A 72,089-nucleotide genomic window follows, 5' to 3' on the forward strand; every position below is an offset into this window, starting at 1 on the left:
ATTTTTCCTTAAATTTTCACATAATATATTGTTTCATATTTGAAAGGTGAAGGTAATATGTATGCATTTAACAAATATAGAAATGACACAAAATAAAAATGCTGAACTTTTTAAAGAGTTGTTTGTTTAATAAGGTTTTAACACACTGCAATAATGACATTTCTTAGAAAACGTGATCGTTCAAAGCTAGGCTGAAAATCTACTGAAAATTTAATTTGCTTTTTAATGAGATTTAGGTCAAGTTATGGAAGCATACTGGATTAATGACCAAATCTGTTTTTAAAAGATGAAAAGTAAATTATGTTGTCATGATTTTTATTATGAATTATTTCTGAAAATAGAAAAAAATAAGCAAATTAATTTAATCAAGTAAATGAAAGTAACTTTTTTAGCTGTTCTCTTCATGTAGGCATACCATTGTGGAGGTGCTGGAGGAGCGTGGGCTGTCACATCTCTCTCATACCTTGCTGCAGAATCACTCGATCCTATTCTTCAGTTCTGCAAGAACTAGCTAAGACAGGATTCAAATAACAAAAGACAATCCTTATTGCTTAGTTCAATTCTTACATTCACTCGGTGAAAATTTGAAAGAAAAGTCACAGATCATGATAGAAATCAGTAGATGAGCTGGCCCTGGAGATGCCAGCCCTCCTGCCTGTATCTTTACTAGGTCTCCTGCTAATTTCTTATTGTTTTGTTTGCTTTTTTGATTTATTTTTATGCAAAATGTAAGCCTAAGGAAGAAAACAACAGTCCCAGTGATACAAAATAATATTCATGACTGAAAAAAATTATTAAGAAAGTACCATGTATGCTATTAGGGAAAAATGAAGTATTTTATTTATTTCCCCACATTTGGTTTGAATATTTTTACGTTTTCCATTTAACCAGCAGACTGGTTTAAGATGACAAATAAAAGATGATCCTATTTCTCTCACAAAATAGTGACATGTGTATATATTTATATATATTCTTTGAAATAATTCATTATCAAAATATTGGAGTTCACCAGGGAAACACGATTGCATTAACCCAATGCTCTTAAATGTTGAGGTGTGAATGTCATCTCATTGACTCATTTCCTCTTACACTGAAAAATATGTTGAGATATTGATGGCATATACACATGTGATTTTTTAAGATAGTTGATTTTGGTACTTACATTTGCTGGACTTATCAATTAATTTTTAGAATTTTGTTTCTAATAGTCAGAACCCCAGCAAGATAAAGGTGGTGGTAATTAAATCACATTTCTTACCCACTATAGGAAACAGATGTTTAACGCAGTTCTCCTTGCTTGTTCTCATGCCATACCCTCTTTCGGCCCTTAACCAATACTTGGGAAGACACGGTGAGGGCAGCCATGCTTATAAAGACTACCCTTGCTGTGATGATTCACAGTCGAATCTTTATAAACTAGGGCCTTCTGGTTCTTCCTGAGATCCACTTTTTTGTTCAACATAGTGATGTGACCAAAATGGAGCGCAAACATCTACCTCTCCACTTGGCCATAGTTTCATAAGTTCTCACGACTTTATTTCAAATTCTTTCTAAGTAATGTTTGGAAAGTCAGTTAAATTGCACGCAGAGAAATACACAATTCAGTATTTTAAATCCTCTGAAACTTCTGCTGTCATATTACAAATATGCATGGGAAGGTTTAGTAAGTTAATGTTGCCAAAAGTCAAATAAAAAAGATAAAAGAAGTTGCATTCTTTTACGTACAAGAGAATAAGTACAGTTCCGGCACCTGTGTTCATAAAGTAATGTAGTGTTCTTTGCGTTAAGAAGATATGGCATATTGACTGAAACTCTTAAAGGTAGAATGCAAAAACCAAAACGTTAAGAACTGAAGAAATGCTAACCTTAACTCCATTGTAATTTAGACCTGTCAACAAAATTATCAGGACAGCAATTTTAAAGATAATATTCTAGGTATGGCCAACAGTGTTCCACTTGTGTTTAATGAAAATGTGCTTTCTCAAACAATCAAATATTTGCCCTGAGTTCTACTTCAGGATATTTGTCTTTGCTCAACTAAAAAGTTAAAGTCAAGCATTCAGTTTCAATGGGACTTGAGACAAAGATGCAATTAGGGGATTTGGAAATAGTTGTATACCTAATGAAAATTAAGGAAATCATTTACTACCACATGAAAGTCAGTTTAAATGCTCCATTCTCATTTTGTCTTCCCATAAATGCTTGTTTCTTAGAAGTGTAGGATGATACATGCCACTTTTACACATTAAATTTACCTTTATAGGTAAATAAGTAGATTACTTTTTCTCTCTGGAAATCCATGTTACATGCTCTATGAAAGAAGTTCCTATGAAAAAGGAATCACCCAAATGGGCTCCCTCAATGTGACTCTCTTCCATATTCCTGGTAACTATGTACCTATGCCTCCTCCCTGAGGACTAGAAATTCAGGGTATCAAAGGAAGTGCTCTGCCATAGAACAGAGCACAGGGTAGTCATTCATTAAATGGTTGTTGAAATCAATTGTATAAGAATCTTTGCATTACCCTTACGTGACTAAAATGATTAGTTCCATTATTTCACATACTTAGCCATAGTAACAACAGCAGCCAAAGTCACTGCTCTACTCAGTATTCATTTCTCCATCAGTCGATTTCCACGTCCACATATTTGCCTACTTAAAATGGTGAGTTATCATCTAACAACCTGTTAATTATATAATAAATACCACAAATGGTTGTTTGTTCTCTAAAGGCAGCTTGGGGAACAATTTATTGTCTTATAATGAGAAAAGATTAAAAATTTGTTTGAGGACAAAAAATACTACCAAGTAGAATAGTTTGTTTGGAAATCTTTTTTAATTGTTATTATCATTTAATGCTTTTTGCTTTACAGGTACAAATTCATTCTGGATCAGTGCTTGTGGAACTTTTAATTTAAATTTTCAACTCTGAATAACAGTTGACATTGAAATTGTTCAGCTGTGTTATACAGTCTCCTTTTACAAGAGAAAAACATTGCTTACACACAGGCCACCCACAAAATTTTGCAGAATTGAAAGATCACCTCCCAATTGTTTCAGTCTTTGCCGGATTTGGCTTACGAATGTCCTCACTTTGTAGGTATAAAGCAGGTAAAAGGTATGTATGTTTATAAAGTATTATTCAAGCAAACAATGTGTTTCTTGAATTTCAGTTTACACATTTCAATATACACAGGTGTTGTTCTTAAAAATATGAAATCAAAGTTGAAAGATTTGATCTATAAAATGTGCTGATAAATGATACTGCGGTAAATGCAAATTTCATGGTCAATACTAAAAGACCAAAAAATGTCCTCTGCCATTGTCCATGTTTTATCTATTTTTAAAAACCATAGGGGGAAAAATACTCTCAGGGGAAAAAAAAATTGAAGCTTTACTGCAAAAGAAATGAATGCAAGAAATGGCACTTTAAGAGATGTGAAGAGACGTGAAGCATTGCAACTTCATAGCCTGCTAAGGAGCAACAGCTGTACCTAATTTCAACTTGACGTGCTTCAGATCTCATATTCATATAGGTATTTAATGATCCAAACATAATGGTCCTATATAGAATAATTACTTATATGAAGGAGCAAACTTCATACGCATTCCTTTTTAAATGATCCTTCAAGAGAAAAACTGCACTGGCTCTTTGAACAATGAATAGTCTCTTTCACCATTCTAAATGTTTGGGGCTAAATAGCTTATCTTTTAAGAGAGAATAATAATAGTGCTGAGGTTACTTCTTTTTGACAAACTCTTTTTGTCTTCCTCCTTCCCAGGATAGCCAGTACAACGACAAAAGGTAGAACGCCAAGCCGATCATTAAGTCATACTGGTAGATGGTTATAAGAAATATCAGAAACAAAAGGAAATAAGGTATTCTGGAGTTGGTGTATTTTGAAAGCAGAGATTCATTGCTTTGAGCTTGACTTCCCTGGGCAGGGAGACTAGTAGAAGCAGAGCCCTCAGATTGCTTGTCACCTGAAGAGGACAGTGATTGCCTAGAGTTTATTAATCCTTCATTTTTATGCCTTGCCTCTTCCATGTTCTCGAAATCTTCACTGATTAAAATCATTGGCCCTGGAGATTTTTCCACACTACATTCTCCTTGTTGGAAAATCTGGCCTATGCATCTTTCTCTCCTACTGCCTGATGTCACTGTTTCTGAACTGGAAACTTCCTCAGGTATAGACCCACGATGAGGGTGCTTTTCAATACCCTGGTTCTCATTTGTTGGCTTACAATTATATTCTGATTTACTAGAAATAGATTGGAGAGTCATGGTAGTAATTGTATTCTCTACAGCAATTGCCTGTTCATGAGATGGCACTGAAGTTTTAGCATGGTGATTGGAAATGTGAGAGCCATTCTGAGAAGCCCTATTAGTGTCTGAATTTAAAGCAGAATGAATAACGGCATCTATATCCATTTTCTTTGATAATTCTTGGACCTGCCCACGATCTCTATTTTCTGGAAATATTTTTTTTTCTGTTGGTAACATTCCCAAATGTAAATCTTGTTTTGAGGCTGCTTTTTCATTGCCTGTAATGGCCTGTAAGGATTCTTCTACACATATTATATTTCCAATGCCACGTTTCTCCCTGTCATGTGTCTTCCCAGGATTGTACATAGATATGGTTTCTTGCTTCTCCATTTCATCTACACGTACATTACAAATACCTAAACGTGATTCCTTTTCAAAATCATTGACATAGATTACACCTACTGTATCTCCTTGACAAAGGGCATAATGTGAATCATCATTTCTCCCTTCATGTGGATCAAACGCTGTTTCCTTTATCTCGATGGGCCTGTCACTTCGTGTTGTCTCTTGAGGTAGCTTAGCAATTATTGCTTTTTCTCTAGCAGACGTGCTTTCTAGAGTACTTTCTGATGTTGTCTTAATTATATAAGCTGTACCTGCTTCTGCTTTCTCAGTAATACCATGATCAGCTAGAGAAGACAGTTCACAGCTCAGTGTTTCTTGGCAGGTAAACAATTCTTCTGTAGGAGTAGCTTTCAAACTCCTTGTATTATCTCTTTTTTCCCACATGTCTTCACAATCTGCTTGTTCTTTGATCTGCTCTGTTATATTTGTCTTACTCTCTCTTGGTTCCCCCTGACTTTCCAGAACATTCCAAATTTGTTTATGCTGTGTGTTCTTATTCTGATCTTTAGGATTAATCCAATCTGATTTTTCTTCTTCAACTTGGAAAAGATAAGGATTCCTCCAAACATGTCCATTTCTTGATGAACAACCTTGACCAGATGGCCCTCCTAAAGTAGTGCCTTCACTAGTTGAGAGATTACGCTCTGGGGTTGTTAAAACAGTTTCTTCCCAGCTTAGATTTGTCCTTGGTGAATGAAGTGTATCTGATCTGATTGCCTGGGAGGAAATTGTGGTATCTTTACTGGGCAGAACAGTCAGGTCTTTGTTACTAGCTCCAATCCCTTCCACATTTATTTCAGAGTGGCCGATCTTCCTTGCTTGGTCATGTAAGATTGATTGAAAAGTTTTGCTTTGTTTTTCACTAACACCTAAATGTATTCTTTGCTCCTTCACCTCATTCTTACCATTGTCATAATCTTTCTTGGAAGATCCTTTTTCTATTGATTCTTCTGAATGGAAATCCGAGTGGAAATCTCCTCTTAAACGTTCCCAATCTTTTATTTCAATTTTCTTAGCTCCTCCTTCATGTTTTTTATTAAGGTTGTCTGCCATTAGGTGACCTGAGGCGGGACAATATATTTGCACTCTGCCTCTCCCTTGGGCTGGATTAGCATTATCATCCAGTACTTCTTTGCTGCCGATATGTAATTGCACTAATTCGTCACTACTAGTCTCTCCCAATGATCGCGTGATTTCTCCCGTATCTGAAGTAATTTCCTCTGAAGGTTGACGACTACACTCATTTCCTGAGGAACACTTTTCATTGTGGGAAAAATCTCCCTTTAAGGAGCTTTCTGCTGATGAACTTGGGGACAAAGGCCTTTTAAACAAGTCAGTGTATACTTCACCATGGATTTGCTTCTTCTCTAACCCCTCGGCTTTATTTGGAAAATCAACTGGATCGGTTGAAAGTGTATTTTTTTCGTCTCTGGAAGTAGTACTTCTTATTAAGTGTTGATTTATCTTAAGGGATAAAAACAACAAAAAAATAATGACCAAATGATTTAAAATATACAAAATGAGTTAGATAGGTCTCACTAACTTGGCTAGTAATTATCTAGTAAATTTCCTTTACTCATTTCATTCGTGAATTTCATACAAATTCTGGAAGCCGGATGTTTTGGGGGGATCCTTGTAGGCTATGACTTGGGAATGAAATTAATAAGAAAAGGGGCCAAAATTAATCACTCCCCTTCCCAGCTTCCAAATATCACATTGTATTATTCAACTATTCTCGCTTGTCATTGCACTTTCTCCTCACTTAGGATATACACATTGATAGCTCTATGCTAATCAATTAGAAAGCAGCTTCCTGGGTGCCCCTTGCTGCATTTATACTTGCTGTAGGTGCCCCTAGTACAGTTTCTCTTATTAATATGTTTTCTGCAAAGCCTCTGCAAACTATTAATAGCAAAACGTCACTCAAAGAAAAGTGAGGGAGTTAATGTCTCTGCAAATTCTGTTTTAATGACCCTCTGCCAACTGGTACTCAAATGTATTTGAGCTCTTCAGTGATGCCAACTGTCAGAATTTAACAGTGAGATGGCTGTGTTTTTTTTTTTCTCCTCATAACTGACATTTGCATGATCTCAATAATTATATGCAAATCTTACGCTTTCCCCTTCTTCTCACATAAGGCTCATGTTACTTGTCAACTGCACAGCTGTCTTGTAAGCCAATGCCTGTGGGTTCCACAGATTTGGTTGTATTTCCATCTATTATAGAGCTTCATTGCTTTATGCATTAACGTCAGCATGGAGCAAATTAGCATCTAAATTACAGCTCCCTGTTCATTTATTGGACGTACAATCTCAGTAACTTCTAAACAAACTTTTATATTTGAGCCTGCTCATTGTAATGAGGTGTATTGGTGAAGTATGTGATTTTTCAGGACCGTTTCATTAAATTCTGTGGTTTGAAAAAAAATGGCGATGTTAACTTTCAGCTGGTGAGAATTCTCACAATGGGTGACAACTTTGTAGTTTCTTAAAGTTGGAGCAAAGTAAATTGCATACTTTAGTGATGCAGCTTCCATATCACTATAGAAAAGGTGGAATGTGTGGGGAAAGAGATGAGGTCTATTTCTTATCTGTTTCAGCACTGACACTTGAAGAGGCAAATGTCATTTTAATCTTAGATGATTATGAATCCATGTATCCTAATCATATGAGCGCCAACCAAATACGGTAAAGGATAAATTGCATTATGTGTCTCATTTACTCCTATTTCTTCCTTTGTGATAAAAATGCTATCTAAACCATCCCCCCCCTCAAATTCCAAATAGATTGAATGTTCACCAAGTGTGAAATTTACGATAACAAATTTAATACTAAGTTGTACAGTACTGAGTTTGCTTCCTGTTTAAAAAATACAGCCCAGGCTATTTTCTCCACATTTGGTAATTTAATCCTTCCCAATGATATAGAACTTTGAGAATCTCACAAAGATGGAAGTAAGTAAAAAAAAAAAAAAATGCTGCTCAATGCAAGAATCAGATTTGTAGAGCTGGGCAGAACCCTAATAATCATCTAGTCCAGCCCTCTCATTTTACAGACGAGGTTATGCTAAGTGTACACTTGTCACAAAGATTAGAAATGCACATCAGGATAGTGCTACCTCTTCTGTCATTCCTACAAACTATTACTCAGAGCCGCTGGTAAAGAGATAAGAAATGAATGTCATTAATTTACCACTGCAGAGACCAGAAGCAACATACTGAAATCAAAGTGCCTTGTTGATCAAGCTGGAGACAGAATAGGCTGTGCTTTCACATTTGCAAATTATATTAGTTGAAGCTATTGAAAGGCAGGCATTGAAGCGTCTTTGAAGCATAAATGGATTCATCTTCTCTAATACCGTGGCAACCAGAACACTTACCATCAACTCTAATTCTTTTTCATTATGTTCATCGTGTTCCCTGTTTACATCTTTTACGTTTTGATTACTGGTTTCCAAGTCTTCCTTGTCCTCATGAGAACAAACAATTGTTGGGATATAGGTATCTGAAAAGTTAATATAATCGTACCTTTGTAAGATTGTTATAATTGTAAGCTTTAACAAAAGAGACAGATTTTGTTTAAAAATTAAATAAGAAATATTACCTGTAATTTTTGAATTCTCAGAGTTATCCTCATCTGATGTTACTGATGATTCTTCTTTACTGTTAAATTTAAAACAAAAGGTTATACATTTTTCTGGGACTACATATTTTAAGTGTTTTTATAAGAGGAAACTTCAAACCAATAATAAGCCAAATAAATATAATATAACCTTTCATAGTTTCTTGCATTATTTTGTATATTTTTTAAATAAAATTGATCTCTTAAAATGATGCAACAGTAAATACAGTCGTAGAAAATTTTAAAAATAATTCACGCCACCTCATATTTCTAAATAATATTGTTATTCATATTAAAACTTATATAACCAAAGTAAAAATATATGTAAATGCAGATTATTCCATCACTCATGAATTTAATCTTTTCAAGTGAGGACACTTTTCTCTTGATAAAGAGAAAAGAAAATGATAAAGTTTTATGAACTGACAGTCTATTTGTGGTCGTGGAAATTTCTTTCTAACGTTCCAATTATTAATTTCTTTGTATTTCATTTTATTCAAAATTCTTTCAGTTGGACTGACATAATATTAACTCTCTGTTTCCAGAAAAAAAGAAAAGAAAACAAACTTACTAAAAACTGAAAGGCAGGTAAATTTATATTCAGTTAAAAGATTTTGTATGTGTATTGCCAAAGGCCCATTTTATAACCAAGACTTCAGATCATTTATATGAAAGCTTATATTTTCTTTATTTAAAATGATTCCGGAGGCGGAGTCAAGACGGCGGCGTAGGGAGACTCTGAACTCACCTCCTCCTGTGGACACAGCCAATTGACAACTACTCGTGGAAAAATTACCCCTGAGACAGAACTGAAAACTGGATAAGAGGAACTCCTGCAACAACGGACAATCCTAACTGGGGTAAAAGACGCAGAGACTCCCTTCTGGAGAGGAAAAACGCCGCCTTCACAAGCCGCCAGCCTCACAGCCGCCCGGGAGCAGCCCACAGGTACGCAGCCTCCCTGGAGGCGCGGGGCCCTGAGCCGGGGAGAGCCCCCGCTGTGGGCATTTTGTGGACCCAGCACAATCGACACCAGCGGCATAATATCTGACTTTGCCTGCTACTAAAACATCGGGGAGCACCCCCAGAAAACCCGGTTCACAAAGAAACTAAAACTGGCTCTTAAAGGGCCCGCGTGCAAACTCACCCGTTTCAGAGAGCATCCTAAAATCACCAGAAAGAAAGGCGCACAGTGCTTAGGTGACAAGAGACTCACCTAATAGGCCCTGAGTGCATCTCGGTGAGGGGTGAGACCTCTCCAGGGACTGGGACATTGGCGGCAGCCATTGTTGTGGCCTGGTGTGGGCATGCTGACACAGACGCCATTGGAGTTCTCCCTGAGGCCTGCTAGCCCAGGGTCTGCCCCACCCGCTAGAGCACCGATTTAATCCAGCTCAGCCAGGGCAGGCAGCCCACCCTAGACACTGGCCCCACCCAACAACAAGCCCTCAGGCAACTTGTGGGCCTGCATAGATTGGTGACTGGATTCTCTGCAGCCTGGCAACTGAGCCGACTTGAGCGGGGCAGGGTGTGCACAAGGAGCGGGTGGGGAGTGTGGGGCGGTGGCGGAGTGTGTGGGGCTCCCGCCGTGGAGAGACTGGGTCCGCTTCGGGAGGTCGGGGCGCTCACACGGGGCAGGACTGTGTTGACTGTGTGTGTGGACCTGTGGGCGGCAGGGCTTGTCAGCTGCAGAAGACTTGTGCTTCTCAAAGATCCACATAGGAGGTTTGCCCCACCTTCCAAAGCCTGAAACAATTGGGTGCTCCTGTGCCTGAGGCCAGCCCCACCCAGCTGCAATCCTCAGAGAGCTGACAAGAGACATATTAGGCTAGAGGCTTACTGCAATTGTAAGGCCCTGAGCCTAACAACCTGCCACGCTGGGGGCCTACTCAGTTAAAAGAAATACTGCAACACAAATGTGGTATTAGAACTTACAGCCAACTGTGCTGGGGCTCCCCACACCTGATAAAGAGACTGAAGGGCCCACAACAACTACAAGCAGCTGAGCATTACAACAGCTGGCCAGGAGCATAACTCAGCCTCCCTGGGCGCCTATAGGGAGAGCTAACAGGTCACAATAGAAGGGCACACGTAGCCCACACAGGGGCCACCCCTGGAACATTGAGAACTGAGAGAAGCACACTGGAAGCCTCCTAAGGCATCACTTGTATAAGGTCACCTATCCAAGAGCAGGAGACGTAGCTGACCTACCTAATACGTAGACACAAGCACAGGGAAAGAGGCAAAATGAGGAGGCAAAAGAATACATTCCAAGTAAGGGAACAGGACAAAACCCCAGGAAAGGAACTAAGTGAAACAGAAATGAGCAACCTACCCGACAGAGAGTTCAAACAAAGAGTGTTAAGGATGCTCACAGATCTGGGGAGAAGAATAGATGAACTCAGTGAGAATGTCAACAAAGAAATGGAAGATATAAAAAAGAACCAATCAGAAATGAAGAATACAATACTGGAAATGAAAAATTCATTAGAGGGACTCAAAAGCAGAGTAGAGGATACAGAAGAACGGATCTGTGAGCTGGAAGAAAGACTAGAAGAAATTACCCAAGGTGAACAGGTAAGAGAGAAAAGAATTAAAAAGAGTGAGGACAGTCTAAGGGACCTCTGGGACAACATCAAGCGCACTAACATCCATGTTATAGGTGTCCTGGAAGGAGAAGAACGAGACAAGGGGGCAGAGAATCTATTTCAAGAAATAATAGATGAAAACTTCCCTAACCTAAGGAAGGAAACAGACATCCAGGTACAGAAAGCACAGAGAGCCCCAAACAAGATAAACCCAAAGAGGCCCACACCAAGACACATCATAATCAAAATGTCCAGAATTAAAGATAAAGAGAGAATCCTAAAAGCCGCAAGAGAATGTCAAGTTACATACAAAGGAAACCCCATAAGGCTATCAGCTGACTTCTCAGCAGAAACCTTACAGGCTAGAAGAGAATGGCACCATATATTTAAAGTGCTAAAAGGAAAAAACTTACAGCCAAGAATACTCTACCCAGCGAGGTTATCATTCAAAATGGAAGGAGAGATCAAAATTTTCCCAGATAAGCAAAAATTAAAGGAGTTTGTCACCAAGAAACCAGTGCTACAAGAAATGTTAAAGGGACTGATTTAAGGGGAAAAGAGAAGACCACAAATAGGAAAAATTATCTATTTCCATGATTAGAACGTAATGGATACAAATGCACAAAAAAGAGGTTAGATATGATATTAAAAACATAAAAGGAGGGAGGAGGGGAGTTAAAGAGTACAGCTTTCAGACAGAGGTCAAACTAAAGTGACCATCAATTCTGTATAGAAGAAGTAAGGAACAGAGAAGGACTACTAAAACACTGAGAAAAAAAAAAAAAAGTTAAGAAATGGCAGTAAGTACATACTTATCAATAGCTACTTTAAACATCAATGGACTAAATGCTCCCATTAAAAGGCATAGGGTGGCTGACTGGATAAAAAAACAAGACCCATACATATGCTGCATACAAGAGACACGCTTCAGACCTAAAGACACTCACAAACTGAAAGTGAAGGGATGGAAAAAGATACTCCACGCAAATGGCAATGAAAAGAAAGCTGGGGTAGCAGTACTCATATCAGACAAAATAGACTTTAAAACAAAAACTGTAAAAAGAGACAAAGAAGGTCATTACATAATGATCAAGGGAACAATCCAACAAGAGGATGTAACACTTGTAAATATCTACGCACCCAATGTAGGTGCACCTAAATATATAAAGCGATTATTAACAGACATAAAAACGGAAATAGACAGTAACACAATAATAGTAGGGGACTTCAACACTCCACTTACACCAACGGATAGATCATCCAAACAGAAGATCAATAAGGAAACATTGGCCTTAAACGACACACTAGAACAGATGGACCTAGTAGATATATACAGAGCATTCCATCCACAAACCGAAGAATACACGTTCTTTTCAAATGCGCATGGAACATTCTCCAGGATTGATCACATATTAGGCCACAAAACAAGTCTCCATAAATTTAAGAAGATTGAAATAATACCAAGCATCTTTTCTGACCACAACGGTATGAAACTAGAAATCAACTATAAGAAGAAAATCAGAAAAGCCACAAATACATGGAGATTAAACAAAATGCTACTGAACAACGACTGGGTTAACGAAGAAATCAAAGAAGAAATCAAAAAATACCTGGAGACAAATGAAAATGAAAATACGACATGCCAGAATTTATGGGATACAGCAAAAGCGGTTCTAAGAGGGAAGTTTATAGCGATACAGGCCTATCTCAACAAACAAGAAAAATCTCAAATAAACAATCTAACAATGCACCTAAAGGAACTGGAAAAAGAAGAACAAACAAAGCCCAAAATCAGTAGAAGAAGGGAAATAATAAAAATCAGAGCAGAAATAAATGAAATAGAGACCAAAAAAACAATAGAAAAAATTAATAAAACCAAGAGCTGGTTCTTTGAAAAGATCAACAAAATTGACAAACCTTTAGCTAGACTCACCGAGAAAAAAAGAGAGAAGGCACAAATAAGTAAAATCAGAAATGAAAGAGGAGAGGTTACAACAGACACCTCAGAAATACAAAAGATTATAAGAGAATACTATGAAAAGCTATATGCCAACCAATTCGACAATCTGGAAGAAATGGATAAATTCTTAGAATCATACCGCCTTCCAAAACTGGGTCAAGAAGAAGTAGAGAATTTGAATAGACCAATCACCGGTAAGGAGATCGAAACAGTAATCAAAAACCTCCCCAAAAATAAAAGTCCAGGACCAGACGGCTTCCCTGGTGAATTCTACCAAACATTCAAAGAAGACTTAATACCTATCCTTCTCAAACTCTTCCAACAAATTGAGGAGGGTGGGAAGCTCCCTAACTCATTCTACGAAGCTGACATTACCCTGATACCAAAACCAGACAAGGACAACACAAAAAAAAGAAAATTACAGGCCAATATCACTGATGAACATCGATGCGAAAATCCTCAACAAAATACTAGCAAATCGCATACAACAATACGTTAAAAAGATTATACACCATGATCAAGTGGGATTTATTCCAGGTATGCAGGGATGGTTTAACATTCGCAAATCAATCAACGTAATACACCACATTAATAAAATGAAGAACAAAAATCACATGATCATCTCAATAGATGCAGAGAAAGCATTTGACAAGATACAGCATCCATTTATGATAAAAACTCTGAATAAAATGGGTATAGAAGGAAAGTACCTCAACATAATAAAGACCATATATAAAATGATTCGGATTATGCTCCCTTTTCTATTGTATTCCGCATACTGATTGAAAAAGATAAATAGCTTTTTCCTTCAAATGTAATCTGTTTGTAGTTGTATTTGTGGAATCATTAAAATTTGGATTTGTCCATGATGCTCAGCAGGAAAGATGTTGGTGAAAAAGCCCACTTTGTGTATAGTTACATCATAAGTCAGTCTGTTAGAAATGATTGGCCCAGTAGTCACATTTTATTGTACTGTCTCAGCTGAATTTTCTTCTAGTGACTTTTCTCAATGACCTTTTCTGCAATAAAAGAAATCTAGCGAGTTGGCAATGGCTGATAAATTTTTGTCATAGAATCTAGTCTTCATTGCAGGGACAATGTTGATCCAAATCCCAAAAATGCTAATCTTATTTTAACAAATCATAAGAAAATTGTGAATTCTTCCACCCTGATTACGTAGGAAGGTAATTCAGTTTTGTACATATTTATGACGCTTAATTTTAACTTTATCAAAACTATTTGATACCTTCCAGTGGGTCCATAAATGAAAACAATGTGTCTACATAAATATAATTTCACTAGAAAAATATAGTATTTACATAATTGATACTGACTTAATCTGTAAATCTATATTGTTTAATGAGGCCAATAACTATGCAAAGATTTATTTTTGTGGGATCCAATTGCAAGCTGACACATCTTCCCTTCTCCATGTACATAATGTCTATGTGGTTAAAAATATATAAACCATTAAACAGCCTTTAATAGTCCCTGCTTCCTCTTTATTCCTGTAATAATATTGAAAATTTAATTTTAGAGGGAAAATAATAGCCACTTAAAGCCTTTTGTTTTTACCTAACTAAAATGCTAGAAATCATTTTTCTACTTCAATCTCTAAAATAGTTCAATTTTTAAAAAACTATTGCATAAAAAAGAAGTAAATATGCTTTTAACTCATTTTGGGGGCAAATAATTAGGTAACAAACTGTGTATTACTATACTGGTGTCTTACAAAAACATGTAAATACAGAAATGTGGGTGGGGGAAATCTTAGATTCAGGGATAAATGCAAGAAAGAGAAGTTGAAATGGATAAAATTTAAATATTATATTAAAAATCTATGAAAAACACTAATAGAAGATGTGTGAGACATCTACAGGGAAAAGAATAAAGTTGTATCGAGAAATATTAAAGACCTAGAAAAATTGAGAAATATACCATGTTCATAGATAGGAAGAAGGTATTATGAAGATGTCAATTCTCTCCCAAATTGATCTAGAGATTCAATTCAATTCTAATCAAAATTCCAAAGAATTTTTTCACCAAATTTGAAAACATGATTCTAAAGAGAAAAATAAAGGGCTAAAGATAGCTGGGATATTGCTGAGAAATAGCAGAGCAGGGAGAAAATTCTCTACCTGATTTCAAGAGTTCTTATGAAAATTTAGTTATTAAGACCGTTATATTGGTACAAAGACAGACAAACTGACTAGCAAAAAAGGGTTGAGGACTTAGTAACAGATCCACACATATTTAGAACTTTGGTATATGACAAATGTAGCATGTCAGATAGCAGAGAAATAAGGGACTTTTCAGTAAATGGAGATAAGGAAAATGGCTACCCTTATGGGGAAAGATGAAATTGGTACAATGTGTATTCAAAAATCAACTCCAGACAGAATAAGATCTTAAATGTCAAAAACTTTCAAAATCTTAGCAGAAAATGTATGTGAATATCTTTCAGACCTTGGAGTAGGAAATATTGTCCTAAATAAGAAAAAAACTAGTGACTATTAAAAAAAAAAAGATTGCCAGTTTAACTCTATTAAAATTTAAAACTTTTCTTCATTAAAAGCCATCTTTATAAGGTAAAAATATAAATTACAAACTGGGAGAAGATGCTTGCATTACACAAAATCAACACAAATAAGTATCAAGAATATATTAAAAAATTCCTACAAATCAATAAGAAAGCATAAACATATCAATAGAATTGGGAGAGAGGGGCAGACATTTCACAGAAGAGAAAATAAATGTAGCCAATAAGCACATAAAAGGATGACGGTATTATAAGAGAACAGAGAAATGCAAATCAAGACCACAAGGAGATACTATTTTATACCTATTTAAATTGATAAAAATTGCTATTGACTGCATAAACTTCAACCAACCCAAATGCCCACCACCAGAAGAGTAGATTCAAAACTATGGCATATCACAAAAAACAATATTATATAGCACTCAAAATTAATAAACCACATAGACAAAAAACAATATGGATAAATCTTAGCAACATAATATTAAACTATGTTAATATTAAATATAAATATTAAAACTTACATCAGAGGATGTTCTCTTTTACAAGGCTAAAAATTACAAAAATAATTTAAATATATATATATCAAGGAACACATAGAATATAATAAAAAGTTATATGAAAAGGAAAGCTTGATTTTCAAGATTATGGTTACAGCAGGTGGCACAAGTTAGGGGGAAAGAATGAGGAAAGGAAATAGAAGCTGGTATTGTTTTCAGTGGTAGTTTGGCAGGTGCTTATTACATTATTTAAAATATCTAAATAGTTGAATTTTAGTTTCAGATAATTTATTAAGACAACTGGGTTGCTCTCTGGCCTACATCAGAGGATGTCTATAGATAAAATCCCACTCTGGAATTCAAAATATTTGACATATGACCAGTTACTTCTAAAGAGTATAATGATAACAGCTTTAGAAAATATGAGGAAAAAGACAAAGATCTTGATGGTTGATGATGACGGGGTCCAGAATTATATACAATTGTGATACAAATGAAATGTATTATTGAGGGTTTCTAGTTCTCCCCTTTATGTTCCCTGAGTCCTTTGTGAGCAGAGGAGTTTCTTATTTATCTGCATTCCCAGTGGCTAACACAATGCCTGACACATAATAGTGACATTAATGCTGCTGGGTAGATGGACAGCATTCTTTCTACTCTTTCCTTCTCTCCATCTCTTGTCAACATTATCATAATGTTGTTCTTTTCTTCTTTCCTCATTAAAATTTAATTTCAGAAAAGGTTCTAATTAATCAAAGCATGCATATTTTTGTATGTCTTGTAATGTTTAAAGCATCACCCCATCCAAAGTTCAGGACAATGCTTTTAATTATGGGTTTAAATAATTAAACAAAAGATTAAAAATCTTCTAATATAAATTTAGAAATTTAAAAGTCAAAAGGATATGTATTTTGTGGAGAAATAGTTCATTTCCAGTGTACTTTAAATCATATAACACAGTCATTTGTATTATTTAATCATAAGAAGGGTCATTCATTCTTCTAAGAGATATTTTGAACACCCACTATCTGCCATAAATCATAATCAGCACTGGGACATCAAAGATGAATAACCTATAGCTTCTTACCTCAAGGAAGCTATAATGTAATGATGGAAATAGACATATCAACAGGCAATTATTATAATAAGTGATACATATTATAGTAAGTAATGGGATATGATAAATATTCTTTTAGAGAAAAAAGAGAGGACAGAAATGAGAAGGGCACTCTGTTGGGGGAATCAGGGAACTTTTCACAAAGGAAGTAACATTGTGAGTTAGGTTTTGGGGGAAGTAGGCGTTTCTCAACTAGAGAAGAATGGTAAGGTCACTTCAGGTGGAGAGAATAACGAGTGAACACAGATTCAAACATAAGAAAGCACAGAAGAAAGAGACTCATCCTGGAACAGTGAGATGTTCAGAGGGCATGGACTGTGTTTTGCGGAAAGAATGCCAAGGAACAGGCATTCTTTATTGAGTGCCCACAAATTTCCAAATGTTGTACTAGATCACCACAATAAACAAGACAGAGTCCCCACACAGCAACCCGGAACCAGATCTACTGAATCAGCATCTCTGGAGTGGGGAGTGGAAATCCTCAGAGATGTTTTAGGTACACCAGTGTCTGGTCTAACTACACGTATAAAAGGGCAACAGGCAGACACTCTAGGACTCCAGGAAAGTGGTGCGGAAAGTGCCTCTTTGTGTCTCAGACTGTTTAGCAAGTCACAGCCAAGTATGTTAAGGACAGCTGCAGCCCTGTGCACAAGAGAAAATAATTGTTTATGTATCACACATATACCTAGAAAAGAAGAAATACATTGAAGACTAGACCAGTCTGTGTGCCTTACAGAATAAAATGCTGAAACATTGATGAGGTAGGAATTGAAAGGTATTTGTAACCTATCTAATAAATTTCTAAGCAAACAATAACGTGTGTTTCTGAGTCAGCTGGTAATCACTCAAAAATTGAGTCCTACAGACTTTCTACCTCTGAGTCTCATGTAACTTAAAGAAAATTTATTTTACCTTTTATGTCTAATTCCTCGAATTCATAGGATCTCAGATCTGTAAGGGACCTCATAGTTGGATAGTCCCATCCCAACATGTTATAGAGAAAGGAACTAAAGCCTAGTTCAACAATACGTCAGAAGTCACACAAGCCAATGAGTAGCCAAGCTAGAACTCGATTCAAGTTTCTTGGTCAGTGTCTTTACATAGAGGGTCAATCTGTGGTGGAAAAGAGCAGAAAGACTTGGATGCAAATCTTAGTCTTTTCTGTTGTTTACCATGTACTAAGCCATGTGACCTTGGACAAGACACTTAACTTCTCTATGTCTCATTTTTTCCAAAATACTGCCTACTTCTTACACAGGGCAATTATTTAGCACAGTTCTTGATATATGGAAGTATTTAATAAATGTATTACTATCATCACTACTGCTATTATCGTTATTATTAGTGACATGTGGTAAATACCACGGGGATCGATAGTTCTACACTAGCAGAGTATCCAATTCCCATGCTTCTCCTTTTACTTGGAATTACCTACATTTTTTAATGTTTAATCCATTCTCTCATATCTTTAATTCACAAGTTACTTTTAAGAGTAAAATTTGCAACCCATAATAGCATACCTCCTTAGTCTTTTTTAATATGCCCTTATCAGAGTACCACCCTCCAAGGAAAATCACTAGATCTTCAGTGAAAGTAACCTTTTATTTAAAAGTGTGCTCTCCAAATACAGTGTGCACAGGAATGCTAATTCACACTTTCTGTTATTACCCGATTGATTTATTCAGTGTCAGGATTTAGGCACAATGTTAATATTACTGCAGTTTCTGGGTATGTGGCACTTCTGCTTTTGGAATTATGCTTAATTTTAACACTGTCAAAATGCAGTAGTTCTAGTATAAGAAATAATATAGTTTTTCCTAAGGTCCTGTAATGCCATTGTGCTAAAAGCCCATATGTCTCTTAAAATATGAGTGAAAGCTCTCAGAGCCCTGTTCCACACAATCTGAGTCTGATGTGGTGGAATTACCCAACCAGTCAGGGTAAATGTCAGGATTAGGTTGGAGGCAGCAGAAGTGTAACTCTGTTCCAAGAGACATCAAAATGTTGGCATAAAAAAGGATCATTTCCAAAGTGAGTCATGAATGCTGTATTTGTGTCTCCTTAATGCTCTGTATGAAAGTACTCAGCACTGCCTAAAGAGAACCAGACGTGGAACTCTTGGGCATCACCTCTCACTCTATGATAAACAGCTAAAAAGTAAATGTTGAACTCCTCGAGAAGTTCAGGCCTGTCCTCTTTGTTCAAAGCTTGTGGTCTCATTCGATTTCCTGTACCTCCTCTCCTCAAGAAAGAAAGGAAAATAAATGAATGGAGAGCTTTTAAATTAGAAATAACATGCACCTCATCTGAGATTTTATAAAAGACACTTAAGAAGAGTACACTAGCACCAGCACTGATAAGTGGATATTCACAGAAATACTGAAAAGGTTTTCCTAAGGGTAAATAATTACATATTGTGTCTAATTATTTTCATAATTTTATGGTGATATTTCTCTAAAAAAAGAATTTCTAGTATTCTGACATTTTATAGTCTTTTATAAGTTGGAGGAAGGAGGAAAGCAGAAACTTGTACTTAACGAGAGGTGGAGTTCATAACACACTAACCAACTACTAGAGCATCATATCTATTCGTTTGGTGTTACAATACTGGTAGTCTCTTGATCAGAAATGAAACCAAAAATAGAAGAGATATATTTGATCAAAAGAGAGACAATTAGAGAGATAAATGTCTAATTACGAACAAAAGTGTCTAAGGAAAAAAATTTAAAGGCATGATGCAGAAGGAATTTAGGATGAAAAGATGAATTAAATTCAATTCCTTGATGATCATGCCAGAAAGGATAACAAAATGAAGACAGTTCAGCATTATTAACAGGGATTGCAAGAAGCAAGAAATAATCTCAAAGGAAAAATCAAGTATTTTTAAATGGCTTGAAATTTCCCTTAAATGCTGAATCTGGAGACTAATAACTAACATGGTAAGGAACATGGTTTTTGTAGGCATCACATTTTTTATCTTCAATGTGAAAGCTCTGGATTAGAGTAGGGATGTCTCACACAATACCCTCATGCTGGCCTCCCTCTCCAGCAGCCATGCAAGCACTGATGACAGATGAAGCGATTTCTTTGCTGAGACCAGATTGAGCCTGGTGACCCTTCTCTACACAGCCAGGCAGCCACTACCTGTCAACTCCTTGATTGCTCAAAATGAAACCAATTTGCTCTTCTCGGTTTTGATATTAAATAATGTGTCTTCCAGTTTTAGACTTATTTATTTATGTAACTAATAGGAATAGTCTATGAATATAATTTTGAAATGTTTAATTTGGAAATTTCTTAAATTTTTTTGCAAAAGAAATGTAAATGTTAGTAGGATCAATAGAAATAACTGTTAACTTAAAATTGCAATACAGTGAAAGATAAATTCTTAATTAAATCTTGTGGTCAGCATTATTAGTTTAAATTGATTGAAATCCTACCTGCATACTTTGTGAGCCAGTCTTATATTATTTGTCATATAGATTACAGAATGATTTATTTCCACATTACTTTACTCATGTCCAGGTAATACTTTTCAAATAGTGGAACATTACCAATATCTACAACTAATTAGGATAAACAAATGTATTGGATAATATATACTATACAAGCTAATTTATTACTTTTGAAATGTAATCATAAACCATGGCAAACCACAAGCCCCTTGAGTAAACTCAAGTGAACTGCTCAAGCATTCAAGTAACTGAGAACATACCACAACCTTAGGAATAGATGGTTTTATTCAGTCATTTACCTGTTTTCCATAAAATTGAATTACTATATTCTTAAAAATCTTCTCTATTTCCATTTCTAAATTAGAGCATTGCCCATTGCCTCAGCGCTTGCTCTTGAAAATGTACTGAAAACAATGTTACTGCTCCTTCTTGATGCGGGAAATTTCAATTACAGAGAAAGAAGTGGCTGAAAAACATAACCTTGTTGAAGCATTCTTTGCTAAGTTTCTTTTCCGAAGTTTTTCATTTCCTAACTCTTTATTTCCTACCAAGGATTGCCCATTCAAATGTGCCTCGACATATCAACGTGGTGCCATTTCTTGCTCACTTCACTCCACAGGAATCAGGGAGAAAAAGACTATTTAGATTTTATTCTGTGATTGAATCTGGGCACCACGTGCAATTTTGTAGAGATGTGTACTTTCTAAAGAGGCACTAAAATGTGAGGATCTAGAGCATAATTAAGTAGAATCTTGGCGGTCCAAGTGTGAACCAAAAAAAAATTGTAGGTTGCTTTGGGACATGTAATTACAAGCAGAATCCATGAATTTTAAGTGGAAGAAGACTTATAGGTAAACCTGGCCCAAGGGACTTCTCTGCCACACCTGCCAATTATATTCTATCAAGACAGAAATATGTAAATGTTTTCAAGTGATGGATATGAGAAAAACTAAAGAATACACATCAGAGAGATATCAGGGAAAAAATTCTTAAATTTATTGGCCTGAAGTCCTTATTTTACCTGAGTTCTTAAAGGAAGTAATTGTCTCCCATGGAGCAGGTGGGTGACAAGTAACTAGTGATTGTCCGGCTGAGGATCTTGCTACCTCAACAGTCTGGCATTCCCATTCTTCACAATTCCTCTGCAAAGTGATTGCTAAAAGTTTTATACCGCCTCCATCCTTCAAAAATTATCAGAGTATTATGTCTATTTTTTTATAAGCATACTAAATTTCAGGCATTATTTTTTTATTAATAATATTGAGTGGTTTGTGGTTTTATAAAATGTCATTATCACAGTCATGACTACTGAGCCAGCTAACTGCAGTTAAAGAAATCTTGATGAAACATGCTTTCTCTGTGGAATCGATGTACAAGTATCACCTAAGTTATCTGGTTTGTTAAACACTGAGATTTGACACCCAAGCTCTACAGCGTTTGGCTTACATATTGTTTTGAAAAGTGTTTTAAGAAAAGGGAATTTAAAATGTAAATTGATATTCCCGGTGTATGTTTAGAAGGGTTATGTTTGAAAGGGTTAGAAGAGGAAGCAAATACAAAGGGGCATGAGACTTCCAGACTTTGAAATCAAATCATCAGAAGGGACTGTTGTCGAACTGGGTGACAGGTATGAGACCAGAGCACTGACCTGCAGCCACCCACCTGAGCAGCTGTGCCCTCTCTTGTTCCTCTAGACAGTAACGTTTGCATGTGGTTGTTCATTTTGTAATTTTTTATGGGGAACAAAGTGCCAAACTTCAACATTTTCCTCAGTTTCTGTCCCATTCCTGTCTCTTGACAAAGAATTTCAAGCATATATCAGTACTCTTCCCTTTATCTGGAAAGTAAATCAGGTGAAATGGTGTATAATTCAATAAAAATACTGGAAGAGCGATTCTTCAGTATTTCTTATAGGAAATCATATGTTTTATGTTTGTGAAAAATCACCAGATATCTTAAATATTATAGCTGGGACCAACAAAAGTCAAAGCACGCCAAAGCAAGTTAGAAATGTTAAAATACCCAGCACCTTCCTGTGACTACTTTTAAGTAAATGTTAATTTAAAAGCTATGAAGTCATTTTTTTAGATCCTGGCACCATTTCTTTATTGCTATGCAATTAATATATGTCTAGTATTTCCTCTAAATTTTCAAATTTTTGATACTATCAGCTACTGCTTTTTAGTTTTAATAAATGTTTAGTAACCTCTATGAAATGAAATCTGTTGGAATTCATTTCCAATTTCAAGCAATTCAGTTTCACAAACGTTTTCAAACTAGCTCTTCTACTTATGCTAATCACAGCATAAATTGATATATCAGGGAAAAGAGAAATATGGTAAATTGGGTTGGATGGTTTGTGTTAAAATCCAAATGAGAACCCTATTATCAAACTGGATTTGTATTTAACTGCATTTGAAAAGTTTTCTAGGCAGACTCAGTAAGTCTTAAAGCATTATTTCTAAATTTAATGCTTTTGTGAACTTACGTCACACATTAAAATCATCTTAATGCACTTTTTTGTCAATTCTTCACAATAGTATTACAAAAGGAAGGGAGGAGAGGATACATTTAAAAAGCAAATGAAAAAGAACTCAATGGAAGCCTATTAGGCTACCTGTTGATGAGCATGTAAGAGTCATTAATATGCGGATCATTGACATGATAGGCCATAATGACTCCTCCAGGGACTTTTCAGTCTATTGTGTCAGAGACTAGTTAGGGATTCATTAACGTGAAGACTCGTGACTTCTTAATATGCAAATTATTAACGCAACGCACTGAGGCATACCTCACAAGCGTCCACATTTTGTTACACATTTTCTTTGCCAACCCTTCACCCACCCCTTTTGCGAGCTATTTTCTTTCTTCCACCTTTTGTTGCAGATTTCTTCACAAAAGATTCTACACCCATGTGGAATCTACCACTTCATGTTCCAAGACCTCCTCCCCTTCCGCCCATGCTGCTTTGATCTGAGGCATGTTTACATCTACAAACCTCTTGAACACTGACTAAATCAGTCAAATTTCAGCACGAAATTTGATGTGATCCTTTCCTCCAACATCAAACTGGCTAAAGGAAGAACAACACGAGCAAATTACTTGTTTTTAAAAATGAGACTCTGAGTCGTGAATAGGATAACCAGCAGTTGAAGAATTTGGACTGAAGGTGGGTGGGAAAAGAGTAGTGGAGTAGACAAAAGAAAAGGAGAACAGAGAAGGGCCTGAGAGGGAGAACATAATTTTAAAAAGTGCAATTAAACCAAGTAAGAAGAGCAAGTATTCATATCAATGTAACACGTTAAAGCAGGAAATGGATTTAAACCGCATAGTATCTGGCATACAGCAAGTAATCAGTAAGTATTAGCCATGACTATGTTGACTTTTTGCACTTATACAAAAAGATGAAGTTAATACCCACATTCCCCATCGAAACAATAAGAAAAATGTTACAGAGTGAAAGTTGTTCAATCTTTGGTTAACATAATATGAAGAGGGAGATCAAACTTATATTCCTTATTCCTGCAGCAGAATTAGCTACGGAATTCATGGAAAGGTACGCTAGTAATCTTTTGAAGCTTATCCACATACTATGTATGGAAAATATGTTATAATATAACTTTTCATGTGGGACTTTATATGCTATCTATATTCTTTTCTTGCCACTTTATTTCTCTAGTCTCATCTAAAATACAATACCGTCATTCACAGTATTTCTCTACCAAATTTCAGGAGAAACAGACCCTTATTTCTAAACTTATAAACTCCATAAACCCTAAACTCTGTAGTGGGTCTATAGAAGTCTTTATCTATTTGTCACGAAATGCTTGTATCCCCATACGAAATCAGTAGTATACTTTTTTAAATTAACAGCTTTATTGAGGTATACCAAAAAATATATACCAAATATTATATACCAAAAAATCCACTCATTTTAAGTATTCAATTCAATGATTTTTAGTATATTTACAGAGCTATGCAACCATCACCTAAATCTTATTTTAGAACATTTCCAGCACCCTGAAAAGAGTCACAACTCATTCCCACGCCCAGTTCTAGACAACTGCTAATCTTTCTGTCTCTACGTATTTGCATCTTCTGGACATTTCATATACCTGAAAAGGAAATCATGCAATATGTGTTCTTTTGTGTCTGGCCTCTTTCATGGAGTATAATGTTTTTCAGGTTAATCAATGTTGTAGCATGTATTAGTACTTCCTTTTTGTTGTTGAATAGTATTCCATTGTATAGATACACCACACTTTGTTTATCCATTCACCAGTTGATCGGCCTTTGAGTTGTTTCCACCCTTTGGCTCTTGTAGATAGTGCTTCCGTGAATATTCACATACAAGTATTTGTGTGGACACGTTTTTATTTCCCCTGGATAGATACCTAGAAGTGAAATTGCTGGGTTTACGGTAATTCTATGATTTCAGTTTCTCAACATCCTCGCCAACACCTGTTATTATCTGTCTTACTGATTATAGTCATTCTAGTGGGTGTGAACTGATACTTCATTGTAGTTTTGATTTGTGTTTTTCTAGTTACTAATGACGTTGAATGCTTTTTTATGTGCTTATGGATCATTAATATATCTTCTTTGGAGAAATATCTATTCAAATCCTTTCCCCATTTTTAAATTGGGTTATTTGTCTTTTTATTATTGAGTTGTAAGGGTTCTTCTGGATATGTCACTTATTATATATGACTTGTAAATATTTTCTCCTATTCTGTTGGATGTCTTTTCACTCTCTCGATTGTGTCTTTTGAAGTGCAAAAGTTTTTAATTTGAATGATATCCAAGTAATAAAATTTTTAAATTAGCTTTAAGGTCTTTGCTACATTAAAGAGATCTACACAGATTTATTTGATTAAAACTCTTTAAATAGGAGGCAATATTATTATTAATATAAATAATCTTTATAATACAATTATCACACACAGCTAATTATATTTTACATTCTTGCTCATGTTAATTTCAATACTAAATGCTAGAAAACATCCACCAGTTATTGGTCCTACCCAGGTTCTAGATTGGAGTAGATGTAAGTAGATTCAGAGATGATGCAAGTGAATATAGATTCAAAGAAAGAAGTCCAATTGATTTAAGAAGCTTACAGTACTAACACCATCTTATTTTCTCTGGAGCCTACCACTGGAAGAGATAGAGTAGGCAGGGAGGAGCTCATCAGTGCCAAGATGACTTTCCTGGTCAAAGGCTTTTGGATCCCTGATTAAATAGAACAAAGTTCATTACGAGGAAATCCTAAAAAGGTGAAGTAAGAAGGGCTCACTAAAATAGACTATGGTTGGAGATTAGTACAAGAGCAATATGGTACATGGGGAAGGATGAACCAGATATGAACCAAAAGGCAAGGAGCAGGTGACTGAAGAAGTTAGATCACAGACTGGCACTGCTAAAGAAGTCAGGTACAAGAGCTGAATTCTGCTGAGAAGTAGTTACACTGCTAAAGATGGGGATCTCTGCCACACTTTTAACAAGGCAGCACAAGACTCTACAGTCAACACTCTGAACACTGCTATCAAGTGAGTTTAAAAGAACTCAGTCCTTCTATTCATCATGCTAATTCAGAACAATGTTGGAAAAAATTCAATGTATATTTATTCAACAAATATTTAATATGTGCTAGGCATTATGCTAGAAGTTAAACCACTAGCACAAGCCAAGATTAAACAAACTCTGCCTTCATAATGTTTATAGTCTAAAGAAAGATAAATGCAAACTAGCAGTTTAAAATCACAGTTGTATCTTTCATGATTGGGGAAGCATGGAGTCCTACAGAAGAAATAAGAAAGCTAACCCAAACTCTGGGAAAAGAGGTGGCCAGGGAAGGCAATAACAACTGTTTATACACATGGGCTTGTAAAGACAGATCAGACTGGAGGAAGGTCAGATCCTGTAATATGATTTAAAAATCATATTAAAATGTTTGATATTCTGAATCATAAAATATATTTTTTAAAAGGAAAAATGAATACTTTCTAAAAGTTTACTTCATTTTAAATGGAAATTAACTTTACCATGCTGTTTAATGTGCCCATTTCCTCTTCCCCAAGTCATCAGAGGGGCAAAAGATCTTTAATAAATTCCTTATTTATAAAGCTTATCTTTTTTTTTTTTTTGGTGAGGAAAATTAGCCCTGAGCTAAGATCTGTTGCCAGTCCTCCTCTTTTTGCTGAGGAAGATTGACCCTGGGCTAACATCCATGCCCATCTTCCTCTACTTTGTATGTGGGACACCTGCCACAGCATGGCTTGATAAGCGGCGCATAGGTCTGCGCTCCGGATCTGAATCTGCGAACCCCAGACCACCGAAGCAGAGCATGCAAACGTAACCGCTATGCCACCAGGCCAGCCCCAGTGTGAAGCTTTATCTTTTGTATCTCATCGTCCCACAGTCCTTAATGTTGCTATTATTGCTTGAAAATCTCTCATGCCGTACTCACAAAAGTGTTATTTCATTTAGATTTACTAATTTTCCTTGTTTAAATCATATTATTCTTTGGTGGATACGGAGACTAAATGATTTTCAATTAAAAAAAAACTATAACTCAGAACACCTGTGTTAATTCTCATGGTTATTAGTCGTTCTCAGCCCTCATGCACATCAGAATCATCTGGAGGGCTTTTTAAAAAATACCTAAGCTTGGGACCTGCCCCAGACCAACTAAATTCGAGTCTTTGTAGTGGGATCTGGGTACGAATGTCTTATTTTTTCCTTTTCTATGTGCAGCCGAGTTTGAGAAACCCTGAGTATACTACTATTATACTCCAGCTTTTACTATGTGAAGATATGGTCATTGTGAAATTAAGTCCTTCAGTAAAAACACTCTGTTATTAAGATTTTCGATTGGGGGTAGGAAGGAGAGGGTATACATTATCAAACAGGCTAGCATTAATATAACTTTTATGTGGATTGTACTTCTGCTTCTGTTAGATCTATAAAGCAATTAATTTTCATTCATCAAGGGGATTACCTATCCATATTTCAGTGAATTTAACTTTTTTTTTTTTGACTGAAAGGAAACCTAGATGCCATTTAGGAGAAGAGACATTCATTGTTTCTAAATTAACAACTATATTGCTCATTATAAAACTGATGGTGTTCGTGAGGATTTAGACTTAGGCTAGTAAAATGTTTTCCAATTGTACTGTGTGGCACATTGCCCAACAATTATTGTAAATGCAAGCACCATATAGTATATTTCCAAGGATACTAGTAGGTTAGATCCCATAAAAGAAACAATTAGAGTCTTGAGGTGAAAATAATAGAGATGAAGCGACAGTTATCGAAAAAGGCAGACTGTGCAATTTAATGGTTTAACTGTAAGTTTGTGAATAACTCTGATAGTTTAATGTGTTTGGAGTTTATTATATGTGAGAGAATGTTTCATACAAAAATACCAAATCGCATATACTCTGGTCTTCTTTTTTCCTGATTTGATGATAAGTGACGGCACTTGCAAGATTAAGCTCGCCATCTTTCATAATCATCATTTTCCAGTGGTTTGCTAGATTTATATGTATATGATGTTATTTTACAAAAAATATTTTTTTCTCACAAGTACCAATTTACATAAACTCATCCAATATGTACAACACTAGTATTCTATAATCAAGATAATCAAAACATTTTGAAAATAAAAATAATGATAAATACAATTATTTAGTGCTTTTTAAGATAACTCAAATGTGGAATTTCTTCTTTGATTAGATTAACTGTAGCCCAGCTCCACCTTCATTAAAACAAAATCGCAACTGGGGCCTTCAGTGGAAAACATAGACCTAAAAGACAGGATACGAGGATCCAGGCAACCAGAAAGCAGCCAGAGAAAGGAGACAGGGACCCTAAAAGAGCAGGTGTCAAAGACAAACTGCTGATTGCATGTTCTCGTCTGTGCTTTTCCTGCACTCCCCCTTTCTCTCAGAGACCTTGTGGGTAGTAACTGGTCCTCTGGGAAATAAGCCCAAGAGTCTAGAGACCTGAGCATGAGAACCCAATGCAAACAGGAAGGGAAGGTCCTTCACTTGAATTTGCTTAGAGTATTTGCACTGGTTGCTTCGTTCAGCATGGAACTCTATTCCCCTAGATTTCATCATGACTGACTTTCTTCAAGTCTCTCATCAATTGTCACCTTCTAAATGAAGTGCAATCTTTACTCCTTATTCTTCTTACACTGCTCTGCATTTTATATTCTCAATTGCATTTATCATCTTCTAACATAACTTACTCATTCTTTATGTTTATTACTTATTAGTTTTTCCTCCGTTAGAATGTAAGCTCCATGAGGACAGGGGTTGTCAATTTTTTGCTGTTGCATCCCCAGTGCTTAGAACAGTACATGGCACAGAGTGTGTGTTCAACAAATATTCATTCAATGCATGAAGATCATTTATTCATTTCTTCTAGTCACTGATTTTCTTTTTTAACTCCCTATCAATGCACAAGCTGAAGGGCATAGTAAGAGCTTTGCTACTGATATTTTGAGGGTTTTTTCTCTCATACTAACCAATACCCATACTCTCTCAATAATGAGGTGATTGGTATTATAGAAGAAACCATTCTAGTGTAATTTCTATATATCCATTCAAGAGGATAAAGACCGAGATGCCTAGACTAATCTTTTTCACTAAGTTAAAGCATAAACCTTAGATTTTGAAGGAAGAATTTGATCAAAACTAATTACCAAAAGATATTTTCTCTAAGCACGACCAGATTAGTAAAATGAATCATCCATGAAATAAGTATAAAAATATCTAAATATCTGTGCCTTAATACATATCTGCTTACTTACACTAAAGATGACCTGGAGCAGAATTAAATAATTAATATTGATAACGAGAAAAGGATAAAACCTGTTTTAAACATTCTAACATATAGAGACAGAAAGCAAAAAATGGTTATGAACATAGAAAAGATTATTTAATCCATGACACACCTCAAACACAATCATAAGTATGATGATATTCATAAATGTCATAAGCAATTTTTCAAGGCAATGAAGAATCTTTCACACAACATCATTAATGGAAAGCATCTTAGGATAAAAACATTGGGGAAATTATACTCAACATTTACAATTATATCAGTATCCCTTCTTACAGTTAACAATCTGGGTTCATACTTTTCTCTGCACTTTAATTTATCCTGCATACTCTTTCTGGATAAATGTAACTAAAATACTACTTGTCCTTGAGCATAAAGAATAAAGTTACTAGCAAGACTGTACAGTTATTTTTCAACCTTGTTTTTCAAGTTTGACTCCTACAATTCTTTCCACACCAGGCAGTCTGATTGACTAATACAAACTCCAATTTGTCCTTTACACTACCATTTACACAATTATTTTTTACTCTATGTAAATGCTCTCCTGCCCCTTCTCCACTTACCCAAGTTTTACCGTTTCAAAGTCAAGTTCAATTCTTCTGTGATTCAGTGCCTAATCAGGGCATTGTGCAGTACAATCATTTCTCTACTGCCTATTGCTCTGTATCTCCTATGATCTCCTCTGAGTATGTGCCATTCCATTTGGCGCATACTATATTGATAACTATCTTCTCATGTATATAAATATTATCCCTTAACCAAATTAATGCTTGAAGATAGAAGCTGCCTAGGAGAGTTCTACATACAATAAGAACTCCATAATTTCTTTATGAATAATTGGCTTATTGAAGCACTATGGTTCAGAGCCATAGGGAATTAGAGACCTTAATTCACAAACTTAGCTTATCCTCTTATATATTTCCTGGACTTGATCAAATAAATCCTTTTTGCCTAAATTTATCCTTATGTGAAATGGGGCTGGCCTCGCTTACCACAATTTATAAAGGTGGTCTAACGGGAGATAATTTTATACCACTCAAGAAATAATAATAGAGGGGCTGGCCCGCTGGTGTAGCGGTTAAGCGTGCACAGTCCACTGAGGCGGCTCCTGGGTTCTCAGGTTTGATCCGGGCGGACACCCACCCACCGCTTGTCAAGCCATGCTGTGGCAGCATCCCATATAAAGTGGAGGAAGATGGGCACTAATGTTAGCCCAGGGTCAGTCTTCCTCAGCAAAAAGAGGAGGATTGGTGTGGATGTTAGCTCAGGGCTAATCTTCCTCACAATAAAAAAGAAAGAAAGAAAGAAATAATAGTATAGAGATTTAAAATATACATTCTTTAAGTTTATACAAGCTAACTTATTAAGGTAGTAAAATATTATAGAATTAAAGTTGTTTATAGGTTATAGTCCATACATGAGATGAGAGTCCCACCTGGTTTTGTAGCCAAGTTCTAACAAATGTTACAGATCCTTAGATACAAAATTAGAAGAATGAAAGGAAATTGGTCCAAAATTACCATAAGTGGTCAAGGAATTTTCCAGGAATTGGAGAAATACACACACACACACACACACACACACACACACACAATTGACCCTTATAATCACACCAACATAATTTTGAAAAAGATTTCCAAAAAATTAATTTCCTTAGAGGTTACAATTCATCACAGACCAGTATATTCTATCATACTAAAAAATATCTCTCCAGATAGCTCAGTCAACAGCTAAGCCTTCCCCAGAAAACGTTCAATGCAGGCTCATAAGTAACATTTTCAGTAACCTATCCACATCTGCATATGGAAAGTTAATTGGAAAACAATAAATGTAAATGATAAAAGTTTAATTTTCAGCTAATTTCATTGAAATACTTCTGATAAAGTGAAAAATAACTATTTACAAATGCCATGCATTACCTACCCAATAATATATTTATACTTTGGGTGGAGACTCCAGGTTTTGTAGAATAATGTCCTTTAGGATACTAGGAAAATTATAATAGAACTCTTAATGCAAACTATGAGATGTGAGTTGAGGATAGTGATGTAAGAGTTAATTGACATATCATTATAGGTGGGGTATACTATTATTTTTGCCATATAAAAATATATTTATGCTAATTGCCTAAAAACATATATTTGTTTCCAATTCTTGTGCCATGAAAAGAAAAATAATATAATTTAAGAAGTTTAAAAAGCATTATAATATGTCTGATGATAACAGTACTATTTCCATTTGAGTTTGTTAATATTTTAACAAAACATTTTAAATATATTTTATATTCTACAAAATCAACAATTAGCTACAAACTAGAAAATTACCATTGCTTAAAGTTTTCAAGAGTAAAAGCTTTTGCCTATCAGAATAAACACAACTGGACTCCTCTTTTATATAGTTTTAAAATATTTGAACACAGGAATATGGGAAGTCTTCATATACTTCCTGTAACTTTTCTTTAAATCTAAAATTATATCAAAATTAAAAAATAGTACTTGATAGGGTATAGCAGATTTATCATATTACCTTTTTGTAGGTTTTAAGATTAAACATTTAGATGCATTGCATTGTTCCTCTTTAATTGTTTTTATTTTTGTAGTTTCATGTAGGGGAAGACCAAGACTCTGCAATCTCAAGACAGAGATGACAGTGGTATACAACTTAACAGTGTTTAGGTCAAGGTACACAGGAGGAATCTACACAGTTTAGGTACACAGCAGACAGGACAACAGCCACGCTCAGAATCCACAGGTATCAGAATCAGTGAGCGCCACAGGAGCAGCAGCAGCACTAACAGGAGTACTGGTCCTGGCAAGAAGAAAGAATGAATAACTCATTTCTGATCAGTGGACATACAATATCTGCCTCTCTTCTTTTGTTATTCAACCTGTTGAATTTTTCTGGCTCTAGTCCCACTGGTCTGGATCGTGGTATGAAGGAAGTAAAAGGCTGCCCAAGGAATATTTCTTTTATTTGAGATGTTAAGATTACTTGACAATACTGAAAAGTAACATTGTAGTGACTCAATGAATCAGCTTTTTAGAAGACACAAGAAAGAAGGAAAGACAATGAGTAGAGTATCTCACAGTAGCCTAGATTTATTTTTCAGTTTGATCTTTCATTGATACCTTGGTAACTGAAAGTAACTGTCTAAATTTAGACTGTTTATAAGAGGTTATAACGGTTAATGTGTTCTATTGTATATTTAATTTTGAGTCAATTCAGGTAACAAATATGTAGTTATTGCAGAGACAAATTTTTATCTGTTGTTTTTATAATACGTAAATATGTGTTTTTGTATATTCTATTATATAAGTATATTATATATGTATACATACATATATAATATATGTATACATTATATATGTATACATATGTATACATATATGTATACATATATAATGTATATATGTATACATATGTATACATATATGTATATATGTATACATATGTATACATATATGTATATATGTATACATTATATATGTATACATATATAATATATAAGACATAATGGGACTTGCTTCTGCCCTTTCTAAAACATATACATATATATTTTGTATATTCAATTATACATTCTATTCTATTCTTAATTTTTAAAATAATTTTTATTTTTGTTCAAAGGAGTCATCATTGCCTCTATGGCCATAGAATATAATATGGGTGTAGAATTAACAGGAGTTGGCAAAAGAGAAATCAGTTATTATGTTGAAGTTTCTTATTTGCATGACAGGAATGATGACTGTGACTTAAAATATAGACTAAAGGAAAAGGAATTAGGATTGGGGGGAGAAATGGAACTTTGGTTTTGGACATAAGGGAATTAGTTTGCCACCTGGATATCCAGATGGAGATGACCAGAAGGCATCTGATTTTTAAAGATTGTGAAAACAATAAAAGCACTCATCATTAAAACTACAATAGGCATAATTCATTCTTTAATTGCTCAGAAGGTACTTTTTTGGATTTTACCAGGCCTGAGGGTGATCAGTCAAAAAACCGGTTGTCTCCAATAGATATTTTTTTTCAGAGCTTTTTATATGCAAAGCCCTGTGTTAGTCACTGCAGAGAATACGCTTAGACTAATACCCTGTTCCTGACCTCAAGGAACTTGCAGTCCGGTTGGGAAGGTGGCACACAGTTTTTTTTAATGTGCAGGAAAAGGCCACCATTGTAAATGCCACCATTGTAAACATTCTGACTAAACAGATGTAGAGGGCCTATGACAAAATTACTCTTCCTTCCAAACATAAAAATATCTGATAAATACTAAGTCTTTTGCTAAATGTTAATTTCCTTGTCTATAAATAAATTGCATCAGATGCAAACGTGGCAAACAGCAAGTCTTTCATTTGAGGAAAGTTGTTTTAATTTGTACCCTAGGAATAGCTACTCCATGGGAAAATGTTGCCAGAAATACTGGTAATTTAAAGGAAGCATAACAAAACAATGAAAGGGCAAAAGCAAGTCCCATAATATGGAGAAATCAACAATAGTTCCTGTTGGACTACGTGAGTTTTACGAGATTTGTAAACAAATGTCTTGAACATCCACATAACTAGCACTGTCTAAAAACTTAACTGGTTTGCCAAAGTTAGCTTGGAATGAGATATTACTAATATAGAAAATGTGAAATACTAGAAAACATAGGAACTATCAGAAGAGTGTCTTTACTATGTGTATTACACACACACAAAAGAGACAAAGTTTATGTGAAAAGCTCATATATAGATATGTGTCTGTGTATTTTTTCCACCAATCAAGCAATGCTTCAAGGATAATTTGAATGTAGATGGACAGTATTACTTATATTGCTCTTTATGTTCAATTTACTAAATAAATTATTAACTGGATTAACTGTACCAGTCCTCTGCACATATTCATTGATTATATCAAATAGCTTTTAATGAAAATTGTACACACACACACATAGACACACACAGGATAAAACACAAAATAAATTTAACATATATTCAAAGAATTCTGCTTATGGACACTGTATTCCTTTCTATAAAAGGATACACTTACAATCAATTTAAATTTCAGCTGATTTATATTACATTTGATTTTTACAAATCTATTCAAAATTTCTTTTCAATATCTTATACAATTACATTCTCAAGTGAAATTTTATTTAAAAGATTAGATATCTAGAAAATAGTGTAACTATTATTCTTAATTCATTATTCGTGTAAGAGAGTTTCAAAAATTCTAACAGCTACTTTTTTAGGTAAGATTGAGAAATAAACTGAGTAATCTTCTGAAATACTTTTAGCTTTGTAATTTTGTAAAATAAAGTTTCCTTCCTTTCTCTGACTCCCATAGGGAGTACAGTAATAATAATAATAATACCTCCAGTACTCAGAACTCAAAGCTAAAGATGGCAGGATTCGGGGAGCTCCTTAGCTAGTCTGCTATTAACCTACTCGGCAGGCCCTGATACTTTAGTCCCAGCAACATGGTCCTCATAAGAGCGATATCACTCACCCCTTAAGAAAATCCACTCGGTGATGAGTTTTTTCTTCTCTGACTTTTGCATTAAAATACTAGTTTATTTATATTTTTTATATATAAAAGACCAGTTTCTTAGTTTACTAGTTAGATCCTCAGGGGAAAAATCTAAAGTTATTGAGGTTATTTGACATGGAAAATAGAAATCAGTCACAGAAACAATGTAGTTCTATTTAACTTGAAAGTATAAGAATAGGGACTCCTGGATTTAATTCAACCAAGAATCAGAGTAAACTAATGACAAGATTAAAGGCAGAACAATATGAATGGCAACATAAAAGACATAGAATTTCCTGATAGAATATATTACTGAAGGACACAATCTTCCCAAGAGATGATTACGAAGAGAATATATAATCATATGGCTTGGGGAGTTTTCAGAATAATTCTGCCTGAAAGCAAAAGACAGAGTTAAATGGTCTCTTTTACAATATGATTCAATGAAAATTGTTCAGAAATCAAGTGCTATGTTAACATTGGAAACGACGATTATAATTTTATTTACACTAAACACAATGGTCTTATACACCTACTTAAGATTATATGTAAAGACTGTTTTATTCTGCTGCACCTAAATGTGAAAAATCCGTGCAATTTTTCTATTGGCAAATACTCAGAATATTTAAGTGGTAACAATATATTATTAAAATATTTAAATAAACATTAGTCGTCAAAAGGAGATATTAGTAAAATGTGAGTATTTTGCCCAGCTTTATTCTGTATATGGCTTATGAAGCTGAAATTTACCTGAGCAATTCTAAGGGAATTGTAATTGTGTGAAGACATCCACAGTAATTTTTAAGAATGAAAATCAGCTTGGGGCTTTCCTTATAGATTTAGTGTCAAAAGGTTAGATTTGTATCATGGCTTAATTCTGTAAAACAAGCCAGAATACCATCAGTGTTAAATGGATTATAAAATCTGTTTCACATAATTAGGAAAAGCTCTGTTACTTGGCAAGCTTTACCAATATAAATTTGGGGATATTTTGATCTTTAGTACTACTGCAAATTTTAAGAGGAAAGTAAAATTCAAATATACATACATAGGACATACATATACATAGGACAGTCATTATCTTATGTTACAATTCCATTTCTAGTTGTGACTTGAACAGCACTGATGTACGACATAGACAATTTTCAGAGTAACACAAGGGGGAGGAAATAGTAAAATTTCCTAAGACAGGTTTGTTTAATGTGCAATTGGTCTCTGTCACTAAACAATGCAGTATAACAGTCCAATTTAGCAATTTATTTCTATTTGTCATATAATCTTTAAACAGCAGGATGGTATGATTCAGGCTTCAAAACTAGTTATTATTTATATAATAGGTAATAACACTGCCATGCCGGTTACCCAAATAAAGCTATTAGAGAAGCAGAATAAAAATCTGAAAATATTTGAGAGTTATGTCCCCAGGAGGTTTTTCTTTTTTATACAGTGGTAGGGTACAGAGAATGCTTTAAAATAAAGAAATGACCAAAATGCAGTGGTGTATAATATATTTTCTTAGAGGAAAAGAACTATAGAAAATTCAATTTCATCTTCTATTCACAGATATACGGGGATGATAAGACGAAATTTTGTGCAGCCAACTCAGTTATTTAGTCCAAAAGAACCATCTTAAGAAGAAACATGTTGTAGTTCGTGAATAAAAAGGAAAACACCTAGTGTCCAACTTATGAACAGGTGATGTTCCAAAATTTTTTGTAACCTAGAAGTTGCTGGAATTTGGAAATCGTTTTTACCCACAGAAGCAATACCATAAATATTAGGTTCCCTGGTTAGTGCCCAAAAATCTTATTGAACCCCAAACACAATTAATTTTGAAACTATTTGTATTAGGCTGGGTCCTGGCAGCAGGAATGATAATGAGGAAGAAAAGCATTCCTCCGTTAATCTTGGGCATAGGACTAGCCGTAGACAAGATTTTAAAATGTGGAATTTATCACCGATGCCATGTTGAGAATCTAGAAAGTGTCAACAACCAAGGTAGATGCTTCTCTGTGTTAGCTCACGTGTTTCTCACAGCAACTCTGTCAAGTGCAAAGTATTATCCCTATTTTACACTTGAATAAAATGGATACGAAATATAATTTAAATTCACACAGTTAGTAATTCGTTAGAAGGAAAGCCCAAATCTGCCCTGCTGTAAAGCTGGTGCTGTCTGCATTATGCCTTGTTGTTTTTGGAATCCACCTTCCCCCCCGACAAATACACACACACACTCCAGACCCCCAGAGCCCTCATGCTTCTAAGGAGCCCTTACCACCACAACTCTGCACTCAAATCTGCCTTGTACCTCATAGTACTCTCGGCCCTAAAATTATCCATTTCCATTGTCTCGATACAAACTCAAAGCCCTTTTGTACAACTGATCTTAGTTGAGTGTAAAATAAGATAACCCCTGCCATCCTAAAGGTGTCTGCATTTAAGAAGTTTCATGTGTATTTTATACATATCATACATATTATATATATTATATACATACTATATAGATAAATATATTTATATGTATTATATATGTGTGCATAGATATATAAGTAAATTTCAGGTACAGTTTCAAAGTGAGGTGTCAGAGTACAGAGGATCTGTTAAGTCTGCCCGGGCACTGGGTGATCAGGCCCACCTCAGGAGTCTGCCCCCGAGGTCACTTCCCTTACGTTATTCCTGTTGGGATGTTGGCGTAAAAACTTGGAACAGGGACAAGAGTCACAGTCAGTAGAATTAAAAGAAGGTGAAAAACTAAGTGTCCCAATTCACAATCCTTCTTTTGCTTGAAGCTTTATTGGCTCAGAGATCTTGTGCCCAGCTCCTCTTTTACAGGCTTCAGGTGGGGAAGTTAGGCTCCTAGAGATCCCAGAGGATCCGATGAGGCACGGCATCTGTAATGCTTCCCTTCAGCTAGCGCTTGAGAGAAAACCAGAACGATGACAGCCTCTTCTCCTTCTTCTCTCAGAAAAGGTTCAAAACTCCTCTAGGGAAAGTCTGGGCTTAGAGGGGTATGGATTTCCACAAAACCAGAAAGCCAAGAAGCCCTGGTAGATCTCCAAGGAAACTCTAAGCTAGTTGGCTCCTTGCTGCCAACCAGCTGGCAGCTTCCAAACAGTCCTCTTGACGAGTCCTGTGCAGCTGTGTTTTATGTTTCCATGTGGCCTTGCCAAAGTCCCTCCCTTAAACAGACCCAGCTTCCACAATTAGTACAGACTCAAAACAAGTTAGTTATAGAATACATTAAGTCCTAAAGGCCTCCTGGGGCTATTTACACCCTTGGACTATTTCCAGGATCCCAGATTATACTGTAAATGTAAATGAAGGAAGTCTCACGAACCAGTGGCTCTGACTGGAACGTGCAACATGACTGTATCTTATGCCCCATTTTCCAATGCTTTTCTTGGCCTCATTTTAATGATTTTACCACCCTGAAAGATAAACTCACTGTAATCTTAAAATTATGCTTTCGAAAGCACTTCTCTCTTTCTCGTTTTTAAATGTGGCTGGTTCTATTCCTTGTACAAAAATTGAAGACTGATCAGTCTTCTCCTTTGGCATTAAAATCTTTCAGGAATTTATTTGCATTCACCTGGCCAAGTTATAAATACCATCCAACACCTATATCATGCCATGTCTTTACTTAAAATAATAAATCGGTTTCACTTAATAAAACGAAAAACCAGATGAAGTCAGTCTGTGTACCCAACGATTGGGAACATACACTTCGCAGCTGGTGGGCGTAAAAAAAAAAGATGCTGAGAAGGTCGCTCCACTAGCCAGTACACAAGATCAGTTATAGATCACATACTCTAGAAAACCTGAAATGTATGTAAACAGTTCTTATTTCATTTTGTATCCATGGCTTCCATTTTATACCCACAGAATCTGAGCTTGGTTTTGGCGTTCCCTCTCTCCCTCTCTCTGCTCTCAGCCGCTGGGAGGCCCTTTCCCTTGGGGTCACTCCTCATGTTCCAAGGGTCATGTTTCCAGCCATGTTTCTCTGTTGGATACTGGTGCCTAACAACACAGTCCCTGACACACAGGTCCTTGACAAACACTTATTGAATGAGTTTTGGAACATGATCGAGGACACCTAAGATGTCTGGAGAAATGATGCAGGTGCAAGAATCAGGAAATCAGTCAGCTGAACAAGATTCGAAAATGACGATGACAATTATAGTTGGCTTTTGATGACTACTTTATATGTGCCCAATACTCGACTAGAAATTTCAAAAATATAATCTCATTTTACTTTAATTTAATCATCACAACATCAGGCATCATTACTCCTGTTTTACAGATGAATAAACTGGGGCTTTGAGAGGTAAAGTAATATTTCCACAGCCACATAGCTATTAAGTATGTATTTTTGTGGGATTAATACACATGTCTGTTCAACCCCAAGATGAATGCCTTTTTTACTTCTTCTGATCTGGTCCTCAATTTTTTCATCCATGAAATGTGGAAATTTGAATAGTCATTAAGATCTCTTCCAGCTTTCAGATGTTCCAGATATAAGGCGACACATATCTCAAGAAAATTTACCATTCAATTAGTTTTGTTTGTTGATTAAAATCCTGCAAGAGACAAAGTAATGGCTCTCCAAAGGTGAGAATTTAGGAACCCTGAAAGAAAACAGGAGAGGGACTTTTGGGCAGCTTCAGCCTTTCTGGGGTTTGTCAGATCCACCTAAAGGTAGAGTTAGCTGTGCCTTGTTATAGCAGATATCATTTATTGATAACTTACTATGTGCCAGACACTGTGCCAAAAGTTTATACGTATTATCTATGGAAATCTCAAACAACCCTTAGGAGATAGTCCTATTATTATTACCAATTAACAGATGAGGAAACCAAGTTTACCTTGCCCAAGGTCACACAGCTAGTATGTGGTAGAGCTTGGCCTCAAACTCAGATATGTTTAACTCTGAAGCCCATAGTTTTAACTTTGAGGTGATACTGCTTCTGTATGCAATTTTAGCTTATTTATCTACGTACATTTAATGTAATTTACATCAATGCATTTGTTTCCTTTGGTCATTTATTTTGAAATACAGCCCATGGAATGTAGATCAGAAATCTGCTTAGTATGCTAGCACATACCCCAGTACCACATATGTGGTGACACTTATCAAGTATCTCATGATGCGTGCCTTTCAGTGCAATTAAATACCTTGGGGTCACTCTCAGTCACATGCCTATGAGTTAGAAACTCTGCTTTCCTCTCCCTCTAGATATTTCTTTCTGTCCAAAGTGGATAGATTAACAAACATTAAAGAAAATAGACAACCACATCAATGTGGAGATTTGCAAACTCTGACCTAAAAAAAATCTCAATAGAGAAAATATAGTGCCTAGAGTGATTGACATAACAGAAATCCTGCTTCACTAAATGTGTTTCCACAGTTTGCTCTGTACTTATTCGAAGGGATTATTGACACTTTCAGAAGATGCAATCTCTGGGACTCTGATAGTAAATTAACTTTGGTATTAAGAGGAATTCAAGTTAGATGTTACTCTCTACATTAGGAAAGCCTTATTTACATTTTAACTTTGACTTACATTACACACAATTATTAACCTACTTGCACGTATGAAGCAAAAACTCAAATTTCTCTTCTGTATTTATCTTCTTAAAGTAAGTGACCTCCAATTTAAGCTACATAGGAAGGGTGGACATGCTCAAACAGACCCATTTAGATTCTATAACTCTTTGGAGGGAGGAGGATATTTTAGAAGCTATAATTTTTGATCAAATAAGTATTAGTTCATTTTTATTTTAGCCAACGACACGTTTTGTGAAATAACACTAATAAGGTGCGCTATTTTTCCCTAACCAAATTCTTCACAATGAAATCCAACTGCAATATTCATTTAGAAATTTGATAATGCTCTCTTGTGTGAGTTTTAGGAATATTTGAAACCCCATTGCATATAAATTCTATCATGGAAAAGCTGTATAAATATTCTATTATGGCACATGCTGTTCTAAGGATCTGTCAGGATTTCCTTTATACACTCCATTTTGAGTGCTATATAAATCAGATGTAAAAATTCATGTTGGACTGAAACTCAGCACAAAAGGCCTCCTCCAGAGGCAAATGCTTTTTTCAAAATGTGGTTTGAATTATGTTGGTCATTTTTAAGTTATAGAAGTACAGAAAATGTATTTGTGGTTTTGAAGGAAAGAGATTTTTTCCATTTTTATAACTCATTAGGAAACTTTACAGGCCTTTAGACCATTTTGTGGTTTAGTTCTTCTCAGGTTTTTCCCCAAAGCAATATTAAAACTTGAATGGTGTCCGCTGTGAATCTAATGATTACTGTTCTGAATACAAATGCGTGTTTGGATATATATAGCTATACATATCTTAGACTAGGAAGAGTTCTAATAATATCATGACTGGGGTAGAAGATTAGCCCTATCAGTTGCCCATTTTTGTTCTTGGTATTAAGTCAAGTTGGGTCTATCAAAGGAATCCCGTGTCTATACCATAGTTCAGCATGTATTGCCTGTCATTTTAAAGCTGCATCTTTACCTTGCAGAAAAATCCTGTGAGTTATACGCTGCTTCTTTTATTAGCTCTTGACAATAAGTGTGTGCCTTTTCTAAATTTTGCTTTTCTCCAGCATATAGAGCAAGTTGCGGCGTGTTTAATAGATATTCACTGATGATAATTTCATTTGTAAAATATTTAATATGTGTATGTTTATGTATATGTTAGTTTGTTAAATAGTGTTGAACTTATTTTGTCTATATAGCTAATATGTTGCTGAGAAATTTCATAAATATATAAATTGCTATCTTAGCACAAGTAGAGATTATGATTATGTTATCTCTCTTAGCGTCAGTTAAAATCTGAGAAAGTTTTAGTTAGACTAAGAAAGTTGGCATAATTCACCAAGTTAAGTCGATCTTTCACATGACTTTAAAGGATAATGAAAATAGAAATATTTTATAATTGAATTGCTTCCACCTATATAATATTTAGTTTGTTAATGCATTAGAATAATACATTTAATAGTTATTTATTGCCATATAATAGATCAAGGCATTAAAGCATAAAGATGTTAAAATTTTCCCAATGTCATTCTTTAGGTTTTTATTTAATTCCGCTTCGAATCTGAATGTCTTGACTCCTAATACAGTTCTCTTTTCATCATATTACACTATTTCTGGTGCAGTTACTAGAATCTTTGGGTCTAGTTGCAGTTAGGACGGACCTCCCAGAGGATAACAGAATATTTACCTGTGGCTGGTGGAGCAACTCTGCGGAATAGGAGGGGTCTCTCTCCTCTTGGATGTTTTATCTACTAACCTAACGTCATGGAAATTAGCCATCTCTGCAACAGAGAGAGCTGAATGCCAGTTTTCTTTATTTTTCATATTAACAGGAGAGCAAAGCTGCTAATGAAAGTTCATATCCCAAATCTCTAATCTATAAAGCTGAATATCCTTATTTTTATTTGGGTCATTTTTTTTTATTCTGCTCCATTTACTTTTACTAAATTATACTACTTTGTGTTCCATAATGTTGCATTTGCTTGTAATTATAAAGTTTTATGTGTAATTCATATGTCACTCATATACTTATGTCTTTTTCTTAGTTTATCATTAAAGTCATAGCTCTTATGATTTAGCTTAACATGTATCCTCCAAACACCCCTGTATGACTTGCTCAATCAGCTATTAAGAAGTTTGTTGCAGCTGTTGGGGAATTCTATGAATTTCTGAGCACTAGGTACATATTGAAACAGTTTTATGTTAATCAGAAATGTTTTGAAGTACAGCATAGACATTTAAAAGCCACTGAAAATAAATATACTTTAAATGACAAAATAAATATTTTACATGTTAAAAATCTAGATTCCATGGTTTGAAATTAAGCAATTTATAACTCATTAGGCAAGCAATATATGCATTGCACTCCCCCCCTCTATCTATTACATTATACCCATATTTTTCTTACATTTGGAGGAGAGATAACAAGTGCTACTATTTGAATAGCATTGACCTTGTTAAAAACCTAGCACCATTGTTTAATACATGACAAGCAGTACATTTTTAAACAGAATGGCTATTTCTTACAACACGTGAAATAAAGAATGACATAAAAAAACTTTAAGATTATGAAGAGTAAAGAATGTAAGACATATCCTCACCTTGATTTTACCTTTAAGCAGCCTTTTATTTGTTTATTAGAAACTTCTTCCCGTTGTTTTACAGGCTCTGGCTCTTCTTCTTTCTTTTGACAAACCAGTATGTAATTTATGCCATTATTGTTAGACCAAAATGTACCAACAGAAGTTTCATAACGTATACAAAACTCAACTTTACTGCCATCTTTTTGATAAGGAGGAACCAATGAAATCTTAAAGGAGAACTGGTCAGTTTCACCATCACATGAATTCGGGACATATTCTGCTAAAATGTCATAATATGTCTGCCAGTCATCCAAGGACATTCTCACATATACTAATTTCTCAAAAGAAATATTCAACACTCGAATAATGCCCTTCATACTTGTAGACCCAGAAGGATACTCAGTTGACTCCAGTATCGCTTTCTGTACCTGAAGTTGTTGCATAAGATCTTCTTTTGAAGAAGGCAAGTCAAATTGTGGAGATAAAACATATTCTTCTGTGTGGAAAATGTCCTTCGTTAAGTCAAAATTGGTTGAAACACTTGGTAAATCCCAGCAATCAAATTCTTTGACAGACACAAGATTGAATCCAAAGGTGTCAGCAAAGGAAACTCTTCTTGCACCTGAAGGTGGACTGTCCAGGTACATGTCTTCAGAGGATTCAGAACCTCGTCTGCTAGGTTGAGGGGAGAAACCAGGTTTGAAGGTAGCTTTAACGTCTTCATCTTCAGAAAGAGAATCAGATAAATTAGGAACTTCTAAAAAGTTATCTTTGCTAACCTGACTAGGTTCTTCAGAAGGCTCCATTGGGCTCTCTGATATCAAATAAGGAAGAACTGTACAACTAGTAGAGGCTGACATTTGAGATACTGAAGCTTAAAATAAGTATAATGTTACAGTTGACATTGCAAAAAGGAGTCAGCTCTATAAATAGGTCTGATGGCGTGTAGACTATGCTAGCCTGCTTCCAAAGGCCTTTAATATGATAGCATCCATGTTACTCTCCCCAGTATGTTTCAGATTTAACTTTCAGTTTTTAAAGTTGCATATGTTTATGAGCTGAGTTCCAGAGACATTTTAAATCTTCTTCTTTTTTTTTTTGCTGTGTTAGAGGATCTGAAGCTTTGGAATAAAAATATTTTAACCAGTTGATATTAAAAATAAAAACTTGGAACATTTATTTTAAAAGAAAATAAAAGCAGTATCACAAGGCTAAATATGTAGTTTGAGCTAAATCAATCCATTGGAGCAGGTAAGGGCAGAAAGTAGAGGAGAACACTTATAGAGCTGGAAAGATCCAGGGCCTCATGATAATGATAGCTACCATTTATCAGGGATTTATAATATAAAATGTAAATGATAATAGAGTTAAATAAAGGTGCTGGGAGTTCTGAGGAAGGAAACATGATTTAGATGGAGAAGGTATCATTTGAAATAAACCATGAAAGGTAGGTAGGATGTGGACATGCAGGGTTGGAGTGAGGTGAATTTTCCAGGTGGAAGAAATAGCCAGAGGCAAAGCCTGGAACAAATGGTTAGTCAAATCTGTTATTTTAAATATTAGTAAGTTTCTTTTAATTAAACCATGGGAAAATAAAAACAAATAATGTGTTATTGACTTGAAAATATAAGCAGGCAAAGGTAAGCCTAGCCCTGGAGTAAAATATTTATGCAGAATGAAATGTTTGTCCTTGGCAAATTGCCATTTTATTCCACAAAGCAGAAGTCAATACTAGGACATCTTGGGGTTCGATGTGAGTTTAAAATGTGAACAGCCTGTTAAGACTCTCATGTATCTTTTGTGTTAATATAAAACAACTTTGGGGATGAAAATTGGGTAAAAACCTGTAAAAATTTTAAACTTTCTTATGCTCTAACTCAGAAATGCTTTAGCTAGAAATTTTCCTTATTGATGTGGGATAAGTATGGAAAGATAAATGTAGATATATGTTCATAACAGAATTGCTTATTTTAAGCATCTAAATATCCATCAACAAGGAACTGAATAAATAATGTTATACTCATACAATGGAATGTTTTACAGTCATTAAAAAGGATAAAGTAGTACTTTATGAGTTGGTATGGAAAGATAGCCAAGATAAATGGCTAAGTGAAAAAAAGAAAGTATGCACAGAGGTGTGCACAGAAAATTCCTGGAAAGACACAAAAGAAACTGTTAGCAGTGGTTATCTCTAACCATAGAAATTGAGGGTTGTAAGGGATAAGGAACTGTTATTCATTTCATTTTATATTCTTCTGTATTGTTTGAAATATGAATCACAAGCAACGTTTTCTTTTAATATAGCTTCAAGTCAAATTAAATTAAGTATGAGAAGTGATTAATATTTTTTTAAAAGACAGTCCAATAGAGTAATTTCTTTAAAATGACAACTTGGTAAATATGTTATATTAGATAATTTCGATTGCATAAATTAGTGGATTGAAGAATTATTTTAAAAAATTAAAAATGAGTAGGGTCTAGGATAAGGAAATGAAATTATTTAGGCTTTACCATAGCTGGAGTAGGTGGTGACCATATGGATTGTTCAAGAATGGGAAATGGCTGTGGAAATGGCTATTCCTTGCAAACTGAATGACCATGAGCCATAAGTAGCCACATTCCAAAGTACCTAAAATACATCATTAGGTATTCAAGGAAATTAGTGATAAAATACTTCATAGAATTAGTAAATAACCCATGCTGTCATATAAATAATAGAATAATGAAAATTTACCGATATAACAATGTACTAAATTAATTTAACTGGCCAGGGCTTACGAGCAAAGACATGGAGAGAAAGAACCCTGGGTCTACATTCTGGCACTGCCACTTACTAGTTTGGTGACTTTCAGAATGTTGCTCAAATTTTCTAATCCTCAGTTTCCCTAATGCTCAAAATGCAATGTTAATGATTAAATGAGACACTTGTTAAATGTCTAGCACAAAACCTATAGTAATAGTAGCAATCATTACTTTTGTTTCTATATATGTTTATGAAAGGCTGATTTCTAAGATACATCAATAGATGGATAGATGATAGATAGGTAGATAGAGAGATAGATAGATGAATGATAGGTGGATGGATAGATAGATAGATGAGTAGATAGATAGACATACTATAGAGAATCCACATATATAATATTAAATAATGATTTTTGTTTCATTTTTGTCTTTTTCAAAGGCCATAGTACGTAACATTTAGCTTTACAAGACACAAGATAGCTCTACATTAGCAAATGGTCCTGTTATTTGAGCTAAACATTTCCCATAATTTGTCTCTTTACAACAGAGCACTACTCCTTTGATTTGTAGTGATCATTGCCTATCTTTTGGAGTTTATAACCTTTGCATAATTGTAGACAGTTGAGACGTTCCCCCTTAGTCACCACTTAGCGAAAGCAGACTGATTTCATCTTTTTAATCTCTTCTCACCTGTCAATCCTCCAGCACTTTTTATCATTTTGTTACTCCTCTATGAACTCTCTCCAGCTTGCCTATATTATTCTGTTAATGAGCTGCCCCCAAATGAACACGTATCACAGACCAAGTGTCTCTGGAGCATGTAAAGAAGCACTACCAGTTTTAGCCTTGTGATTTGATGTTAAAATTCACATCGCCTTGCTTCTTTTCCATATCATAGATGAGACCAACATCCCATTTTCTCAGATCCACTACTACCTCAATTTTAACATGAATTTTACCACACTCTTCCTCTGCTGCTTAGGTATACTGTTTTAAGCAGAGTTAGAGCTTTTTTAGAAACTACAGCTCAAGTTTCCAAACTATATTCCACTTTTTTTGTATTAATCAAAGATTCTCAAAGGTACTTTTAATATGAAAGACTCTATCAATTAGAAGCCCAGTAAATAGGAAATAGATGGCCTGCTCAAAATAAGATAATTCCGCGGGGGGGGGGGGGGCTTATTTACAAGGGTCTATTTATAAAGTGTAAATGTAGAAAAGCCACAAGGGCCAGTGCAGTAAACTGAGGGCCAGTTGCATCAGAGCTGTTACCATTCCTCAAGTGATGAAGGAAGGGGGCAATCATCAGAACTTGAAAGCAAAGAGTGCCATAAAGTGTTTACTGGCTGGAGAGGATCAGTGATCTTCGGTCAACGGACACAGCCAGCTGAAGATGACCTTGCCAGGAGTGATCAAGGGGCAAAAATACACTGAATTCACTCTTCTCCTTTCCTATGATGTCCTACCAGGGCTACCCATTGTCCAGAGGCTATGGGGACTACTACAGTTCATTCAGGTCAGTCTGCTGGAGCAGAGATCAAGAGTGGAGAACGGTGAAAAGAGTGGCAACTGGATTTGGAGGAGCAAACAAAAGATATCAGAGATTAAAAGTTTCGTATTTACTTACCTTTATGTGCTTATGCACTATATTTAAGCATATCCAATTTAAAATATGTATGTGTGTTCCTCTTTCTTCAAGCATATTCCATCTTAATGCTGACTGAGTTTCTATTACCTGATCTTTTATTGTCACAGCAAAAAAAAAGTTCAAATATCTAAGAACTGTAAGGTCTGATCCAGTAGAATTCACAGATAAGAAATACTGAGTTTATTCATAGATGGCTAAGAAAGAAATGATCTCTTTTAAGATACATTATAACTTTGCATTTGTTTCCGTTATTAACATAGGTCTTTGTCTGCAACCCGGACTCAAGAAACATTTTGTCAAAAGAGAACACGGAACAGTGGTTCTTAACTAGGGATACATATCAAAATCACTGAGAGAGAGGTTCAAACTACACAGGCTCAGGTGCACTATCAGATCTGTTGAATAAGAGCTTCCAGGTTGATGATGCTCTCCAAGTGATTCTGGTATATAGACTGGTAAAGATCATGATCTACTAGTCTGTTGGCCATAGAGTCACAGGCTTATGTTCTAGTTAGAAAGAATTATAGTTATCCCCTTTTGATATGGATGCTATAAAATACTTTTACAAAAAATGACATAAAAATTTGGTAGAGTTATAAAGTAGCAGAACTTTAAGGCATTTAGCAATCATAAAGGCTAGTCCTTTCATTTTCACGTGAGAAAACTGAAATTCAGAACAATGAAGGACCCCATCACGTAGCAACAGAGCTGGGACTTGAACTCAGCTCTCTCTTGCTTTCAGTCCTGTATTCTCCATATTATACCATATATATATATATATATATATATATATACACCAAATTTTAGCTTTAGAATTCATAATTAAAAAATTAATCATTCTTTGAAAATAGTCATTAAAATTCATTTGTTCTAGATTTAGTTTATTTTCTTAATCAATTAACTTTTATGAACTTTCTTTTTTCCATTTGATGAAAGATCTCCAGAGGTGTTCAGATAATTTTTATCTGTGACAGAGTCTCCCAACCTTTTTAACCTATGCCCCATTTGGTAAATATAATATTTTGCACTGCCCTCTCTCTCCCTCAGAGACTTTGCTATACACCTATTTAGGAATTGCTAGTCTGAGTTATAAAAACGAATTATGTGATCTCTTTAGAACTAACATTGATACTTAGTATTTTAAAAAACTATTAAAGGAGACTACTTCAAATGTAGTTTAAGACAGATTTGTTCATTAGATGCCAATGATTAGAAAACATCCTCTGAAAATGTTCACATCTACCAAGAGAGCATACACAGAGAAGTCAGCGGAGAATGCAAACTTTGACAGATGAGGGTAAATTTTTAAAGGGATGTGTCATTTATTCCATGGAGAAATGAATGATTCAATGTAGGTAATCAATCATGTTATAACAGAAGAGTTTGTCACCAAAGGCAGCATCCAGATTCTTTAGCTTAATTTACAAAAGAAAAACTAGTATAATACTCAAGGATCAAGTGCTTATTTTATGTGGGTTGTATAATGAGCTTTAAACTCCTTTGACCACAATAAAGGCTTATACTAAATATAGAGTAGACTTACAGAAATCTAGAGGTCTAAAGGTGCTTAGCAAGCAAGTGCAGGGCCAACCCCTTCATTTTACCTATAAGAAAATTGGAATCTAAGTGGCCAACTGAATTCTTACCTGGGGTTGTGGGTGATTCTGGCATTAGCCCTAGGGGGAAAATATATTATAAGCTTCTTAAAGACAGATATCACCTGATAATATCTTAGTAAATTGGTAATTGACCTATAAAATACATGCTTATAGTATGTGCATTTTGATATTAAAAAGTATTGCTAAGCACACTGCATTAGGAGTCAGTTGGCCGGAATTCTGGAGTCATGTTTGTCATTAAGAAACTGCATGACCTCAGAAAAAATTTACTTGCTTTGTATAAATGTCTGGATATTTATTATTCAAAATGTCCTCAAAACTGGGGAATCTGCAAACACTTGAGCCTTTTACTATAAAAGTTGCCATTTATCTGTGAAGCAAACATTTGTTGCCTTCTTTCTCTGTGCCAGACATTGTGCTAGATCCTAAGGCTACAAAGTTAAATATAAAATACAGAATCTGTTCTCAGTAGCCTAGCATCTAGCAGAGAGCTATGCAGCAATTGAAACTCTCCTTCGTGATACAGCTCCCTATCTCGCCCTAACAGCCTCAGTCATCGATTGGAAAATCTTGTAAGCTAGTCGTCAAGGGTTTTGCCCATATTCTCCTCTTTTGTGCTAAAACTGTATTGTGTTAGAATTGGACTCTTGTTTCATAGACAGATATTTAAATTATTTTATCTGCAGCCAGGGCCCATTCTTCCCTTTTCCAAAGAAGCTCAGGCTCCAAATCCTACAAAACACTGATTGTTGTGGCTGCTATTTGCTTTGTTAATTTTTTTGACTGTTCAATTGCAGGGACTCTAGTGTTAGAATGCTAACCGAAAATGCTCTGCTCATTTTTCACCCCACGTTTTCACTGCAGGTGAGGGCATCAGCTAAGAAATACTTAGGAGTCTATGCCAGAGTGCAGAACCCCTTGGTGTGGTATAGATAGCCCCAGCTTAGAATCATCGCTTTACACAATTCAGAAAAAGGCAAAATTCAAGGTTTCTTTCTAATTATATTAATTAATTATCAAAATATTATTTTTAATATTAACCTAATATTTAAAATTATAATTTCCAATAGTTAAATTTCAGAATGTGTTGATTTGGATTCACTTTTGGACACGTCTCATATTTTTCAGACACAAATATTGATTCCATTAAACGTATTTGACTGGAGGAAGTTTAATAAAGTGGTCAAGATTGAGTTTTGGAGTCAAACAGACCTGGTTCAAATGCCTCTTCTTTTTCTGATGAGCTGTTTGATCTCGGGAAGCATATATTAACTACTCTGTGCCTCATTTCTCATTCTGTGAATGGAGCACAATAACGCTGAAGTCATTGGATTGTTGTGAGGATTAAACTAGAACATATGTGTAAGCAGTTATCAATAGTGACAAGTATATAAGCAATAAAAACATTGTACATATTATTATTGTCATTCTTACTGATGATAATATTGCAATATTGTTGATTTTATTAACATATCTCCGTTATTGAGAGACGATACAGCTGTGGGGTTTGAGAACACAGTGTCTGGAAATGCGCTGCATATGGTCCAATCCTGCTTCTATTTGTTAGCTGAGTGACCTTAGGTAATTACCTAACCCTTCTGTGCTTTTATTTCTCCATCTGCACAAGAGGAATACTCATAGGTCCTACCTCCAAGGGTTGTTACAAAGATCAAATGAACTAATACATGAAAAGCTTTCAAAACAATGAAGAAATATGTGTCAGTTATCATTATGATGGTTAACAATTTACAAGGAAAAAGATCACTTAAAATTCCATCCTGTGAGATATGCGACATGATAGAGGGGTTACCTAATGCTATAGTGGTAACCATAGCGCAATACATAAATGTATCAAATCCACACATTGTACACCTTAAACTTATACAATGTTTATACATCAATTACATCTCAATATAAATTTTTAAAAATCCCATCATCTAGTATAGTCATTGTGTATTTTTCTTGCATTTTTCTTTTGTGAAAGTTCCAGGAGAAAAAATATCCATTTTGTGTACCATTGTATTCCCATACACTCCATAGTATGTAAAATGGATGAATAGATGGATGGATGGATAAATGGATGAGTGTGTGGGTGGTAGGCAGAATGAATGAATTTAACATAAGCCATCATCTTCCTAGTATTGTACTAACTATACCTTTTATTAATATTTCTGTACTTCTGCAATATAGTAAAAATCAACATTCATAATGTAAGATTCTGAAGTAGCTTCTAAATTGTTATAAAATGATTGTCCATGTGCTGTACATGTGGCAATTCTCCATCTGCCAAAATATTTTGTTAGGCAGTACACTCTATTCTCTGTTCAGATCAGATATTGTCCATATAGTAAATAAAGCATCAATACCAATGCTGCTGGTGGTGACCCTTTATTATGTGTGCATCCAGATAAGAGCAGAAGAAAGAATTGCACTAATCGTTTCAGATTCGTTTTATACTACACTATTTTAAAGGCATATATTTTCTTTGCACTGTGTCACCGTAAGTTCAAATCACTAGAAGACTTTTGCCTTCTTTTCCACTCCACACTAGTCCTTCCTTGTTGCCACTGAATTCAATAAATGGTTTAAGATTAGATGAAACAACATAGGTCATGGAAGGAAATAAAATTTGATTTTGGAAAATTAAGTTTCTGGGATTTTATTATGTAATCCTACATAAATAAGCAAGGAGGCAACTACATTTTTTTCCAATCTATTTAGAAGGTAGTAATGTAAGATATGTGACTGACTTTCTTTCTTTTTTTTCTTTTGGTGAGGAAGATCGGCCCTGAGCTAACATCTGCCAATCCTCCTCTTTTTGATGAGGAAGATGGGCCCTGGGCTAACATCCATGCCCATCTTCCTCCACTTTATATGGGATGCCGCCATAGCATGGCCCAACAAGCAGTGCGTCGGTGCACACCCGGCATCCAAACCGGCGAACCCCAGGCCGCCACAGCGGAGTGCACGCACTTAACCGCTTGCGCCACCGGGCCGGCCCTGTGACTGACTTTCTTATGGGTCTTCTGTCATTTGGGTTACATAATATGGGCAAAAATTCAGCATTAACTATGGATTTCTCCCAAGTTTCAAAGATACGTATATGCTTTATGCAATGCTTGGCACAATTTTGGGTGATAATAAATTTTAATGCCTCTGCAACAATTTAAGGAATCTTAAACTAAATTTGCTATGCAGGGTAGGATGTGTAATAGTGTTTAATATTATAGCAAAGACACAACATTGTTGGTATTGTCTAAACTGTTAGTTATATTAGTTTACCAGGCCAGGGGGTTGTAACCTGGGATATGTGGACTCCATAAGGTATGTGGATAATAAACAAAGGGTCTGAAATTTCTCTAAAATTGTATGTCAAATTTGTGCTTGTCTACATTTTCCTATGTAGAGCACACAAAATTTTCATCCTGGGTCCCTGAACCAAAAATTTAAGAATTATTGGTATCTGCAGATGATTATTTGACAACCAAGAGGAGTTGGTCCTGTGAATTAAAAGTAAAATATGTGCCAGTCTGTCCCTTTCATGCACCTAAAGTTACTGCTCAGCCCAAACTGAATCAGTACCTGTTATAAAAATCTGTTTGCTATGTAGTATGAAAAACACATGATGATGTTTGTAGGAACACATACACACGTTATGCGTATCTTATCTGACTATTCAGGTGAGAAATAAATAGAACTTGCTTAAATTTTCATAAGGCACTTCCTGGTGCAATGAATTGATATATTTAGCATCATTCTAAATTTTCCCATGGCAAATCATCTTTTACCAATAGAGCAGTCAACTGTCTTTGGATTATTTTAGATTTTTCTTAAGAATAGCAAAAAAAAAAAAAAAAAAAATCTAAGCATAATCTCTGGCTTAACCCAGTAGATTAGTCATACATATTTTTAAATCATATCATGAAAAGTTGTCAAAACTATAAAGAAATGAGAAATCTATGTTCTTTCAAGTGGACTCAGCCTGAAAGTTAAAATGATTTGCTACCTGATGAACAGCGTTTGGCAAATTGTTTGGTATAACCCATTTGCAAGTTTGTGTTTGTTCATTATAAGGTTAAAATTATATAGTCCTAGAGTTGGAAAGCCCCTTGGAAGTCATTTTGTCCAACCTCCACCCTTTGAAGACTTCCTTTGAATATTTATTAATAGGAATGCTTTTATCTTTACCTTGGATGCATTCAGTGATAGCCAACTCACTGCTTCATAAGGCAGCACATTCCACTTTTGAAAAAAATTAACAAAGAGCTCTTTGTTATTTTGTGCCACAATCTAATTTACATTAGTTTTTGTATTTTATTTTTATTTTTGTTTCAGAAGCAGCATTTGATATCCTCGTAAGAACTCATTGTGTTAACCAAAGTCTTCATAAAAATTTGTATTGATTGAAGTAACACTTTTTAAGTATTACACTTAAACAGAAAAGTTCAAAAATCATAAGTGTACAGTGCATTGAATTTTTCCCAAAGTGAACTTAGCCATTTAACAACCAACTAGTTTGAAAAATAGAAGATTACCAGTACTCCAGCCAGAAATCCATCTCATGCCCATTCACAATAGCTGTCTTTCAAAGGCAATCACTATCTTGACTTCTATCACCACTGATAAGTTTTGCTGGTTTTTGAACTTAGTTTAAATGGAACCAAACTCTTTGGTGTCTGGCTTCTTTTGCTTAATATAATCTTTGTGATATTCATCCATTCTCTGTGCTGTATAATATTCTATTTGAAGAATAGATCATAACTTATTATTCATTCTACTGTTGATAGACATTTGGTTTGTTTCCAGATTTGAACCACTAAAGACAGTTCTGCTATGAACATTTTTGTATATATCATTTGGTGCACGGGTTTATGCATTTCTGTTAGGTACATGCCCAGGAGTGCCTTTGCTGGATCACAGCTTTAATAGATACTACCAAACAGTTTTCCAAAGCGGTGGGACAAATATACACTCCCAAACAGCAGTGTGTGATAGTTCCAGTTGCTCCACATCCTTGCAAGCACTTAGTATTGTCAGTAGTTTTATTTGTCACTCTGGTAGCTGTACAATGGTATCTTACTTACTGTGGTTCTCATCTGAGTATTCCTGACATCTAATAAAGTTAAGCATATTTTCATTTTTCAGCTGTTTGGATAAACTGTTTTTGTGAAGTAACCGCTCAAGTCGGATAGATGGATAGATAGATGGATAGATAGATAGATAGATAGATAGATAGATAGATAGATAGATAGATAGATAGATAGATAGAGAAATATGAGTCTTTTGTCATAAATATGTGTACATATCTATATCTGTATTATTTCTCACACTATGTGACTTGTCTTTTCACTCTTAATGGTGTCTTTTGATGAAAAGAATTTAAGTAGAGTCCATTTGCCAATACTTTAGGTAAATCCTTTATGATTTACCTTTCACGTTTAGATCTACAGTCCATCTGGAATTGATTTATGGATATGCTATGAGGCGGGAGAATCAAGATTTATTTCTGTTGCATAAGAATATCCAGTGTATCCAGCAACACTCTGGTGTCACCTTTGTAATAAAATTAGTGACCATATGTGTGAGGGTCTGTTTTTGTACTCTCTAATTTTGATAATTATTCTATTTTACTATTTTTGTGCTAATATCACATTTTAATTATTGTAGCTATATAATAAGTCTTCATGTCCTCTAAAGTAAATCTCAGCTTCTTCTTCAAAATTTTCTTGGCTCTTTACAACTCCATTTAAATTTTAGAATCAGCTTGTTAATTTATACAAAAAAAAATCTGCTAAGACTTTATTTGGAACGCACTGAGTCTGTAGATTATTTGAAGAGAATTGACATTTTTACAATATTGAGTTTTCCAATCTGTAAGCACTGTATAGCCCCCACTTTTTAGCTCTTTTTAAACTTCTCTTAATAATATTTTGTAGTTTGGAGTGAGGAGCCCTTTCACATGTATCATTAGATGCATTTCTTGGTATTTGATTTGTTGTGCCAGTGTAAATAGTGTTATTTTAAACATTTAATTTTCTATCTTTCCTTTTGTTGGTATATAGAATAACAATTGATTCTTGTATACTGACCTTGTATCTGGTGATTTTACTAAATTCACTCATTATCATAGGAGTTCATTTACAGTTTATTTTGTGTTTTATATGTACAATATCATGTCATCTGTGAATAGTGGTGGTTTATTTCTTAGTTTCTCATCTTTATAGCTATTGTTTTATTTTCTCTCTTTATTGCACTGGCAAGAAATAAATCTAATACAATGTTCAATAATAGTGGCTGTAACTAACATCATTGTCTAAATTCTCATCTATAAAGTAAAGATTTCAATATTTCACCATTAAGTATGACATTTAATCTCGGTTAAACTGGCTATCCACATGCAAAATAATTAAGTCGGACCCCACCTCCCACTATACACAACAATTTATTCAAAATGAAATCAAATACAGTTTTTAAGAGCTCAGACTACAAAACTTTTATACAAAAACATAGGCCTAAATCTTCATGAGCCTGGATTAGACAATGGATTCTTAGATATGACACCAAAAGCACAAGTGACAAAAGAAAAAATAAATTGGACTTCATCAAAATTAAAAACTTTGTGCTCTAAAAGACGCTATCAAGAAAATACAAAGACTACCTACAAAATGAAAGAAAATATTCAAAAATAATACATATGATAAAGAACTCTCATGTCGAATATATAAAGAGCCCTTATACGTCAACAACAAGAAAACAAATAACCCAATTCAAAAATGGGCAAAGAATTTACAGCCATTTCTCCAAAGAAGATTTATGAATGGCCAATAAGCACATGACAATATGCTCAACCTGATTAGTAATTAAGGAAATATGAATCAAAACCACAATGAGGTACCACTTCATACGCACTAGGATGGCTATAATTAAAAAGCAGACAGTAACAAGTATTGTTGAGGCTTTAGAGAAATAGAAATTCTCATACATTGCTGGTGGGAATGTAAAACATTACAGCTGCTTAGGAAAACAGTTTGGCAGTTCCTCAACTGATTAAACATGAGTTATCACAAGAGCCAGCAATTTCACTCCTAGGTATATACTCAAGAGAAATGAAAACATATATCCACAAAAAAATTCATACACGAATATTTGAATATTTATAATAGCATATTCATGATAGCCCCAAAGTGGAAAGAATCCAAATGTCCATCAGCAGATGAGTGGATAAACAAAATGTGGTATATCCATAAAATGAAACGTCATTTAGTAATAGAAAGGAATGAAGTACTGATATACGTTACAACACAGATGAACCTTGAAATCGTTATGCCAAGTAAAAGAAGCCAGACAGAAAAGGCCACATATTGCATATTTCCATTTATATGAAATTTCCGGAATATGCAAATCTATTGAGAGAGAAAGTAGATTAGTGGTTGTCAGAGGCTGAGGAAAAGGAGAATGGGAGTGTCTGCTAATGGGTACTGGGTTTCTTTTTGTGGTGATGAAAATGTTTGGGAATTAGATAGTGGTGATGTTGCACATATCTCTGAACATCCTCAAAACCACTGAACTGTATACCTTAAAAGGGTAAATTTTAAGGTATGTGAATTATATGTCAATTTTTAAAAATCTAATTCTCTGGTAAAATTCTTCATCTTGTACTATTTTCTTGAAACTACTAATTAGTGATTTTAAAATCCATGTCTGATAACTATTTTCTGGCCTTTCTTGTTCTTGGCAGGATAATTAGTCTGCCACAAGCTATGGCGTCATAACAGAAAGAGAAATCAATTTCTCTATCTCTCAAATGTGCCAATTCTCCCTCAATTTATATTTGTGTAATTAATTTTATGAACCTAAATGTAAGATAATATTATTCTTATCAGCTTCTTTCATCTGCTGTAGCATCCAGCTCTCATATTAGTTATAGTACTCAGCTTTGTTACAAGTATTTCTAGACAGAATATAATTTTCTAAAATCTTAATTCTTTATAGACTCTTAGATGCAATATTTAAAATTCCCTCACCCATGCATGTACAAACTTCCAGTAACCGATGTAATGATAATTTATGAGATTGTCTTGATAAAAAGAAAAAAATTAAAAGCTATTTCCATATCTTTCAGATAGTCCTACAGTAAGAAAGTCTTTGAAAAAAATAAAATAGAACATGTTTCTAGAGTAACAAGGAACTTGAGCTAAAAATCTCTTCTTTTTACAGATATAGATGTTAAAGGGCAGAGAGATGAAGTACCTTGACCCCTTCACAGCTGGTTAGTAAAAGGATGGCATTAGTCCCAGAGCCAGCACCCTTCATCTACTCACCACTTTATAATGAATTTAATTCAACTAAAATCCACTGAGAGAGCAGCATTTTATGAAAAGAGCATTCAAGTCAAGAAAATTCTATTCCAACTATGGTTCATACATTACCAGTCATGTGACTCTGGGCAAGCATTTGACTTTTCTAAAGGATCCTCATTTTCTTTATATACATGTAAAACAAAGATGATAACAGTACTGTTATGAATATTAAATGAGATGACATCTTTTTTTAAAGGTCGAGAACAGTGCCTAGCACATAGCAGGTGTTCAGTTAGCAATAACATATACTGAAATTAAAAATAAGTGAATTTATTGCATTAAACTTGTGTAAAATATTACATTTTTCAAATCACAATATTCATTAGATGTTATTGCTTTTATGTTTTCTTTTGTTTCTGTCTGTGTAATTCTCTTTTAAAGACAGTAACTTATAGTGTTCAATTTGCACTTGAACAACCAAAGAAGAGAAAAGAGAGTTGTAATTATTGTATCTCATTCCAGATGAGATGAAGATGTCAACTCCCAGTCTTCCTATCTCCCACCCCCAAATCCCATCAACCCATCTGAAAAACTCTCACCTGTACTCCCAAACCATCAACAAAGCCTGAGAAGTTCCTAGAGACCTAAAGGGTAAGTGGAGGTGGGAAGTATCTGATGCTATCCTTTCTACACTTCTGGAATTTAAACTTACTTTAATTTGATAATTCCCTCAGAAATGTGAAATATAAATTCCTTCCCATCCCCCGCTCCCATAGAATAAGCATGTGACTTCCAGTCATGTTCTCTCACTAAAACAAAATTTCACTATCATAAAATAATTAGATAATCTCCAAGTCCCTTTTTAATTTTATGGTTCTGACTCTTATGTCCCATGAAGTTTACGGCAATGTGCTTAAACTTGTGTACCGAATTGTGCCTATTTGTTCAGTGTGTGTGTACACGTATGTGTTGGGACAGGCACTGTTTATTGACACCCCCCCCTAAATTTCCATCATAAGATTCCTTTCAGTAAATATTTATTGATACTCTTACCTTGTGCCAGGGTGAATAAAAAAGTGCCCTTGCCTTCAAGGGGACCACAACCAACACAGAAAATGTAACTTAAATAACTTCTCCATTGTCAATTAGACAAATATTTTTAGACATAATGATTACATTTCATCCTTTTACTTCCTTAAAAGTTAATCAGCTTGGGGGCCGGCACAGTGGCACAGTGGCTAAGTTTGCACGCTCTGCTTCAGTGGCCTAGGGTTCGCAGGTTCAGATTCCAGGTGCGGACCTAGGCACCGCTTATCAAGCCATGCTGTGGCAAGCATCCCACATATAAAAAGTAGAGGAAGATGGGCACTGATGTTAGCCCAGGGCCACTCTTCCTCAGCAAAAAGAGGAAGATTGGCAACAGATGTTAGCTCAGGGCTAATTTTCCTCACCAAAAAAAAAAAAAACAACTTAATCAGCTTATGACTTTCTTTCAATTTTTAAAATTTCAGTTGATAGCTTTCCATACACTATTTAGGTAACTTGCCTGCATCAAGTATGCATCAGGTTGAACCACACCAGGTTGCCACGGGCAATGGTGTCTCACTTTTATCATGCAATCTGCAGGCCCAAGAAACAGGCTAGGAAGATGCTATCATACTTATCACCAGGTTCAGATAAATCAGCATTATGGGGTCCTTCCATTACCTGCATAGTGTTGTAGGATTGGCTCAAAATTTCAGTTTAATTTTCTCTATTATTTTCAGATATGATAAAGTAAGTTAGAGCTAGCTATTGAAAGACAGGAAAAGTATTTAGATACCATTGCGTCTCCCACTGCTCCAAGTACACAGCCTTACCAGAAGATGTCTGTATACCAAAACATATTTATACTAGAAGAGCTTTTAGAGAGCATTTAGATCCACTGCTTCATTTTACTGTGAAAAGAAGCAGGTCTACAGAGAAGAAGGGAATTTGTTTTCCCTCCTCTTATTCGTGTGCTAGCAGTGTAGGCAAAGCCAGCACTTGGTCATCTGGCTCACAATTCAATAGTCTTTCCCCTCAAATTCATTAAGTAGATCTTGTTGAATAATTAAGAGACCTGCTTAAAACGTGTCCCCCTAAAATGTGCTTCTCCTGAAGATGTCTTCCTAAACATCAGGAGCTGAACCCTTCTTTTCTAGATATTTTTATTGCATCCATACTTAAGACTGGAATGGTCTACAAAAGTCAACTCTGAGAATCAACCAAGTCCCATAAGGGGAAGTGATATCTATCCTCTCAATCCTAGCAAACCACATTGGGATCATTATCATACTCCATGACAATGAGAAAGTCCAAAGACTATTCCTCAACTGATAAAGGATTCCTACAACATGGATATGTCATCATTTCTCTGCTTATCCCCACTTGGAGGTGATTTCTCCACTGCCTGCTTTGAAGTCTAAAGGAGAGTGCTTTTTATTTTTCTCAAGAACCCCTTTAAAAAAACAACTAAACAGGTTTTAATGTATTAAGTAGTCACGATAGAAGGTCTCATATATATGAAGCTATTTACCATACTCATTTATGTAAGAATCCCTGTGGGATAAATTTGCATCATGTTTTATATAGACTTCTCAAAAAAAAAAAGAAACTTTGAAGAACAATAGCGTACAAAATAAAACAGAGTCACAAATCCATGAACAAGTAGACTAACATTGGATCATTTTCAAGTATAGTTTCATATAAAATATAAAGATGTGAGGGACATGATCCATTAAAAACTGATATCAGGGAATTAGAATCATCAGAGGAGATATGATAAATACATACTGTCACTGTGTCCACCTGGTTGTAAAAATTTTAAATTTAGGAATGGCCTATTTCCTTTCCCCAGGAGACTAATCAGAATTTAATTTGGTGGCAGGAAGGTGCCTCACAAGGTTTCTGATCCAGAATTTTCCCAGATATGGAGAGAAGGATCCAAAAAATATGTTCTAGCCTGCTTGGAAGGTGATATTTTCTTCTACCCTTTAAACACTGGAAATTATAATCACTGCAGTAAAGAATAAACATTAACCATTTTATATTAAGTAACTATAGGTTAAATCTTCTGAGTATGGGTGAAGTGAAAATAGAATATGAATAAAGTGCATTTGCCCAGTCTAAAGTTCGGAAGTGGCCTAGCAATCTTTTTCCAGGGTTCACATTACTACAATTTTCATAGCATATGTGGTCTGCGGCCCGACGCCGCAAATTCCAAAAAAGAAACCAGAATATACAGAGTCATATTTTATTCTTCTCCATGTGTCCAGGTGTCACTCATTCACCCTCTACTGAAAGTCGAGGAGTTTGGAGGCCAGGTAGGTGAATTTACTTTCCACACCATCCCTATGAGCCTTTGTCTACATTACCCGGCTACACAAAAGATCAGCTGGAAACTCATTGCTCACCTCTTATCTACTCAATGGTTTGATGGAACAGCAAGGAATATCGTTAAAGACAATGAGGCACCAACTCCTTTAATTATTCTCTCTTAAGAAGCTGCCATTTCAGACCATCTAGTTCAGATTTGGAATCGTGACATTTTAACCTCTTCTTGATTAAAGGTTCCTGTCTCCATCTCAAAGAATGCTTACTTATATATGGTTTCTCACAAATGGCTTAACCTTTCTGCATCTCAGTTTCATTCCCTATAAAATAGAGATAATCACACTGGGTTCTATTTGCCCAGCATGTGGCAGGCATGCTCCATGCACGGACTCCCTGTAAGGTCTTCACGCGGAGTTCAAAATATGTTGTGTAAGAACAAAGACAGAACTGAAAATAGAATTGGGACTAAAAGCAAGGCAGGGCTCAAGGTAGAAGGGAGTCAAATATTGGTGTTCTAGAGTCCTTTGGTTTCCTTTTGCCTTTTACGTGTTTAATTCATCTACGTAAAAAATATATAAAAATATCAGGCACAGTAAGCAAATAGAACTTTATAACTAGTATAAATTAAAACTCTCAAGGTGTTTCATCAAGCTTACAAGTAATGTAATGTTTTTTTTTTAAATTATAGAAACACAAAGCTGAGAACTGATGCGATTTTAGTGTTCAAAGTTTTCTTCTAAGGGAGATAAAAGATGTGGGATACTGATATTTTAATGAAGAAGTGAATTATTATCCTATGATTTCTCCATTAAGAATAAAAGCAGCCTCCGCTTGTAGAAGGCTTTGTATTAATTTTTCAGTAATTTTAATTTTGAATGGCATGTATGTTTACATTTTTTAATCACAGAATTTTTGTTTTGTCATTGAAAAGTGCTTTTATGCAATTTGTTCCAACAATCATTAGTGATTAAAGGTTTCAGTCTATATCGATAAGTATTTTGGAAATGTTTCTCTCACAATATAAATAATAAATAGTCAATAAATTACAATAATTATGAACATATCCTTGGAGTAATTTTTTCTTTCCCTATATTAGAAGAACTATGTGGAGTTGTTACTAGTAACATACTACCGAAACGTGCTCCATAATCTGATATTATCCAATTAATAAGCACTGTATGACTTCAGTTTTTTTGACCAGAGTATTCATTATTAGCAAAATGTTGGTAGCCTTAAAGTGTTTCTTTTATGACTTACCTTTGGTTGAACTGAAAGGCTAACCAATTAATTTAAAAATACAAGTACTTACACCAAAATCTTTTCACAAGGTAGTATGTCCTTGCCTCAAAGTAGCAAGACCAAGGCAAAACAGGAGATATTCATTCTATGTCAATAGATTGTGACTTGACTCTATTTCTCTTTCAATAAGTGGTCTAATGGGGGCCGGCCAGGTGGCACAGCGATTAAGTGCATGCGCTCCGCTTCCGCGGCCGGGGTTTGGCCCGGATCGGGGTGTGCACTGACGCACCGCTTGTCAAGCCATGCTGTAGCGGCATCCCATATAAAGTGGAGGAAGATGGGCATGGATGTTAGCCCAGGGCCGGTCTTCCTCAGCAAAAAGAGGAGGATTGGCAACAGATTTTAGCTCAGGGTTGATCTTCCCCACACACAAAAAAAAATAAGTAAGTGGTCAAATGAAATTTTCTCATTCATTTTATGTGAAGGAGGTTGAAGCAGAAAGAAGTCATTCACTAAACTATTATTGATTTTCCTATTATTTTAATAGGCTTAGAAAATCAGATCCTAATAGAATTTTGACTGGAAGAAACTATTTGCCAATAAATAAATCCTAGTATACGAAATAAATTTATTCTTTAGTTCGGTTGATGAGACAAAATTCTAATATCTTTAAATTTCCTTCTGAATATAGTAGTTCTTTGTAATATTAGATATTTAAAGTTTATATGGTTATATTTTTTGTAATGTATCTTCCAGGAAAAATGGATAAGACTTCCCATACAAGTCTCAGTGTTTAAAGAAATAGTACTATTTTCAGATTTGCTTATGAGTATTTATTTATTCTGGCTTCATTATTCTTTCTTGACCATGTAATCTACTGTCCCCATTTCTTTCCTGCGTCAATGCTACTAGCAAATACAGTAGTATCATTAGGGTCTACATGTGTAAAGTCATCATATAATGGGGAAAGTAGCTGATCATCCCTGCAGACTTCTCCACTTAACCCCAAAATGACTCTCATTCTAGAATAATGCTAGTATAAGTCTTGTTAATGTTGATCAAAAGGGAGCCCAGGGTCTACCATAAGAAGGGCTTCCTCCCCAGTGTCTCCTTGAGTGTGGCCAACTGTTCACAGCTCCCTTCACCGTGCACTCATGGTCACAACATTTTCCCTGATGTGGAGATAAAAGAAACGGACTTCCATGCACATAAAAGTAAATAGCAAGATTAATATTGTCCAAAATTTTAAAATAGTGCAAACATTTACTCTGAAGTAAGGTCTAGAACTACTTTTAGAAACATTATAACAGTATCAAATACTTTTTTTTTTTTTTTTTTTTTGTGAGGAGATCAGCCCTGAGCTAACATCCGCCAATCCTCCTCTTTTTTCGCTGAGGAAGACGGCCCTGGGCTAACATCGGTGCCCATCTTCCTCCACTTTATATGGGACGCCGCCACAGCATGGCTTACCAAGCAGTGCGTCGGTGCGTGCCCGGGATCTGAACCAGCGAACCCCGGGCCGCCGCGGCGGAGCGCGCGCACCTAACCGCTTGCGCCACCGGGCCGGCCCCAGTATCAAATACTTTTTAAATAATTTAAACAAAATGAAGAATAAAGGAGAATTCCATAATCTTTAAAATAGTGGTCAGTAAACTAACTTCTCCAGTGGGAATAATAGGGCAACATCTTGGAATTATTTCACACTAAACTGAATAAAAACTATCAACAACAAGGGTATCTCTATATCTAATTATCTAAACAATTGATTTGACATAGTGTAACTCAGAATACTTAGCAGTATTTATTTTACTCTTATACTTTTATTTAGTCACAACTATTGAAAGGAGTTGGCTGTCTTTCCTACATTAAAATAGCATTTGTGACCTGTTATCAACACAGTGAAATATATGAGTTATTTTTTCAGTTACCAATGATAGCTTTGACCTGATTTGAAAACACCTTATTTCATTTATTCTAACCAGGACCTAGATAAATGATTACAATTCAAGGTAAAATCTCTGGCTGGAAACTCAAGAACCAGAAAAGCAAAGAAGTTTCGTTCTCACACCAAGTATAACTGACAGACAATGGCTCTCTGGAGCACTGTGCCGAGAAAAGTTGTAAGTCCAAGTCCCACTCAATAGGAAACATGTTATGGTAGAATATTGAATGAGAGCAAGAAGCAGGGAGTAAGCTCTGCATAATGCTGGTTACATTGAATTTCATTAATATTTATTCAGCACCTACTATGTGTAGGACTCAGTGAACATCACTGCAAGAGATACAAAGATAAGTCAGGTACCACCCTTGACTTCAAAGAAGGCAGCAACACAAGGAAGGAAGCAAAGGCAAAACAAACTATAATGCACTGAATGATGAAAGTGACCCATGAAGATTACAGATAAAGAGCTAATCAGGAGTCTAGGGGAGATCATTTTAGTTCAAAGGATTATTTTAAAAGATTCATGGAGTAAATGGTAAAATATTTTACAGAAACCATGTTGAGGTTGAGAATGTGTCTTATACTGTTTCCTGAACACGTGAAGAGCCTGCAAGTTTACAAATTAATTCAAATTTTAAAATCTAAATTTAGCAAGTGAATATAGTTCAGTGTAATTGAAACTTGCCCAAATTTCCATTTATTTGATAACTATTCTATGACATTCTAGATCTAATTTTTCTTTTATTGTTTTTTCATTCCCCAACCAGACTATAGCATGTTTTCTTGTCTTCGCCTCCAAACTGCTAGAGTTCCAGCAGACGACCAAGGGTTAAGGATTTAATTGATATTTTGAATCTGTCAAGAACCAGTCACTCAGCCTCTCGGGCCCCTTGGTCCTATTTCAAGAGTGGCCTGCCCCATATAAGCCATAATACAGTTTGTAAATTGTCCAACTTAGCTGTTTAGCTGCTGTAGTCTAAAGTTTAAAAATATGTAAGTGGGTCAGTTCTAAAATTAATTCAGCCTAACTTTACCTGAAAACACTAAGAATATTACCCATGACGACAGCCAAAATATCGCCCCCAAGCAGACAGGAACAATCCCTGGAGAACAGCTGCCCAGGACGACAGCTCCGTGACAGGCTCACTCTACTCCCGTGTCTGCAGCCCTTGATTATAACCTAGGTGCTCTGATCCTGCTTCTCAGATGAGAAAGGTGTTGGTTTTAACTGATATGCAAATGAAAGTAGGCTGACCAACTGAAGCACAGTTAAATGATAACAACACAACTAACACTTTTTGAGCACTGATAATTTATCATATACTCATTTAATCTTTTAACAATTAAAAAAGAGAGGCATTATTATTATGCCTACTTTACAGATTTAAAAACTGTGTCTGGACAAGAGATATTACTGGAACTTGAAAAGTCCGTATCTTTAATCACCACACTATACTGCATTGTGTATACATTACTCTTCTTTGCGTCTATTCATCATTTATTAAGCACCTACTATGTGTCACCCACCATGCTAGGGATTAGGGATATAATGACAAGGTCTCTGTCTTCAGATAACTAATATAACGATGGAGACTGCTATGAACTGTTGTTTAAGCCACTCAGTCTGTGGTAGTCTTTAGGATAGCCCTAGAAGATTAATACAGAGACAGATACATAATATCATTTTCTATAAAAGAATATGAAAAGAACTAATAGATGTAAAAATTAAATGTTTGGAAAGAATTTCAATTTTATTAATAAAAATGTGAAGTTGGGTTACAAAATTTAATTCCTAGGGAGCATAAGTTTCTTTATTTTTATCTATAGCCGATCTGGTCTCTTCAAGGGGCCCCACCTCTGGTTTATTGGGGGAAGCATTAACTAATTGTCCAATCCAGTTTAAAACTTAGTCCAGTATGACAATTAAAATATTTGGGTAATATTCAGTAACTCCAGCAAACTGTTTTCAGTCTCTCAAATTTCTCACTCTCTGTACTGTCTCCCAGGTTCCTCTACAACGTGGTATCTGGATGTGGGGTAAGGGTGACAGGGGTGGGAAGCCCCTTTGGTGGGGTAGCCTGGCTCCTCCAGCCTCCTGGTGATGTTCCTTGCTTGTCTAGTTTCTGGATGCTCTGTCCCAAAGTGCAGATTGCTTCCCTAGCAGGTTCAGCCTCACTTTCATGTATATTGCTTCTATAAACACTAAGCTGAGTGTCCCATTCAATACCCGCCTAAGTGGTCACTCACAGGAGTACACCACACTGCCAAGTCTTGGCAAGTTGCCAGAGTCTTAGCTAGCCAGGGGCCTGTAATATACAGGAAAGGGTAAGAGTGAATTCGAAAAATAAAAATTCTGGCTTTGTCTTTAAAATACTCTGTTATGGTTGAACCCCAGCCAGGATGGGAGAAGGAAAAGTATGAGGGGGCCTCCACCCAGAGTCCCGGATGGACACAAGGGCAAGGTCTCACTCTGCTCCCCCTGATATCTTTACCTGTAGAAAGGATATCTCTGTTCATTGTATTCTCCCACCTTACTCTTTTTGTGCCACATTTCTCCAGGACTAGAAATAGGCTTTTTCACTGTCCTCCTCCTGTCTAGAATGCTTATGTAAAAATCTATGGACTAGGCTTCTAAGTCTATGCTAGTGATAGACGTAATGGAATTTGGAAAGTCCAATTCTCAATCACTGAAATCCAAACTATTGTCTTGCTGCAAATTCTGTTCTTGAATACTAATTATTACCTCAGTCTTTTTCTTTTCATTCCTTTTGGAAGAAATCTTAATCTGCATTGAAGCAGAAGGATCTCTTCAACGGAATATAGCTCAGAAAGGCAAAAGAGTAAGCCACATTAATAATGTTCAACATATAGATCCTATCACACTTTTGCTGAGTAGCTAGAGGTGAATGATTGATTCTGACTTAAAAATGCTTCCTATAAGAGATATCACTTGAGCTGAATCTAGAAGGAAGGAAAGAATATTTGTTAAAATATTTTTAGGAGTGTCTCAGTTTAAAAATGCACAGCCAGTGGTTCTTTTCTAAACTGGGCACAGTTTAGGAAAGATCATCACCAACAAATATGAAAAAACCAAAATTCTTCCATTAGTTCAAAGACACCATAAAGCATCTATTACATGCTAGAAATTGTACCAATTGCTACTAAAAGTGAAAAAGACACACTCCCAACTATCAAGCAATACACAAGCATACTATTGATAATGTTTAGCTTGCAGTGGGACACACATTTTAGAAGACAAGAAGAGTTGTATTAGCTAAGTAGTGTTAAAAATAATCTTCCAAATAATAAAAGTAAAATATTGAATAATAAAATCAGGACTAATCCTTATACTAGTGTTTCATCTATTGAGCTGTTCAGAGAGTCATAGTGGTAGCATCTTTCTTATATTCCATGAGAAGAAAGATGCTAAAAGATTATGACCAAGGATATGTATAAGAAAATTTATGGAGGCGCCGGCCCGGTGGCGTAGCAGTTAAGTTTGTGCACTCTGCTTCAGCAGCCAAGGGTTCACGAGTTCGGATCTTGGGCACGGACCTACACACCACTTATCAAGCCATGCTGTGGCGGCGTCCTATATAAAGTAGAGGAAGATGGGCACAAGTGTTAGCCCAGGGCCAATCTTCCTCGGCAAAAAGAGGAAGATTGGCAACAAATGTACCTCGGGGCTAATCTTCCTTCAAAAAAAAAAAAAGAAAGTTTATTGAAAAATTATAGGTAGAATAGGATATATTTTGGCACAAACATTTATTACTAAAATTATGTTTACAATGATCACTAAGACTTAATTGCCTGTCCAAAAAGTATTTTAAGTTTATAGGAAAGAATTTACACACTCATTATTCTTTCATTTCATAGCACTCTAAGAAAAATTCACAAAATACAATTCTGAAAATATAACAAATAAATAATCATTCTCCATTCATAGAGTAAGCAGTCCTTTTCCTTTCTCTTAATAGATAATACTAATTTTTATGTAAAATTCATTTTATTGAATGCAAGGTAATATGATATAAATGGAATTGAGACAGGTAGAAACACTAGCTTAGATAGTAATAGTGTTATGACTAAATACAAATATTGTCTTTGATTAATCATTCAATAAAATATTAAAATTATCATCTATAAGTATTTTTAAATTGATTGCATTTTATAAGTTCTCCCGTTACTGCAAATGGTAGGCACAGGTTTGAGTTTCAGAAACCAAAATACTTTATTTCTGTTCTGCTCCTATTGACTCTTTAATTTTAGGGAAAAATTACTTATTGTCTTCATGAATTATCACATATACCGTCCAACAGTAAATAAAAGTATAGCCTCCCCTTCAAACATACTGAATTTGTCTCTGCAAAGTCTTGACTATCTTAATAAACTGGAGTCCAGAAACGCATATATTAGACATACAATGGTGGCTTCTAAATTCTAAATAAGCTTTAGGGCAAAAATCTGGCTAAGCCAGGAGCCTTGTGTTAAAGCTACACTTGCAGAGCAAGTACACTGCTTTTATTTAGATTATATATTACAGTCAATAAAAATATAAATATTTTATAAAATTTTGGCCCTTACATAAGTGTAAAAAAGCATAAATATTTCACATGGAAAATACTACCATTATTTTTATTTAAGATACAGTTAAAAATATTATTGGGAATTAACGTGTTCTCCCTTCCCCAGGCCATTCAGTGGCACTGTCAGTGTAGACACATAAAATCATATGTGGACAACTCCCGTATCTTTCTTTCTAATGCTAACACTCTCCTAAACTCAAGAATTATATATTTACCTTCAATCTTCAAGGCATATTAAACTCACGATGTCAAAAATTATGTTCATAATTTACTACACTCTCCTCAAATGTTTTTTTCTTCCAGATTTTCTATTTTAGTTGATGGCACCAGCAGCCAGCCAGTCAGCAGACTAGATTCATTCTTAATCCTTTTCTTGGCCTCATCAATTATTAATTCCTTTTGTATCCCATATGGAGGCATCAGCATCCATCCAATGATTCAGCCAGAAATGTGGAGTGGGCTCATGTCCAATATCCCATCTATCTAGTCAGAGAGGAAGTGATAGTAGCAATGGAGAGGTGTTCTCTCACCCCTGATGCAATCAATCACCAAGGCCCAGTCCCATCTGAAAAGTGTCTTGGATTTATTTTCTCAGGTGGTAGAGGGATAAGTCAAACTGAGCTTTGTGTGAACTTGAATACCTGGAAGATTCAAGTTCACACAACTTGAATACTTTAATTTCATAGCAGAACAGTGTGCAAAAGGCAGAACTGGAATGCTGCTCATGTAACCAAAATGGAAATGTTGAGGGACAAGAAGGTCCTGGAAGTGGATCACAAGGCAAGATCTCAGTCCCTAAAATTAGATATAAGACCTATAATGAGGTCAAGAATATGAATGAGTCAAGAATAGAGGACAACAATATAAAGCCTCTTTGCTGTGAGCCTAAGACCTTACAAATTTCCTCTGACTAGGGATAAGCTTAGCTAAAGGATCAGAGGTAGAACTGAACAAACATCTATACATTCATACATACATACATACATACCTGCATACATACCTAAAACAAATTCAAAATATACAGCAATATAGACAATTGCAGAATCCATTAGTTATTAGTCTTTTTCAATGTGTAAGCTCTGAAACCCAAATTCTTAGATTCTAATTTAATCTCTACCATATACTGTATGATCTTGGAAAAGTAACCTACAGATTCTGAGCCTCATTTGTAAAACAGAGATTATAATATCATCTATGCCATGAGATTGTTGACCAGTTTAAATGAGATTATTTGGGGGGGGCTTATAAATAACATATTTTATTATGACCATTATTACTTATTGAAACATTATGCAGTGTAATCTTTAACTAGAACCTATTTCCTTTAGGATAACTGTATACTCTTTTTTCTTTCATCACTACATAGACGACACCCCCATCTGCATTTCAGGTCAAAAGAACTCACCTATGCCTTACTTATCTTTACTCTATTATTTATTTGGATGTCTCCATTTGGATGGCCTTTTATACATTTTACAAATCTGAAACTTAATACATCATCTTCTCTCACTTACATTATGTAGCAATAGCCTCAGCAAATAATTGAGAGCCTTGGCTGAAGAGACTCCAAAGATATGTAAGACAGTGTTCCTCCCCTTAAGTAACTTAGCCTTAGTCTTCTCAACTAGATTGTTAAAATCTTACAACAATTCTTTTTTTTACTATTGTGAGGCTGGGCACCCCATAAGAGATGTTGTGGTACAAGAAAGGGAGGATGATTCTCTCATTTTCTCAATGAGAGTGTTGAGGAAACAACCTTTGTATCCTTGAACAGGTCCTCCAACTTAGAATCTCTCTTAGAAAACAAATCACCAAGGAGTCCCTGAGGCTAGCCCTCCTTAGTAAAGCAGGCAAGTTCCCCACTATCTAGGGAAAAATTATTTGAGTGTTTAAAAGGAAAAATTACCTTCATTTGATACCTGTGAGCAGATATCAGATTCTGGAACCAGCTCTAACTCAGCATTCCTGAGATCAGCTAGGACACTGGAAATCCTGGCAAAGCTGAGAATAAAGAGTTCTAAACCTCCTTGAAGGGAATGGGATTGTCTTCACTTTAAGAAGCTGAGCAGCGATCTGGAGCAGCTGGTAGTGGTACTGCATGTTGCTCAGTCTGAAGAGGGCCAAGCATCAGAGCAGCACCATGTGGCAACAACAAGCAATTCCAGTGTCCTGAGCAGGCCCCTCGACCCCACACATAGAGCAACTGAGTGCATCTAGATCACACTGTGGTACATGGGGAGGAGTGATAGGATCAGCTGTTGAGAGAGGATGGAAGTGGGAGGTGGACAAGAAAATATATTGCTGTAATCCACATGATAGATGAAGACCTAATCTGAGGCAAGGGTGATGGAATGATCAAAGGTCGGCAGTTGTAGACTGATTCTGCCAGAAAAAGTAAGGGGCCAGGAAATGAAGGATGTTGGTGAGAAAGTAATAGTCACAAAAGTTGACAGAGGAGTCAATTTCCAGAGATGGAGTCAATTTCCAGAGATGGAGAAATCAAGAGTCAAAGGATGAACAGAGGCAGATGAGGGTATGGGCTGAGAAGAGATGAGATTTCTAGAAGACTGCCTGTAAATAGTAGCACTTTTAATAAGGCACCAACACCTGAGTTGGAAAGTGAGTGGTGAGACAACGCAAGCACTACTGTCCGCGTGCTCATTTGACAAGGCTTTCAAGCAAGACTGACATTAAACAAAATTAAGGAAGTGATTTCAGTGTTTCCTCATTCCTTTTGGAAGTCCTCTTTCCTTTTACCTTCATGAAATTATCCAATGCCTTTGGCAGTCGAAGGATCTTCTCGCAGATATCTGATGGCTCACTCCCTGGCTTCCTTTAAGCTTCACCGTAAAATAGCTCTCTTATCTAAAATTACAACCTCTTCCTGGGAAGCACAGGCACACATTCACACACACTCCTTAACCCCTTTCCCAGCTTTCCTTTTCTTCTTTTAATAGTTAACGTATTACATACATTTTGTTCATTTAGCATTGCTTATTGTCTGTCTTCTCCATTAGAATTTAAGGTCCATGAGGACAGAGACTGTTGTCTATTTTATTAACTACTCTATCTCCAGCACCAAGGACAGTGCCTGGTGCACTATATGGGCTCAATAAATATTTGTTGAATGAATAATTCAATTATTGGATGTGTCTTTTGTAATCTCAAGTGGCTGGTCTCCTTTACTAACAATTTTCATGCTCAGAAGCCACCACCAGGGAATTTCACCTGGTGAAATTCACGTGTGAATTTCAATTTCAAATCACTTGTCTTAAGTGAGTCTTGATTCACTTCTTCACTCTGTTGAAAATCGTCTATCCTATTTTCCATTTTCTTGGAATTTTCCTAGATGATTGGGAATTATTTCGGAAAACATTATCTAAGTGAATGTAAATGGCTAAAATTAACGTACAGGGTAATCCAGATACTATTTTCCCTTCCGAGGGCTCTCAGTGACTCATCCCAAAGAGTCAATAATGTGAAAATTTCAGGAAATGTGACAGCCCCTTGGGAGAAAATCTGAGGGCAAGAGAGTGTTAAACATACAGTGTAGAAAGCTGCCTTTGCCTTCTTTTTTTTTTTTTCCAGTTTTTTTTGTTTTGTTTTGTTTTGTTATTTATTTACTTTTCCCCCCAAAGCCCCAGTAGATAGTTGTATGTTATAGCTGCACATCTTTCTAGTTGCTGTATGTGGGACGCGGCCTCAGCAC

At 35.4% G+C, this 72,089-nt stretch overlaps 1 protein-coding gene across 1 annotated transcript; it reads right to left on the minus strand.

The window, feature by feature from the left end:
• Nucleotides 1-2,827: 2,827 nt before the first annotated feature.
• On the minus strand, nt 2,828-43,756 carry PPP1R3A (protein phosphatase 1 regulatory subunit 3A). The gene is made up of 4 exons (XM_058528648.1): nt 42,969-43,756; nt 8,275-8,333; nt 8,051-8,175; nt 2,828-6,136 (listed from the first exon to the last, which is right to left on the minus strand). Exons 1-4 carry the CDS (start codon nt 43,754-43,756, stop codon nt 3,740-3,742), a joined length of 3,369 nt encoding a protein of 1,122 aa, XP_058384631.1. The 3' UTR covers nt 2,828-3,739.
• Nucleotides 43,757-72,089: the final 28,333 nt, after the last annotated feature.

The sequence above is a fragment of the Diceros bicornis genome, chromosome 3 (genome assembly GCF_020826845.1).
Source record: "Diceros bicornis minor isolate mBicDic1 chromosome 3, mDicBic1.mat.cur, whole genome shotgun sequence".
Taxonomy (NCBI): Eukaryota; Metazoa; Chordata; class Mammalia; order Perissodactyla; family Rhinocerotidae; genus Diceros; species Diceros bicornis.

Excerpts from the sequence above, each read along its gene's own strand:
- PPP1R3A (XM_058528648.1), bottom strand. The coding sequence starts at position 43,756 with ATGGAGCCTTCTGAAGAACCTAGTCAGGTTAGCAAAGATAACTTTTTA. Across the intron at positions 8,334-42,968 it reads TGCTTAAAGGTAAAATCAAG|TAAAGAAGAATCATCAGTAA; the intron begins GTGAGGATATGT and ends TAAATTTAACAG. Across the intron at positions 8,176-8,274 it reads TGAGAATTCAAAAATTACAG|ATACCTATATCCCAACAATT; the intron begins GTAATATTTCTT and ends TTAACTTTTCAG.